Source organism: Mesoplodon mirus, assembly GCF_964341445.2.
Source record: "Mesoplodon mirus genome assembly, chromosome: 11".
Taxonomy (NCBI): domain Eukaryota; kingdom Metazoa; phylum Chordata; class Mammalia; order Artiodactyla; family Ziphiidae; genus Mesoplodon; species Mesoplodon mirus.
The window spans coordinates 60,625,070-60,686,721 of NC_138987.1; the positions used below are offsets into that span (position 1 = coordinate 60,625,070).

At 50.0% G+C, this 61,652-nt stretch overlaps 4 protein-coding genes across 14 annotated transcripts; 2 read left to right on the forward strand and 2 right to left on the reverse strand.

The window, feature by feature from the left end:
- Window positions 1–438: 438 nt before the first annotated feature.
- RNF41 (ring finger protein 41) lies at window positions 439–29,132 on the reverse strand. 3 transcript variants are annotated; one of them, XM_082635224.1, is made up of 7 exons: window positions 28,992–29,132; window positions 26,101–26,284; window positions 11,201–11,313; window positions 7,278–7,549; window positions 6,448–6,583; window positions 5,929–6,032; window positions 442–5,137 (listed from the first exon to the last, which is right to left on the reverse strand). In XM_082635224.1, the coding sequence occupies exons 3-7, from the start codon at window positions 11,288–11,290 to the stop codon at window positions 4,786–4,788; spliced, it is 954 nt and encodes a 317-aa protein (XP_082491350.1). In that variant the 5' UTR covers window positions 11,291–11,313; window positions 26,101–26,284; window positions 28,992–29,132; the 3' UTR covers window positions 442–4,785. The 3 variants fall into 3 exon arrangements, with proteins under 3 accessions (XP_082491351.1, XP_082491350.1, XP_082491349.1); XM_082635223.1 differs by having other exon boundaries at window positions 28,962–29,121; XM_082635225.1 differs by lacking the exons at window positions 11,201–11,313; window positions 26,101–26,284; window positions 28,992–29,132 and adding an exon at window positions 9,802–9,894 and having other exon boundaries at window positions 439–5,137.
- A 178-nt stretch (window positions 29,133–29,310) lies between these two features.
- On the forward strand, window positions 29,311–35,158 carry NABP2 (nucleic acid binding protein 2). Of its 6 annotated transcripts, none has more exons than XM_082635227.1 (7): window positions 29,311–29,516; window positions 31,289–31,390; window positions 31,797–31,935; window positions 32,037–32,108; window positions 32,285–32,366; window positions 32,461–32,524; window positions 34,633–35,158. In XM_082635227.1, the coding sequence occupies exons 2-7, from the start codon at window positions 31,312–31,314 to the stop codon at window positions 34,830–34,832; spliced, it is 636 nt and encodes a 211-aa protein (XP_082491353.1). In that variant the 5' UTR covers window positions 29,311–29,516; window positions 31,289–31,311; the 3' UTR covers window positions 34,833–35,158. The 6 variants fall into 6 exon arrangements, with proteins under 6 accessions (XP_082491353.1, XP_082491355.1, XP_082491354.1 ...); XM_082635229.1 differs by lacking the exon at window positions 29,311–29,516 and adding an exon at window positions 29,610–29,864; XM_082635228.1 differs by lacking the exon at window positions 29,311–29,516 and adding an exon at window positions 30,793–30,877.
- An 878-nt stretch (window positions 35,159–36,036) lies between these two features.
- On the forward strand, window positions 36,037–40,636 carry SLC39A5 (solute carrier family 39 member 5). Of its 2 annotated transcripts, none has more exons than XM_082635762.1 (11): window positions 36,037–36,184; window positions 36,487–36,853; window positions 37,051–37,234; window positions 38,053–38,215; window positions 38,374–38,543; window positions 38,772–38,912; window positions 39,295–39,391; window positions 39,479–39,649; window positions 39,838–39,918; window positions 40,056–40,246; window positions 40,476–40,636. In XM_082635762.1, the coding sequence occupies exons 2-11, from the start codon at window positions 36,558–36,560 to the stop codon at window positions 40,617–40,619; spliced, it is 1,638 nt and encodes a 545-aa protein (XP_082491888.1). In that variant the 5' UTR covers window positions 36,037–36,184; window positions 36,487–36,557; the 3' UTR covers window positions 40,620–40,636. The 2 variants fall into 2 exon arrangements, with proteins under 2 accessions (XP_082491888.1, XP_082491889.1); XM_082635763.1 differs by having other exon boundaries at window positions 39,479–39,616.
- A 57-nt stretch (window positions 40,637–40,693) lies between these two features.
- On the reverse strand, window positions 40,694–57,839 carry ANKRD52 (ankyrin repeat domain 52). 3 transcript variants are annotated; one of them, XM_082635759.1, is made up of 29 exons: window positions 57,723–57,839; window positions 57,331–57,414; window positions 56,790–56,868; window positions 56,520–56,590; window positions 55,295–55,495; window positions 54,684–54,771; window positions 54,420–54,562; window positions 53,902–54,114; window positions 53,558–53,636; window positions 53,132–53,246; window positions 52,923–53,005; window positions 52,696–52,813; window positions 52,406–52,474; window positions 52,079–52,219; window positions 51,919–51,999; window positions 50,424–50,535; window positions 50,144–50,215; window positions 49,692–49,893; window positions 49,347–49,434; window positions 49,153–49,270; window positions 48,383–48,602; window positions 48,095–48,182; window positions 47,904–47,987; window positions 47,649–47,794; window positions 47,350–47,432; window positions 47,059–47,141; window positions 46,771–46,862; window positions 46,165–46,319; window positions 40,694–40,854 (listed from the first exon to the last, which is right to left on the reverse strand). In XM_082635759.1, the coding sequence occupies exons 1-29, from the start codon at window positions 57,747–57,749 to the stop codon at window positions 40,744–40,746; spliced, it is 3,246 nt and encodes a 1,081-aa protein (XP_082491885.1). In that variant the 5' UTR covers window positions 57,750–57,839; the 3' UTR covers window positions 40,694–40,743. The 3 variants fall into 3 exon arrangements, with proteins under 3 accessions (XP_082491885.1, XP_082491887.1, XP_082491886.1); XM_082635761.1 differs by lacking the exon at window positions 50,144–50,215; XM_082635760.1 differs by lacking the exon at window positions 40,694–40,854 and having other exon boundaries at window positions 42,441–46,319.
- Window positions 57,840–61,652: the final 3,813 nt, after the last annotated feature.

The following is a 61,652-nucleotide window of genomic DNA, read 5'->3' on the forward strand; positions in this document are numbered from 1 at the left end:
AACATCTCCAAATATGGCCCACAGGGACCAGAAACATCACGTGAAAAATGCCAGTCTCTGAGTATTGGGCCCACTAAGCCCCACTCCCAGGTGATTCTGATGAAGTATAGAATTAATGACCTCTGCTCTAGAAATGGATCTTCCCTGACCACCAGATCTAGGGCAGAAACCCTGCTTTGTGTCTGTCCCGACCCTTACCCCAGTTTGTAATTACATTAATTACAGTTTGTAATTACATCTCCCCTTTTCCCAATTTATTTTTCTCCTAGGACTCATGCTACCAAACATAACATGTTTTTCTTATTATCTTGTTTCTTGTCCGTCTCCTCAACCAGTTTTACAGCCAGGTGGGCAGGGGCTTTGGTTGTTTTGTCACAGCTGTATGTATCTCCAGCACACAGTGCCTGGAGCTCCATAAGTATGGGTTGAATAAACTGATGAGTAACTAAAAAAAAAAAAAAAAAAAAAAAAAACCCTCTGGTGGATCCTATGTTTTTGTTTTTGTTTTATTCTTTTTTTGGCCTACATTAAAAAAAAAATTGAGCCGACATTTGAAAGTTGTGACATTTAGCATAAACATTAGGATGTCCAAAAGTTCTTGAAAAAATAATAGGGGCAATGTTGGGCCCCTGTTCTTGTACAGCAGTGACCAATCAGAGCTGCACTGCCAGCTGCCCATTCTCTCAGGGCACATATTTGTCACATAGCCAGTTTCAAAAATCTCTCTCAACAAATACAAGCGTACAGTGAAGAGATCAGGCTAATGGTGGGACAACTGGGCCTATGTCCTGTTGTTACACAACATAAAGAACATCTCTCCTGTGATGTCTTTTATCCCTAGAACTGGTTAATTTGACTCTCTCTGACTCTAGGGGATTCCCTGGTGGTCCAGTGGTTCGGACTCTGCGCTTTCACTGCTGAGGGCCCAGATTCAATCCCTGGTCGGGGAACTAAGATCCCACAAGCCACGCAGTGTGGCCAAAAAAAAAAAAAGAATCTCTCTGACTCTAGATCTAATCCTGTTTAGGAAAAATAGAGGTTAGAGGAATAAGTTAAAGGACGCTGAAGAAGCAATCAGTCAAATCCAAGACCAATCTCTAAACAACTGGCCCAATTCTCCTCAACAAATAAGTGTTACCAAAAAAAGGTTGTTCCAGGAATCCAGACTAAGAGAGTTAAAACACATAACCTTTTGTAATGGCATGGTTCCTGGATTGGCTCCAGGGTTGGACAAAAATCAGCTCTAAAAGTACTTTTCTTAGACCAACTGGGGAAGGGTGAACATAGATTTGTATTAGATTAAGGATACGTTGTTAACTTTAAGCATTTGTTATTTGGCAACGTAGAAAAATGTTCTGAATTTTCAAATGTATATACTAAAGTAAAAAAACAACAAACCCTCTCTACTTCCCTGCCCATTGTGCTGACCTTAAAAGTCTAGAACAGGTTGGCACGTTTTCTGTAAAGGACCAGACAGCACATTTTAGGCTTTGTGGCCCATAGTTCTATGGCAACTACTCAGCTCTGCTGCTGTAATCTAAAAGCAGCCATAGACAATATACGTAACACAAATGGGCATGGCTACGTTCCAGTAAAACGTTTTCCACAAAATCAGGCAGCAGCATGCAAGCTGTAGTTTGCCAACCTCTGATCTAAAACAAATACACCTCTTGGAGAAGTCTTTCCTGGAACCTATCAGAATCAGTGGCTTTATCTTCACCCTGCTCACATATTGCTTGTGGTAAGATCCACTTCCCACATTTATGATGTCTTCTTATACACTCATCTCAACTAGGGAGTAAGTTCTTTGAAGGTAGGTGCCATTTTGCTACATGAACCACCGCCCCCCAGCCCCACCCTAGTGAGTTCTTGCCGAATAGATATTCAATGAATACTGTTTCCAAAAAACCAAATCTACCTTAAAAGGAAGATTTGGCATCATTCATGACATTCAAAAGAATGAGGAGCAGGTTCTAAAAGTAATTTTGAGGAAGCTTAAACAAAAGCATTACTGGTATCATTAGAGTACATACATTGCCAGTTGTGCTCTATACTGTGATACATTCATCAGTATCTTCTCATCAGACCTTGTATGTATCAGTGTAGTAGATTCAGTGGGCACAGGAATGTCCTTATGCTTTTTCTTGGCACCACTGAAGTATCTAGAGCGCTATTAGATTTGTGTTAGGTGCACGATAAATGCTCAACAAATTTATAATATGGTACACTGTGGTAAAAGAAGATTTTTTTTCTCATGATAGGGAGAAGGTGGCAGCAAATGCCTACAAAAGGGTTTATCAAGATTTGACAACCACAGCAGGTGCAGTCATTCCAGGTTCCTTTCCTCCTGTGTACTTCCTTGGTTAGGAGACATTGGGGGTGGAGGCTTCCCTGCCTGCAATGGAATCCCAGATTCCAAAGCAAAGGTGTTTGTGGGACAAGGGGGAAAAGTACTTGCATATCGTCTATAGAAAATGTCCCCAAATCCCAGAACACATAGGGGAGACATGGATTTGGAGCAAAGGTAAACCCTGAAAAGAGCACAATTCAGATGACTGGTGAGAGTGCTTCAGCTGTGCAGAACAGGAGTCAGGAGGGAAGGATACAGGAGGGTACACAAGGCAAAGAAGATATGAGGTGCACACTCCTCCCAGATAGAACTCCTCCTAAAACAGAGGTTAGTTCTAAGACAAGATTAGGTTACAAAGCAAGGAAGAAGTCAGGGGAATTAAGGTGAGAGAAAGGCCAAAGCAGGGGAGAACCTTCACGAGGGGAGAGATGTGAATTAAGAATTGAGAGAGTTGAGTAAAGGATTTATTATTAGTGCAGTCAACACCATGGAACAGCACATGTGTAACACAAGTAGCAACCTGCAAAGACACTAGTGCAAAGGGTAGGGAAGCCTTAACTGAGCTTCCTGGCTCCATCTTAGGGTGACAACCGGAGGGTATGGGCCTGGGTAAGGCAGGCAGGGGCAGAGGGGAGTGGAAGAAATGTAGTAACCAGACTAAGTATAGCAGCGTTTTCAAATTCCTGAGCACAATGTCCTGGAGCTGGAACATATGACTGTTCCTCACCCACCCCTTCAAGCTGTATTCCCTCCTCCCCACAGTTCCAGTGGAGTCATGACCCAGCTACCCAGACCTACCGCAAGCTGGCCTGGAAAAAAGCTCCAAAAAGAGAAGCTTTATGGCCATCTCTCTCCAGCCCCACTTCCACCTGCATATCAAGATAATCATACCCGCTATCCCTCCCCTTCTCTTACTCTGCTAGTCACCCCAGGGATTAATGCATGCCCTGGGCATCCCGAAATGCAGCTGAAGTCCTAAGGGGGTAAGGGTGAGACAGCACAGCCTGTACTCAGACATAATTTCTATCCCATCTTGCCTGACGAAGCTTAGAACCCAGCTATATATATATCTCCAAGGAAACCGGGTGTTGGGGGGAGTGGCGGGCAGGATTTCTTCAAAATTAATACTCGACGTCCAGACTTTTACAGTGAGACCCTAGATGGGCTGGGAGCAAAGTTCTCCAGAGGGCACAGTCATTGACGCTGGACTGTCACATCCATCACTGGAATAGAGGAAGCTCCTCATCTCAGATGGGTTATGGAGGATTGGGGCAGACTTCAGTTCAGCCAAGGACTCCCTTAGCCTTTCCTATATTAAAGCCAAAGGTTGTGCTGAAAAGGAAAAATATAAAACAGACCCCATCCCTGTCCCACCCTATCCAAAAATCCCCACAATAGGAACAGCAAAAGAAAAGTTTTAAGTTTCGTAAATTTTTTTTTTCCTTTCTTAAAAAAAAAAAAGTAAATAAATTAAATTGCCAACAATGTGGCAGGGCTGGAAAAGTGGGATAGCCATAATCAGGCCATTCTTAAAAAAGAAAAACTGTGAGGGAGGGAGTGAAATATAAACAAACAATGGCCAAAGAAAATTATCAAAATAACTAGTTACAATCACAGGGCTGAGAGAGAGGGGTCTATGGAACTATTATGGCCTGTGCCAGAGGCAGTGCCTACCCAATTTCAGCAAAAGCCAGAGAGCTGCTTCCTGCTGAGCATATTCACCCCAATGGACTAACCCCTCACCCCAACCCTGTCATTCCCTAATTGTGAGAAAGTGTAGGAAAGAAGAGCTCATCTGGAAGTTTTCGGCATCCCCACCTGCACACCTGCAGACCCGGCGGGAGCCCACACCTTTAAGGTGGGCTGAACAGGGTATTGCTTGGCACAGAGGTCCAGTCTTCCCCTAGGGGCCACCAGCGATGGCCTACTGGCCTCATTATTTCTAGGGTTTTGTTCCATCCTTACCATTTCTTTAGGATGTCTGCTCCCCAGAGCCGCCCTCTAAATGTTGTTTATAGAGTCAATAGGCCTGCCTGCTCTGGATTCCCTGGTTTTGGAGGAGGGGAACAGTTAGAGATGCCTCACTCCATCCTGATCCTCTAGAGAAAATGAGTATCTTTGTGCTTTCTGAAAATATCTGGAACCAGGGACCCTAGGCAGGAAAACAGATATAGACGTGGGGACTTTCCCAACCAGATGGAAAATATACAGACATTTTAGGGGAAGAAATTAGGCAAATGGAGGGAATCTGGGTTTCCCACCTGGAAGCCTGAGTAGAGTGCCCTGGGGCCCTCTTCAGTGGCAGAAGAGCAGGGAGATGTGTGGCTCTAGCGTTAGCCACGGTATTAAGGAAAGTGGGGAGGACTCAGGGCCCCGCTGCTGGAGTGACAGGATTTTCTGATTTTCATCTCTTCCAGATCACCCATCGAGATCTCCTATATCTCTTCCACGCCATGCGCAAATATCATGACAAGCCCTGGCTCCTGCACCATGTCATCACCCATGTGCTGGTTCTCACAGGCCATCACGACAACAGCCTGCTTGCCAGGGATGCGCTTGGCCACGTAGTTCTCATAGTAACGCCGGTTCATCTGTCTTGTCTCTAGTGTGGCCAGACCCTGGGGCCAGCTACGCTCATGGGCATTTTCGATCAGCTCGTTGACAATAGACGCAGGACAGCCACTCTCTACCAGGGAGCGCTTGATTACAGCCTGGAGTACAGCATCTGGGGTGGAGATCATCCCTCCCCAGCGGGTCACCCGTGCTGGCTGCAGGGAGTTCACCCACCTGTGTGGAGGGAAGGAGTTGGAGGTGGTCAGTCCAGCTCGTCCCCTTTCTCTGCATTGGCTTTTCTCCTAATAGGAACGACTGCCTGCTCTGCACTCCTTCCTCCTTCTTTCCTTCCGTCATTAGTTCAGAAACTCCAGATCTTTCCCTAGTTGGTCCCATCCGAGTGTCACCACATGTTATCACCAGATTAAACTCCACGAGAGTAGGGTTCCTGTTATTTTTCTTAAAAATCCCAATACTTAGCACGTGGTGCCTGGCATGTAGTAAGTGCTCAACACATGTGCACTGCGTGAAGCAATTACTCCTCTGTACTGTGCCCCTCGCAGCACTATTTGCAGTACACGGACTGACTCGGTTTGGTCTACGAACTGTGCAGAACTCCAGAACTGAAAGGGGTCTTAGACTTCACTTGTTCACTTCACTTGTGTTTGCTGTATTTTAGATCACTTTCCTGGACTTGTACTCTCTTCTCCTCTGAATTGTAAGCTCCCTGAAGTCAGGGACAATATCTCCTCTTTGTGGTCTTCCTAGCGCTCCCGCAGCCTTTCATACAGGGCTTTGTACATGTGGGTACCCATCTAACGCTTGGGTAAGCTTTCCCTTCCAACCACCCAAAAGAATATGAGATCCTCTGCTAGGGTTGAAGGTTATCGCCTTCTGCTCTGGCCCTGTTCTTCATCCCAACATCTGAGAAGCAGTGGCCCCAGCCCAGGCCTCTTCTTACCCTCCCCCCAGGGCTCAGTGCCAGGACGTGGGATGAATGATTCCACGTCCTGAGTGACACTCACTCTAGGATCTCGTTGTATTCAATCGTCTCCTCCAGGCTCTGAAGGTTGGGGTTGACACTGCGAATTGCACGCATGTACGCCTTGAGCAGCTGGATGTCTCGTTTCTGTCGGGGGAAGGAGAACAAGGGATAATGGCTAAGACAGACAGTAGATAAGAGACAAAAGTTTGTCTGAGAATGAGGGAAATGGAGAGATCTGAGGAACCACCAGAGTGGAAGCTTCGTGAAGACAGGGATACGACTGTATCATTCCCAGCTGTATCCCCAGTGCTTACTTAGCATAGTGCCTTCAAGGGAAGGCATTTGATAAATGTTAAGTAAATGAATGCCACTGATGGGATGAAGGGAAGCAAGAAGGGCTCCAGCCTGATTCACTGCTGTGCACAGGCAGAGTATCCACTGACCAGGCTCTCAAGCGCACGCACAGATCTGCTGCTCACATCCACGCCTGCCACCCACAGGCGTGAGGTTATATCTGCATATGAAAGACGTGTTCTGCCCTGTGTTCTCTGCGCCCTACCTGCTCTGCCAGCTGGTGTTTGTGTTCTGCTGAGGTCTTTTCCAGCTCTGCAATTCGTGTCTGCTGCTGCTGTACCACTGAGCGCAGGTGCTTAATGCAGTTGTGGTTTGGCAGCTCATCTTTGGGCATCTCCAGGCTGCCACCCAGGGTGGGAAAAGAACAGGATAGGAGCATTAATGGGACATGTGAGCAAAGGCAGATAACTGCTGAGAGGGCTTTTTCCTACCTGAAATGACTAGCATTCATTCATTTCCAACATTCAGGCGCCCTCTTGCTTATTGCCTTCATTTCCTTCTCCCCAGCTCCCCCTCGTCCCTTTGCTGTCTATTTCCTCTGGGCCTCTTTCCCTCTCTAAGACAGTGTTTCATCTCCCACGTGGCTCTCCTTTCCTCCTACAGATTCTGCCTGTGCACTCATTCCTTCTGAGAAGCCCTAGATTCACAGCCCTAGCTATCAGTATTTAATCAAATATTTCACACCCCAAAGAAAGAAAAAATAGGACAACAGGGAATATGAGAAGCCTGGAAATTAGAGCAGTCAATCTGACAAAGAGAAAAGTAGTACTGGATGAAAGGGAGGAATAAGGTAAATCAGTCTTTAGTGGTATCACAGAGATTGCTGAATTGCTGTCTCCCTTCTTTTATTAAAGCAAGAGCAAAAAGATCGTAGCTCGGAAAGCAGCACGGAAGTGAGATCTTGGAGCAGGGAGCCAGGGAGGCCAGGAACACTCCTTGCCTGCAGGAGACCTCTTCAGCTAGTGAGCAGGGGAGACAGGGGTATGAACGGGAAGGCCCTTATCTGTGTGGGCAGAAGAAGAGCAGGAATCTTACCCACAGCCCTGTTCACAGGTCACAGGCCGTTTTGGGTTGTGCTCACAGTCACTGAGGTGAGACATGAGGTTGTCAAGCCGGACAATAGCACTGCAGCCAAACACAGCGTTGTCGCAGGCGATCTGCAGCTTTGACAACATGTTCCGCATGATCCGAGGTACTGGGCGCAGGTGGGCGACCGTCACAACACTCCGGTCCACCGGACACGTCTGCTGCTGAGAGAACCACTGGGTGATGCAGGCGTTGCAGAAAGCATGCTCGCAGTGAGGCGCCTAGAAGGGAGAGCAGGGCAAAAGGGGCACAAGAGAATTAGCAGGAGCTAAGAGCCTGGGTACGATTAACTCCACAAAGCCAATCAAGCCTCTGCGCAGCTTCTAGGACCAGAGGTCCCTGGGGTCACAGCAAAGTATACATCTACTATGGGCAAGGCATTGTGGGGGACAGGCTTCAGATATGTTTCCTGTGCCCAATATTCCAAATGGATTGTGACATAAGACAAACAAGTAAAAAGTTATATAACAGTAAGAGATATAAATAATATTCCAGGACAATGAGAGAGAGGACATAAGGTAGTCAATTTTTTTTTTTTTTTTTTTTTTTTTGCAGTACACGGGCCTCTCACTGTTGTGGCCTCTCCTGTTGCGGAGCAAGGCTCCGGACACGCAGGCTCAGCGGCCATGGCTCACGGGCCCAGCCGCTCCGCAGCATGTGGGATCTTCCCGGACTGGGGCACGAACCCGTGTCCCCTGCGTCGGCAGGCGGATTCTCAACCATTGCGCCACCAGGGAAGCCCGGTAGTCGATTATTAATTGCCAACTGGATTACATACTCAATAATTGCCAAAGAAATCCAGAGGAGGGTGAGATCTTTCCAGTCTAGGTCAATCAGGGCAGGTATTTATGGACAGGACAGAATTTGATATGGGTCTTGAGGGATAAGTAGAGAGGAGGCGGGGGCAGAGATTTACTGGCAAAAGTTCAAAAAAAATTTTTTTTTTGGCCACACCAAGTGGCTTGCGGGATATTAGTTCCCCGACCAGGGATTGAACGCGAGCCACAGCAGTGGAAGTGCTGATTCCTTAACCACTAGACCACCAGGGAACTCCCCCAAGCTCTTATTTTATGAGGCCCAACCTGAGGCGTTGCCCTGAGCCCCAATGACCAGGGCTACCCTCCAAAACAGGACTAGATTTTTGTAGAATCACATTCTTTTCAGTTTCATAAAGATCATATTTCAGCCTACTTCCTTGATAATGCAAAGAGAAAGGACTCTCTGGCCTCTGTGGAGATACAATCTGGCCTCCAGCATGGGACAAACACAGTAGGCACTCACTAGATGCTGATGAATCGATGAATGACTCGAGCACTTATTATGTCCCAAACATTCTGCTACGTGCTTAAGATAAAAAAAGACAGTTTCTGCCTTCAAGATGCTCACAGACACCACAGACTGTAACACAGGAAGGCTTCATAAGGAAAGAAGTCATTCTCAGTATCATTAATCCAACTGTCAGTACATTTTTATTTTTCACTTAAAGACATAATATTTGATTCTTTTCAAAATCTTATAGGCCCTCTCTCCAAAAAAAAATCCTGTTTGTCTACTTTTCCCCATCTGTACTGCCACTAACCCAGTTCAAACGATCATCTCTCATCTATATTATTATGTCTTCTAACTGGTTTTCCTACTTCTACCTTGCCTCTTTATAATCCATCCTACATTCAGCAGCTGTGATCATTTAAAAAGTCAAACTAGATCATATTCCTCGCCTGCTTAAAATTTTACAATGGTTTCCGATTACACTTAAAATAAATCCAAACTCCTGCTCAGGATTTATAAAATTCTGTTTGATCTGGCCCTGTGCCTCTGGCCTCTCCTCACCTCACATCATGCTCCCAGGCCATTCTGGCTTTCTCTCTGTTCCCTGTCCACACCCTGCTCATTCCTGTCTCTTGCTTTTGCTGCTCCCCTTTGCCAGAATGGCCCCTTATCATTCAGATCTCAGCTCAACTGAACCTCTTTTGTGACCTTCCTGTCTAAACCTGCCACCCCTGCAGAAGTATACAGAATGCGGTACCTTTTGCGTAAGAAAGGTAGGCAAATATACATATACATTCATACTTGCTTGTATCTGCCCACATACACACTGGAAGGATACCAAATAAACTAGTAAAAATGGTTATCTATGGGGGGATTAGGTGGACTGGGACAAAGATGGATGCAAGAATTTTCACCATACATCTTTTTATACTGTTTTGATTTCTGAACCATATGAATTTATTATCTATTCAAAAAATAAATAAATATGATGTAGGGAAATCAGCATCCCTAGCAGAGGCTTTCTACCCTTGGAAATGTGTCTGGAACCTGGCCTGCTCCTCAGAAGGTAAAGCCTGAGTTGGGGGTGGGGGAGGTTCTGCCTTAGTCATCAACTGCCACTGACTTCTCCACATGTGACTCACCTCAAATGATAGTGCTAGAAAACAGACAAGGCCCAGCCAGGGTGGGGAGGGAACTGACATACCCCATGACCTCTTGACACCACCAGGAGAGCTTGCTCCACACCCAGCCAATCTGCTTCTAATGGTCCAGGGCTAGCTGCCACTGGAATGCAGTCTGATTTTCATTCAGCTCAGGCATCTGTTCTCCTTTGGGTAGTTGAAAACTGGAGAGTAAGAATAAACTCCAATAATCAAGGGGAGCCCCAGGGAGTTGTATTAGCAGTGAGTGGGGGAAGGGTCATGCGACCTCACTGACTGGTGTCCTGGTTTGGAAAATGGGATTATCTCCAGCTAGCCAGGAGCGGCAGAGGATTAATTGGTATTTACAGAGTATAGGCAATAAGGACCATGCAGAATGGTGTCCCATGAATACAACGGTTAAGAATTCATCTCACTCATTATACTTGCCTGGTAATCATGAGCTTCTCCTCATACTTGCCCCAGGAAGATACAATTATCTCTGGTCTGGCAAAGCTGGTAGAGAAATGACCTAGTGAAGGTGGCAGCTTTCATATCAAAATGCAGAGTACATGGCTGCATCAAAAACTTTTTTTTTCCCCCAGTAATTTCCCCACTTCCTATTTTTTAAACAGTAGGCAGGCCTGCAGGAAGACTGGCTGATTACCTGAAACACTGTATCATGAAAATGAAGAGAGAACTTATTAGAAGAGTCCAGAAGTTCAGTCATGGGTAGGAAGATGGAACCTAGTCAGAGCCCCTGAAGAGAAAAAGCAGCTACCAAACTACTGTCAAGAGGACAGAAACAAATAGCTGACCATTTTACAGCACAGAAATCTCATAGTGACCTCTGAAGAAAATCTGAACCACTGTACTTCTGTGGTGTCCACCTCTAGACAGACTCTGGAAGGCGCTATTCCTCTTGTAGCTGCCACTGCTCCTTTGCATCAAACCTCTATTCTGTGTGTGTCAGGAGTGCGGGGAGTTGGGGAATGGGGGCCTGAACACAGTGACTTCCCCACTGGCCCCATTTCCTATGAATATATATATATTTAATTTCCAAATGTTCCGATTATGTTTTTCTTTTCATATATATAAATTTATTTATTTATCTAATTTTGGCTGCGTTGGGTCTCCGTTGCTGTGCACAGGCTTTCTCTAGTTGCAGACAGCAGGGGCTACTCTTGGTTGTGGAGCACGGGCTCTAGGCACGTGGGCTTCAGTAGTTGCAGCATGTGGGCTCAGTAGTTGTGGCTCGCGGGCTCCAGAGCGCAGGCTCAGTAGTTGTGGCACACGGGTTGCTCTGCAGCATGTGGGATCTTCCCAGACCAGGGATCAAACCCATGTCCCCTGCATTGGCAGGCGGATTCTTAACCACTGCACCACCAGGGAAGTCCCTGAATATTTTGTACTAGCTCCACTGCCATCTATTGCCCCACCAAACCTGCCATCAGACCGACTCACCTGGACTGGCTCCTCCAAGACTCCACTGCAAATAGGACAGATAAGGTCTTCGTCAACATCCCCCTGGAAACGGGTTACATCATACCCCATGTCTCATCACTGAAACCCAGGTCCTGGAATGAACAACAGAGGAAAAAGAGGCCAGTTCAGAAGATTACAGATATGTGCCAACTTGATCTCATTGCCAAGATTCGTTCATTTGTCCAATAAATATTTACTGAGAGCTTACTATGTGACAGTCATTTGGCGGGGGGGGGGGGCGGGGGGCGGGGAAGCTGACTCAAGAAATTTAATTCTAACGGGAAAAGATTTTATATAAATATACACTTAAAATATGAAGTCATAAATGCTTTTAGGGTGAGCACAGGGCACTGTGAGGCCAAGAGATGTGGATACCTGACCCAGGCCGAAAGGAGAGGGAGGCTGAGAAGTTTTCCAGGACACCAGTGGGACGAGCAAGAAGTTAGCTAGGTTGTGTGTGGGGGCGGGGGGAGCCAGGGCAGGGTGGGGCATCAGGGTTTTAGGCACATGAAAGAGCACATTTAAGAGCCCAGAAGGGGACTTCCCTGGCGGTCCAGTGCTTAGGAATCCGCCTTTCAATGCAGGGGACGCAGGTTCAATCCCTGGTTGGGGAACTAAGATCCCAAGTGCCCTGGGGCAAACTAACCCCATGCCGCAACTACTGAGCCCACGTGCCACGACAAGAGAGCCCATGTGCTCTGAAGCCCACGCGCCACAACTAGAGAGAAGCCTGCACGCTGCAAGGAGGAGCCCGCGTGCCACAACTAAAGAGTCCATGTGCTGCAACTAAGACTCGACGTAGCCAAAGATAAATAAATTAATTAAAATAAATATTAAAGAGAAAAAGTAAGAGGGGATATGATGAGTTCAGGCAACTATAAGTGGTTCAGAAGAAGTTCGATCTGAAGGGTGCAAGAGAGGGAGTGTCAAAATACAAGGCTGGAAAGGAAAGTAAGGGCCAGGCCATGAGAAGTCTTATGTAAGGAGTTTGGACTTTACCCTGAAGCCTATGGGGAGCCACTGAAAGACTTAAAAGGAATGATGTGATAAAAGTTCTTTTTTAGAATCACTCTGTAAACAGGGGTGAGATTAGAGACAGGAAGAGCATCTAGGCAGGAGAGAAGTAGTGAGAGTCTGAATTTAGGTGGTGGTGATGGGAGGGCAGTTCAGGAGAACAAAGACTTAAAGAGCAGCGAGGCTGCCATGCCCCTTCTTTGGGCTCCTAAGGGTCAAACCCAACAAGACATCACTGAACAGTAACTGAAACTCCCCTGTGGACATCCAGCCAGTGGGCTAATTGGAGCAAGGATGGGCACCTAATATAAGGGCAGACAATCTGCAGACCAGCCATCAGCTGTGATGTCCTGAAAAAAATGAGCTGAGTCAATCATGTAGTTCTCAGGAATTTAAAATCAGGCTGTTCAATTTAAAAAGGTGGGGAGTGGGGGATTCCCCTGGCAGTCCAGTGGTTAGGACTCCGCGCTTTCACTGCAATGGCCCAGGTTTGATCCTTGGTCAGGGAACTAAGATCCCACAAGCTTCGTGGCACGCCAAACATTAAAAATAAATAAATAAAATTTATAAATAAATAAATAAAAGGGTGGGGAATGGGATGGATGCAGAGAGGCCTTGATAGGTCAAGTGCAAGCTAAAGTACAGTACTGGACTGAGTCAAGACTGACTGGATTTAGATGCCCGGTTCTACTACTCATTAGCTGTGTGACCTTGGGCAGGCCTACGTATACTTCCTAAGCCTGCATGGCTTTTTAAACAGATAAAATTGGTATAAGTAACAATAGAAGTGACTCTCACAGAGTTGCCCTCAAAGAAACAGTACATATAAAACATTTAGCACAATGCCTGCTGGCACATACTAGGCACTCAATACACAAGAGTAACCATTATTTAGGTATACATTTTTTTTTTTTTTTTGGCCAAGCCACACGGCATCTTTGTTCCCCGACCACGAATCCAACCCATGCCGCCTGCAGTGGAAGTGCGGAGTCCTAACCACTGGACCCCCAGGGAATTCCCTATTTATGTACATATCTAATTTCTACTACTTGATTAAAAATTCCTTAAGAGTAGGAACTCAAGTGCTACATCCAATTTAGCACCAAGTACAGTTCTTTACAAAACAGTAAAATGTTTGGTGTGATTAAATGTTGCTTTAACTGGGAGCTTCCCAGCAGAGTACAGTGGACATGTATTTTGTCTACCTAACATCCCATTTTCTGTAAACAGCATCACAATTTTCCTTCAGGAATCAGAACCTGTTTCCTAGTGGACATGTGACCCAACCTAGGACAGTGAGAGAGATACCTGGGACTTCTATTGGAGCTCTCATGGGGTTTGCATAGCTGGTAGGATGTACAATTCAGAGTGATCAGTGACCATCTCTGCCATTAATGAGGACAGCCTACTTACAGAATGACGCCATAATTGGGAATTCCCTGGTGGTCCAGTGGTTAGGGCTCTGCGCTTCCACTGCAGGGGGCACGGGTTCAATCCCTGGTCGGGGAACTAAAATCCCACATGTCACAGAGCATGGCCAAAAAAAAAAAAACAAAAAAACTGACGCCATAATGAAGAAAGCAGAGCTGAGAAATCAAATTCAGGTGAAATCATTTGAGGGCCTGGATTCAGCCATGCCTGAAGTCACAATCACTTTCTGAACATAAGTTACATGAGTCAGTAAACTCCCTATTATGTTTAGGCTGGTTTGAGCTGGGTTTTTATCTCTTTAAACTGACAAAAATCCTGATTAATATAGGCTAGTGGAGACAAGAAATCACAAGGCTCACTTTGGAACCACTTATCTTTCTTTACCCATTTTATATAGGAACAACGATACCCAATGACACTGCTACAATTACACTGACCTCCATCACCACCATTTCTCTGTATTCTTGTTCCTCCATCTCTAGGGCCTAAGTTCAGGGCCTTGGGCTTACTAACAATCCCTCTGAAATTGTCACTCTAAACCACCTTGGTCTCGCTATCTTCCTCTAAAATAGGGATATCCATCTCCTCAGACCTTTGACCTTCTGTTCCTATGCCAACATTCCCTTGAATAATCCATCCACAGTAATGGATTAGAGTGAGTACATGAAGGGTAATATTAAAGACATCATAAAGTGAAATGTGAAACCCAGAACTAAGGTCCCTTGTGATTCTCCTTGTTGCAACTCACTGAACTGAATAATGAGGACAGTGGTAAGAGAGCCAAGAGCAGTCCAGTGTCACTGTCCGGTAGACCTCCACTTTTGAAAGCTGTAGTGCAGACCATGGCGTTGTTCACTTTAGGAATTCTACTCCCTTTCTCTCTCACCCACATGGCTCGAGGAGAAGCTGCCTCACTAGTACTGTGAGACTTTAACCTAGGCAGCAGCTGACTGGGACAAGGGTGAGCACGCAACCCAAGCAGGGCCAACGGATCCTATCTCTGAGAATTTGAGCTTGATACCAAGAAAGATGAGTTGGTCTTTCTTTGCCTGTCATGTGGACTGAGGAAGACAAATCTACAGAGGGAAAGAAAAGACTGAAACAGACACAGTGAGAAAGGCCTGGATGAGAGCTGGAAAGTCCTGAGGCTTCAGAGTGACTGGTTTGTTCCCAAGACCCAGTTGCCTTCCTATCTTTGGCTTCTGCGAGACACCCTGTGTATCCTCTTTTTGCTTAAGCTTTGAGTTGGGCTTCTGTACCTTTTAAAAAATTATTTATTTATTTATTTGGCTGCACCGGGTCTTAGTTGTGGCAAGCAGGATCTTCGTTGCCACGTGCATTATCTTTAGTTGCAGCATGCAGGATCTTTTGGTTGCAGCATGTGGACTCTCAGTTGCGGCACGCGGGATCTAGTTCCTTGACCGGGGATCAAACCCAGGCCCCCTGCATTGGGCGCACGGAGCCTTAACCACTGGACCAGCGGGGAAGTCCCTGCACTTCTGTATCTTACAGCCAAAAGAATCCTGGCTCAAACAACAACAAAGAGACAGCATACAGCATTAGAAGTCTGGAGAGGGATGGTTTAAATTAGGAGTAATGAAGGCGCTAGGACATTAGGATTAGAATTAATCTGAAAGCTATGGGAGCATCTGAAGGATTTTTGTTGACATAAATTTACAGGGTTTAATTTTTTATCCTGACAATTTCAGACTTACAAAGATCCCATATATCCTTCATACAGAATCCTTAAACGTTAACATTTAACCACATTTATTTTATCATTGCTATATATATATATATATATATATTGATAGATGGATAAAAATTTTCTGAACTGCATAAGAGTAAACTGTCGACATGATGCTTTTAACCCTAAATAACTTTACTGTGTACTGTATTTCCTAAAAAGAACATTATTTTATATATTGATAGTAAGATTATGAAAATCAGGAAATTAACATTGATGTAATACTATATTTACAAACCTTTTTTCCAATTTTTCCAACTGTCCCAATAATCTCCTTTATCAAAAGAACATTCAAGATTATGCTGAATTACGTTATGCACTGAATTGTCAAGCTTCTTTAATCGTTTAACTGAACAAGTTACTAAATCTTTTTTGTCTTTCATCAATTTGACATTTTTAAGAATACACACCAGGTATATGAGAATGTCTCTCAATTTGGATTTGTCTGATGCTTCCTCATTATTAAATTCAGGTTTCATTTTGGGCAAAAATACCAAGGAAGTGGCATTGTGTTCTCAATGCATCATATCAGGAGCACATAATGTTGATTTGTACTGTTCCTGGTGATACTAACTTTGACCCTTTGGTTAAGTGCTGTCTGTCAGCTTTCTCTACTGTAAGAGTTATTATTTTTTCCTTTGTAATTAGTATAAATGTTGTAGGGGAGATTCTTTAAGTGTGTGTACACCTGAAAGATTTTTAAGAAATTGACATGATCAGCTTTCTGTTTTAGACTGGCAGATTCTGGTAGCTGTATAGATAGGGGGTAGGGAAGATTAGAGAAAGTGAGACCTTTGTAGGAGTTTATTGTAAAAATTCACATTAAGGAAAAGTATAAAGGCTCAAACCAAGACATTTCTGAGAAGGAATCAGGAATCAAGCAGTCCAGTGGTTGGGACTCTGTGCTTCTACTGAGGGGGGACCCGGGTTCAATCCCTGGTCGGGGAACTAGGATCCCACAAGCCAGGCAACGTGGCCAAAAAATAATAATAATAATAATAATAACATAAACAAATAAAAATTTAAAAAGAAGGAATCTGAATCTATATTGGTTCAGGAAGTAATAAAAAGATGACTCTTTTGTTTCTGCCTTGGATAAGTAGTGAATTCTTATTTACCGATATAAGAATTAAAAAAAAAAAAAAGATCTGGATGGGGTAAAAAAATAATGATCCTAGTTTTAGACATGTAGAGTTTGAGATTCCAAGTAGAAATCCTGAAGGTAGTAGCTGATAGGTTTTCAGAGGCCACACAGGGAAAGTATACAGAATGAAAACAGAAAATGAGGGTTGGTCTGAAGACTACAGAACCCTGGGGAGCACTGACTCTTTGCTTTATTTTTTAGTTTTTCTTTTTTCACAAGTATATATGACTATATTTTCATTTAAAAAATATACAGCCTCTGGGGATTTCCCTGGTGGCGCAGTGGTTAAGAATCCGCCTGCCAATGCAGGGAACACGGGTTTGAGCCCTGGTCCAGGAAGATCCCACATGCCGCGGAGCAACTAAGCCTGTGAGCCACAACTACTGAGCCTGCGCTCTAGGGCCCGCGAGTCACAACTGCTGAAGCCCGCACACCTAGAGCCCGTGCTCTGCAACAAGAGAAGCCACTGCAATGAGAAGCCCGCGCACCACAACGAAGAGTAGCCCCCGCTCACCACAACTAGAGAAAGCTCACGAGCAGCAACGAAGACCCAAGGCAGCCAAAAATAAATAAATAAATCTATATTTAAAAAAAAAAAGAATATAGCCTCTCTTCCCACCTTCCTCTCCCCATCCATTGCTTGGTGAACATTCTTTCAATTGCCTTTCTTTGCTATACAGATTCTTTTTTCGGCTGTGCTGCACTGCATGGGGGATCTTAGTTCCCCAGGGATCGAACCCGCGCCCCCTACAGTGGAAGCATGGAGTCCTAACCACTGGACCTCCAGGGAAGTTCCACATATTCACGTATGAGTAAGACAGATAAGGTTCTTTCTCTCATGTAGTTCATATTCTAGTGGTAAGGATTTCCAATCCACCAGTCTAAGCCTTGATTACAACATATTCTGCCATTACCCTCTCATGACTGAAGTTTGCCTGATTGCCAATTTCTCCCCTGAAACAAATCATGTTGCAATTAACACCCCTTTTAACAAGATTTTTTGGAGCACGAGAACAAATCTCTCTCCTAGGACAGGTTCCACTGAGAGGTGGAATTGCTGCACTGAATGGTGTGCCTGCTATTTGTTTTCCTAGACACTTCCATACGATACTCTGGAAAGGCCTTTTCAATTTACACTGCCAACAATAGTGCATGAGAATACTTTATCAGTGACATTGAAAAAGGGGGACAAAAAGGAGCCTGCAAAAAAGACTGGGAAAGATTGGCCAGAGAGGAGAGAAAATCCTGGAGAGAAGATGGTCACAAAAGTTAAGGGAGTTGGGGTGTAGGGAGGGGGAGGGAAAGGGGAATGCTTGTTTCATGAGTGGAGTTTCAGCTTGGCAAGATGAAAAAGTTCCAGAGATCTGTTTCACAACAATGTGAATATACTTAACATTACTGAACTATATACTCAAAAATGGTTAAGGTGGTAAATTTTATGTTATGTGTTTTTTACCACACACACAAACACACACACACACACACACACCAAAGCTAAGGAAGTGGAATGCTTAGAGGGAAAAGAAGTGTCAAAAACTGCAAACACAAGTCAGATTAAAAAAAGCAAAAACTGCCAGGATGTGGGACTGTGGACACCACAGCAGAAGGCGGTTCCATGGAGTTGGGTGGCGAGCAGTTTCAGTGAGGCATTGGGAGTGGAAGACAGACTGCAGGGGCTCACAGTGAACAGGTGAGACAGAGAGATGGGGACTGAAGACAACCCTGTTGAAAGCTTGATTTCCAAGGAAGGAAAAGAGAGAGAACCAGCTAGAGGAGCACTGGAGGCTGAGGAAGTGGGTTGTGAAGGGGTGTTTTTCCTTATGATGAGAAAGGCTTGAGGATGTTTATGTACTGAGAGGAAAGCACTAGTGAAGAAGGACAAGTAAAGATGGGAGAGAATCTGGTCACTGGGGAAAAGGTAGGAAGGAGATCTGGAACTATGTTAAACAGGAAGAGAGACACACTTAAAGCAGGAAAAAAGAAAGGATGGTACCAAAAGAGGTCCAGATAGTTTTTCAAAAATCACACCCGTAAACTTTAAAAAATCAGATAATCACTTATTCATTAAAGTGAACAGTGAAGGTATAGTTATGCTTAATTATGGTAATGTAAGCCCATCTGATGGAATATATAGCCTATCTATTTTTAAATGATGCTTATGAGGAATATACAGTAACATGATACAATAATAGATGAAAAAAGTAGGACACAAATTTGAATACAGATCTGTTTAAAAACGTATATATTGGGCTTCCCTGGTGGTGCAGTGGTTGAGAGTCCGCCTGCCGATGCAGGGGACGCGGGTTCATGCCCCGGTCCGGGAAGATCCCACATGCAGAGGAGCGGCTGTGCCTGTGAGCCATGGCCGCTGAGCCTGCGCGTCCGGAGCCTGTGCTCCGCAATGGGAGAGGCCACAGCAGTGAGAGGCCCGCGTACCGCAAAAAAAAAAACAAAAACAAACAAACAAACAAAAATATATATATATTTATAAATAATCCATGTACAAAGAGACCAGAAAGAATTATCAAAATAACAATTGTTTTATTTAGGTGTAGGACTAAGAATAATGTTTTTCTTCTATTTTTAACTATCAAACGTTTTATTGAGCATACTTTTTTTTGTCATAATTGAACTTTAAACAGTCTTCCAGGGCTTCCCTGGTGGTGCAGTGGTTGAGAGTCCGCCTGCCGATGCAGGGGACACGGGTTCGTGCCCCAGTCCGGGAAGATCCCACATGCCGCAGAGCAGCTGGGCCCGTGAGCCATGGCCGCTGAGCCTGCGCGTCCGGAGCCTGTGCTCCGCAACGGGAGAGGCCACAATAGTGAGAGGCCTGCGTACCGCAAAAAAAAAATAAAATAAAAATAAACAGTCTTCCACAAATATGGAAAAATATTTTTTTTAATTTAGAAATTACTTAAGAGTAAAAAGTATAGGAATGCTTTTACTTTTGAAGTTCAGGAATAAAAGATGACAGAATTTGATCACACCCAGAAGTTTTCCCTATTGACTTGATTCAGACAGTCTTATTTTTGCATTGAGAGTTAAAATGGACCATAAGAGACCATCTGGTTTGACATCCCAGGGCTGGAATCCTCTCCACAGTACCCAACAGTCACCCTGTGCTTTGACAGTCCAGGGAAAGGTCAAGATAGGGTGGAGCAGGAGCACAGATGAGAAATATCTAGCCTAAACTCAAATGTCCCATGGCATTCTAGAATGCCTACGTCCCTCTAAAACAGGGTACCCGGAGCTTCACCTGTGGACTGACCAATATGAACACAATGGGACTATTACCACCTTTCCTCTCTACTTCAATTAATGCAACCTGACACTGGTTAGTGCTATTCTGGATGATAGCTACCGCCACTCTCATAGTCGAGACAAACACACAGAGTTGGGATGAAAGGAAGGCCCAAGAGAAAGAGTCAAGAATAGGTGCTACCTGAGACAGCCTCTACATGATAGCAAAACTATCACCAAATATCCATAATTCACCTATTGAACTGCTAACTTTACAGTATCTACCTCAAATAAACAAATTGTAATCTGGTTTCTCTACAATAGCTATTAAATCAATCAGAGGAAAAAAAAATTATTGCTGCCTTAAAATGAACCAGGTATGAAGTCTTCCAAGATACACTGCTAAGAGAAAAAAACTACGGTATATAATAGCATATGTAAATGTGCCACCATGATGTGCCACATAAATGTGCCAAAAATAATATGTATGTGACTATGCTTTCATATGCATGGAACTCTCCACAAGGATACATAGGAAACTGCCAACAGTGGTTGCTTCTGAGGAAGGGTCATTAAGGAACAGGAACAGGGAGAAAATTTTAATTTCCTCAGTTATCCCTTTGTACCTTCGAAAAAGATTTTCTCTGTGTGTACTCAATATTCAAATAAAGAAATAAATTTATAATTATCCTAAATTGTGAAAGTATCAATATTAAATTAAATCAAAAAACATGATCAAAATACTCAATGTCACATATACTATGTATGTCATTTATGTCATATAACATATACAACATACACATATAACATGTAATATACTATAGCAAGGTCTGGAAAAAATGTACTCTTGCAAGAAAAAGTTAATCAAAGTGAATCATAACAAAAAACCAACGTCCTAAAAAAGTATATTTTTTACCTTTTACCTAGCAATCCTAATTCCAGTAACTTAGCCTAAGGAAATAATTACACAAGTGTACAAAACAATATACTAGGTTGTTTATCTAAACATTGTTTATAATAGCAAAAAAAAAAAAATCAGAAATGACACAAATATCCAGTATAATTCCTTACAGCCATAAAATGGGATACAATGTAGCATTAATATAACTTAGATATATTTGTTTTTATTAGTATTTATTTAGATTATTTAAATTTATTCATTATTTATATATAAGTAAAATAACATTTATACATATTATATATACTATAGTGCCATGTTTGTTAAAAAATTTTATGTGTGTACACACTTATATTGGAGAGCATCTAGGAGGATATATATTAGAGAAGCTGTCTCTAAGTGTACAATTTTAGTACTTTTATTTTATTTATTTATTTATATTTTTGCGGTACGCGGGCCTCTCACTGTTGTGGCCTCTCCCGTTGCGGAGCACAGGCTCCGGACGCGCAGGCTGAGGCCATGGCTCACGGGCCTAGCCACTCCGCGGCATGTGGGATCTTCCCGGAGAGGGGCACAAACCCGTGTCCCCTGCGACGGCAGGCGGACTCTCAACCACTGCGCCACCAGGGAAACCGCAGTATTTTATTTTTAATTTTTATTTTTAATTTTTATTTTTTTCTCCATACTTTTAAAAAATTGAAGTATAGTTGATGTTCAATATTATATAAATGACAGGTGTATAATAAAGTGATTCACAATTTTTAAAGGTTCTACTCCATTTAGAGTTATAATAATATATTGGCTATATTCCCCGTGTTATCAGTACTTTAATTTCACTCATAGTTTTGTTTTTGTTTTTTTTTTAATTTTATTTATTTATTTTTGGCTGCATTGGGTCTTCATTGCTGTGCACAGGTTTTCTCTAGGTGTGGTCAGCAGGGGCTATTCTTTGTTGCAGAGCGCGGGCACGGGCTCTAGGCACTTGGGCTTCAGTAGCTGTGGCGCACGGGCTTAGCTGCTCTGCGGCATGTGGGATCTTCCTGCACCGGGGCTTGAACCCGTGTCCCCTGCATTGGCAGGCAGGTGTTCTTTTTTTTTAATTTTTTTTTTTTTTACATCTTTATTGGAGTATAATTGCTTTACAATGGTGTGTTAGTTTCTGCTTTATAACAAGGTGAATCAGTTATACATATACATATGTTCCCATATCTCTTCCCTCTTGGGTCTCCCTCCCTCCCACCCTCCCTATCCCACCCCTCCAGGCAGTCACAAAGCACCAAGCGGATCTCCCTGTGCTATGCAGCTGCTTCTCACTAGCTATCTACCTTACGTTTGGTAGTGTACATATGTCCATGACTCTCTCTCGCTTTATCACAGCTTACCCTTCCCCCTCCCCATATCCTCAAGTCCATTCTCTAGTAGGTCTGTGTCTTTATTCCCGTCTTACCCCTAGATTCTTCATGACATTTTTTTTTCCTTAAATTCCATATATATGTGTTAGCATACGGTATTTGTCTTTCTCTTTCTGACTTACTTCACTCTGTATGACAGACTCTAGGTCTATCCACCTCATTACAAATAGCTCAATTTCGTTGGCAGGCAGGTTTTTAACCACTGTGCCACCAGGGAAATCCCTCACAGTTTTGCTTTCTTAGTTTTTCCTTCTCTTTTATTTTTTTTTAAACAGGGATCATGTTTTACTTATACAATTAAATGATAATTAAATCAATATTTATTATCTCTATATGCTAGCCACAATTCTAAGCATTTCTCGTATATTAACTCAACTAATTATTAAAATAACTCTATGAGTTACTCTGTGAGGTCGGCATTACCATGATCCACATTTTACAGATGAGAAACAGATGCACAAAGGTTAAAAAGCTTCTCCAAAATCATACAGCTAACAGGTGGTGGAGACAGATTCCAACCCTGGCAGACTGGCCCCAGAGCTCAAGCCTTTAACTGCAATGCTAAACTGCCTCTCAAACTGAAAAATGCAAGTTGCAAAAATTGTATGGTCCCATTTTGTAAGGTATGGTCCCATTTTTATAAAAACTTTTTTTTAAAGTGGTATATGTAGTGTACACATTTTAAAAATCTAGATGCTGAGATTATACTTTTTTTTTTTTTTTTTTTTTTTGCGGTACGCGGGCCTCTCACTGTTGTGGCCTCTCCCGTTGCGGAGCACAGGCTCCGGACGCGCAGGCTCAGCGGCCATGGCTCACGGGCCCAGCCGCTCCGCGGCATGTGGGATCTTCCCGGACTGGGGCACGAACCTGTGTCCCCTGCATCGGCAGGCGGACTCTCAACCACTGCGCCACCAGGGAAGCCCTGAGATTATACTTTTGATCTATGTTATATATTTCTGCAAGATTTAATTATTTTTAAAAATCAGTTACTTTAGAGCAAGGGGCAAAAGTTAAAACAATACCCTTTTCTCCCTTGTTGCTATGGGGCAATGCAGAAAGCAGGCTGAGAGCCTGTATTGTGCTTCACTGTGCTTTCATTTTATAACAGTGCTAACAATGTTATCTTAAGGGGGAATACAAATTCTGAAGAGTTATCATAACAGGGTCTCAGGGGATCCTACCTCGCCAAAAGAAACAGCAGAGAACTTCCCCAAAGAAACAGCCTCAGTTGGTGCAGAGATGGCCAGAGGGTGTGGGAAGCCACCAGCCAGGCTTAGGAGTTGCAAAGTTCCTACCATAAAGTCAAGGTTTACAAAACTCTGCAAAGATGCTGGGTATTGTTCTTTCTAAATAGAAACCTCCACTTTATCTGCTTGGAGATGCTCCTGTTTTATCTACCCTCCTATAACTATATCCTTTCAGAGGTGTGGCCTCGAGAATTAAGGGGAAATTTAGATTTCGATTCTGATTAGGGCATTTCCTATTTGTCATCTATGGGAAACAAATGTTGAAGTGGTTATACACAACCTTGGAATCTAGCTCCTTGCCTCATCTTGTCTTGCCCCTAAGTAGACAGTCAAGCTGACAGGCTAGGCTCCTTGACTATTCCTTCTACTCTCGGGGACTCTCAACACTGCTGTAGGGCTGTCACTGGGGTGCGTTATCATTTCAAGGGGGATGCAGTACAAGAACTCAACCACTCACTGCCCTAGGGACAGAAGCCTTAATAAAACTGAAACCACGGGGACCTCAAGAGTCATAGCCAGTGACCACATCCACTGGAAGCACAGTTTCCTAGATCTTCTCCTTGAGTTATGGAATAGGAAAAGGCCTTGGAAGGTTTTACTCAAGTTGGGGAGCTGAACTAAAGTAGCACTGAGGTGTCCCTTTAGACTTAAAGGAGTTCTGCCAACTTCCTTGATTTGAACATCCTGAACCCAAATTGAAAACTGCATTCCCAACAGGCCAGAACCAAACCAGGTAATTATGTTGCTATACTTCCTCACTGTTACACTGGGATGTCTCTCTATATTCCTGGTCAGCATTAATTTTAAAAATGCGAGAACTTTATTAGACCCCCTCCTATACCCTTTTAACTTACTGTTGCATTTGTTTTCACTGTTCTACCCCTAGAGAGAGCTAGGAATTCAAATCAGATTGTTTCTGGGCTTCCCTGGTGGTAGAGTGGTTAAGAATACGCCTGCCAATGCAGGCGACACAGGTTCCAGCCCTGGTCCGGGAAGATCCCACATGCCGCGGAGCAACTAAGCCCATGTGCCACAACTACTGAGCCTGCGCTCTAGAGCCCACAAGCCACAACTATTGAGCCCGCATGGCACAACTACTGAAGCCCGTGCGCCTAGAGCCCGTGCTCCACAACAAGAGAAGCCACCGCAATGAGAAGCCCGTGCACTGCAACGAAGAGTAGCCCCCACTCGCTGCAGCTAGAGAAAGCCCACGTGCTGCAACAAAGACCCAATGCAGCCAAAAATAAATAAATAAAATAAATTAAAAAAAAAAAAACACAAACACAAAACAAACAGATTGTTTCTAATGGAACCTGAACATTTATCCTCCCTTATTCAGGGTTTCTTGAACCCATGTACAGGTGTACAAACCATGCACATTCACACACACACACACACACACGCACACACACGAAGAGAAACATTACAGCAACCACTCCAACCCGTTTTAGAGTAACTGGGCATGCTGTCACCAATTCGTGGCAAAAGCATACAGGTAAAAGCCAAGTATATGTGCTATAGTCTTCTAATTCTCTCTCCTCCGTGCCCTAAATACAGCAAAGGTGCAGAGGGCTGAGGATTCAGCCCAATTACTACAAATCACCAGACACATAGGAAAAGGGCCCCATAACCTGCCCCAGTGTAATGAAATAGGTGACTCCTAGGAACTTCACCCTAGTGAAGAAAGTAGCTGGTGGAGGGTGTCTCACGGGTGTCCCTAAAACATTTCATCTTATCTCCCTGTCTCCCAATAAAGAAACAGATCTGGAAAAAAAGAAAACTGAGTTGAGAATCTAGAAACCTGAGTCCTAGTTCTAGCTATATTACCGACCAATGTGTAACCTTGGGTAAGTTACTTAACCTCTCTGGGCCTCAGTTCCCTCTACTCCACATAAAATGAAACATCCGAAACTACATAAATTCTACATAAGTACAAGAATAGGCTAAATTAGGGGATAATTATATTACAAAAGGTGCCCTGGCTTTATGAGAGCAAAGTCTGGCCTTGCTCTCTTTTGGCAACTCTCTTCATTTTCTAAGTGAAAAAAGTGGTCTTTTTCATTTAAGCAGTAGAATCCTTAGAGTGAAGTTACTCCCCCTCTTAGAGAACTGAGCTCTTAGGAGCTCAGATTCCTCATTGCCTCTAAAGTTCCATTTAATTCCAGAATGCTGTGATCCAGACTAGATTTAGCACAGGAGATTTTTTAAGTTAGGCTTCTTCAGCACGTTTTAATTGGTTCAATTTAAAAAAGAATCCAGAGGGCACACAATTCTTCCAGAACTCCCAACTAACAACTCTCACACCTAAAGTGAGGCTTACCGGCCTCAAAGACCAGCAAGGACCTCCCCCTTGGTCACCAGCACCAAGCACTATTTGTGTGGTTACCCCAAACCTCATCTTCATCCTATATACACAGCCCCCTTGCCAGTACAGACATGTAAAAGAAACGGAAAACGCAATCCTTGTCCTCAAACTAAGGTGCAGGCTTGAGCCCAATGGCTGAGTACACAGGATATAAAACACATAAAAAGAGTAAAATTTACTAAGCAATTTACCAACAAACAAAAGTTAATAGTTCATGTAAGACATAAGTATGTAAAGAAGAACAGATTGATGTGGGTTAATCACAGAAAGTTTTATGCATAAAAGAGTTTTGAGAATCAGGTTTTCAAGAGCAGAAGGAACCCAAATTGGCAGAGAAGAGGGTTCTAGCCCAGAATGGGATTCTGAATCAAGGCTCTTTACCTTCCAAGTGTTGGGGGCAGGTTCCCTGTTCACAAGGCTCCAACCCCCTGATGCTTCCACTCAGTGCCACTCAGGAGACGTTCCCAGTAACCCATCTTGTTGGCTATTCTCCGACTGAGTCTTCCTTCCTAGGGACAAGCTCCATTGCCAAGGGGATGGATGTGATGTCACAATCAGGAGCACTCTATTAATAGGAACAAGGAAGAAAAAGGTGAGTCAGGAGAACTACCTGCACTTGGCAGTGAAACTAGACAGACTGGGATCTGGTGGTTGGTTGAGGAGGACGAGACAACTCCACTAAGAACTACAGGTTTCAAGGCTAGGCATCCAGGCTACCCTCTAAGGAGTGAGATCATCAGCTAAGGAATCACACACGCGGACCAGGTGATTCAAACGTAGCTGAGAGGGGGAGAGAAATGGACAAGAAGAAAGGTAGCGAAGCAGAGCTGTTTGAGATAGAAAGAGGTTCTTTTATTCAGTGCATACAACGAAAAGTAATGTCAATGAGTCTAAATCTGTGGCTATACAATGCAGAGAGCCATGACAGCTTACACGCACAGTATGCTGCTTTAATGTTTCCAGAGTGCTTTCACATAAATTATTTCATATAAAAAGAATTCTGTCCTACTCTCCACTTGGAAAATACTGTTCCAGAAGAAGATGCTCAAGAATGTTGGTACAGGTGCAATTCTACTTCCAAGTCCAGAAATATTCCTGAGGGGATCAGGCTTTAAAAAAAAAAATGAAGAGGCAGTGAATCAGGAAATTATTCTAGGGTAGGAAACTGGAAAGAGTAGAGGTAGCAGTATGATTAAGCTGACCAGACTCTCATTACTAAAAGGATGAAACTAAGTAGAGGGAGACAAGGCTTCAGAAGCAGAATAGAAACTATTCAAATTCCTTTCCTCACCTTCACATCTATCAATGTTAACGGCTACGTTAGAAAGGATGACGATTTTTAGTCATAAAACAGAGACCATTTCATCCTGAGTCTGGTATACTATACGTGCTCATTAGTTTACTATGTTCATCAGCCATAACACATTAGTGTGGTATTTTAAAACTAATCAGAAGATAAAAGTGCAAGGCCAGATCCACTTTCTCTTCCCTGTAGTTGGAGGTGGGGGGAAGTTGATCTGTCTCTCCCGTCCATAATACAGAGGAGGGTATAATGCTTCTTCCATTTTGACAACAGCAACAGCCTGGCACAAGCACCTGCACCTGCACCTCCAGAAATGCTTCCAGGGGCTTCCCTGGTGGCGCAGTGGTTGAGAGTCCGCCTGCCGATGCAGGGCACACGGGTTCGTGCCCCGGTCCGGGAAGATCCCACATGCAGCGGAGCGGCTGGGCCCGTGAGCCATGGCCGCTGAGCCTGCGCGTCCAGAGCCTGTGCTCCGCGACGGGAGAAGCCACAGCAGTGAGAGGCCCGCGTACCGCAAAAAAAAAAAAAAAAAAAAAAAAAAAAGAAATGCTTCCAGGAGCCAGTGCTGTTGGCTATGTTCAGTCTTCCAGTGACAAGTTTCAGACTCAGAAAGCAAACAGTTATCTAGCCTGGGAAAACCAATCCTCCTTCACTGCTCCCTTGACCAGAACAAAACAGGATTTTTCAACTGAGAGGAGGACCAGGAGTCAGGAGACTTGGGTTCTGGTCTCAGCTCTACCAACTGTATGACTTTTAACAAGCCATGTATCCCTTCTGTAATTTTCTATTTCTTCACCTGTCAAGTAGGGAAAATGATAACTGCCTTATCTACCTTACATATTGTCCAGGAAAATCAAATGACATAATAAATGTGAAAGCATACTGAATACCGCTATTCATAGGTAAGGTATTTGTAGTAAAAGACTGCAAAATAAATTTAGAGTACTGAGGACCCATGAGGAAATGCTTGAAAGAAGCCTGTTCTTTCTTTCCCATTACTGGGAACCAGGCACAGCCACAAAGTCGGCTGGACACACAGGGCAGTAACATTATTGCATCACTCAGATTCCCTACCATTCCTATCTGGGGACAACTATCAGACTGCAACATTATCAGCTTCTTGCTCTATTGTCAGACTAAAACCACCTGTATAGGAAGGGATTAGACTATCACTACCACAGCCCAGCCCCCAAGAACAGTGATTCAGTGGTCTCTAACAGCCACACTTGCTACTACGTAGAATGAAGTCAGTTTCTGAATGGAGATGTCTGTCAGGCCCTCAGGCAAAACACCCTCACCCCTCTCAGCTTTCTGCTCCTTCTCCGGCCCCCTCCTTCCCAATCCTCAATTTCCTCTGCGTTCTGGTTTGGAGAAGGCTTTCCGGTGTGTGAAGTGTGTGAAGAGGGACTGGCAATCCAGGGCAGGGATGTAAGGAATGTGAGATTCCTTCATGGAGGGGTGGGAGGGAGAGGGGTAAGGAATGGAGGAGGAAGACAAGGCTGTCAAAGACAAGGCATGGGAGAGGAGCCAAGCTATAGCGCTTCGAGGGCGGGGGTTCAGGTTCCGCCGCCCCTGCCCACACTGACCCCCAGTATGTTCCCTGCCTCCCCTTCCGGCCCGTCAATCATTGCCCATTTAAACACCACGTTGTTCCCCCAATTCGCCCCACCCCCGTCCTCCAGCCAGCCCAGGCCCCCTCCCGCACTTCTTAAGGCTCCCCCACTCCAATGGACCTCCCCAACAACCCACCCATCAGCGCCCCTTTATCACCTCTAGACTCCTCCCTATTACTGCTCCCTTCCTCCATTTTTCATCTTTACTCCCATCTCTCCTCCTGACCTCCAATAGCTCGAACCCCCACCCCAACCCCCCTGGGACCTTGCCCCCTCCCCTCCCACACCCTCTTTTAGGTGGGAGCTCGCGCAGGCGCCGTACGCACCGCCCTGGAAGCGGTCTGGACTCTCCGTACCCAGGCCTGGCTGGAGCTGAGGCCGCAGCGGCCAAGGGATAGCCCGGGTGCCGGGTCCCAGGCTTTCCTGGGAGGGGAAGGGGAAGGGGAAGAAGACGAGAGATGGTTCCGACCACTCTTCGCGGTGTGGGACGGATCCCTTGCCCCGCCCACCGCTGCTGCGCAACCTGGCGGAAGCTCGTCACCAAACTCCGCCTCTTTGTTTAACTCAGCCCCGAACTAGAAGCCACAAGCGGCCAACGAGGAGAGTGGAAGGCTAGCCAGGCCTCCGCTCTAGACCGGAAGTCTTTATGGTCCCAGCGAGAACTAGATAGCCATTTGGGAGGGAGAGCTCTATGTTCTTCCCAGCGTGAGCGTCAGCGGCAGAGCTGGAGGCCGACTCTCCCGGAGCGCGAGACTTCGCTTTGGAGGGGTGCACGTGTTCGTGCCCTAAAGCTGATGCGGTTTGCTGCGAGATCGTCTCTAGGAGGCTGGCCTGCAGTGACCTGCCGTCTCCCCGGTCCCTCTCCCGTTTCCAGAGCCGTGGTCAGCATCCCGGAGCCTCCCGATCTTATGACTCATGGTCATGGGAGTGGATATGTAGTCAACAAGGCGACCACGGGGTGGGGAATGGGGGAGTGTCTGACCGGACAACTTTGATCTAGGGTTGCCCGCCTCTCTCCCAGTCGCACTCCTGACGTCTTTAAGTCGGCCTTCCAAACACTTGTACAGTTCCCTGAAACACCTAAGGGGAGAGGAGGGAGATAAAATGTCCCTCTTCCCGGGTTGTGGTTTGATTTCCTTAGGGTACAGCACCATGGCTGGGGGTGTGGGCGGGAGAGAACTTGAGCTCCGAGGAAAGTCAAGGTGGAGCCTAAAGCCCTCTAGGAGAAGGTAAGGGATTGATGAAGCAAACCAAGGCATTACAATTACATGGCCTCTTAGGCTAATCTGATAGTAAGCAGTATTTGGTATGGATATCCGCTAAGCAAATGGTAATGCACATGTACGTATATTGTTTATATATAATTGGTCTATAGGCAACATTACAGAGCTAGCTGCCTTTTGTTGACTATGTAACAAGTCTCAAAGGGAACTAAAGGTTCGGGCCTCTTCAGTCTCTGAGGGGACCCTGAGATCTAGTGAGATAAGTGCATTAGGAACAGGTAGGTGCCTTTCAAACTGTGAGAGTCTAATGCAAATGTTGCTTTCGGTGCCCCAGATTCCATGACTTCCAAAGGGGGAGGGGGTGAGTCGGCCTGTTGTCTGTCTCTACTGTGAGTGCTGCGTTTTCCAGAGATCTTGACCAAGCTGGATAGTGCATTAAAGTCGAGGACCCCAAATCAGGAATAAAGATGAGAGTTAAAGCAGTTGGAGAAGAGGAGGAAACTGCCTGCTGTGTGCTAGACACAGCTTGTTATATAACTTCGTTTTCTCGTCTGCAAAATGGGATCACATACTGAAGAACTGTCAAGAAAAGAAGTGATGAGCCGGGTTTCATACTTTTGTCCGCCGGATTCCAAAAACCTTTGGTCCTTTTTCCACTGGGTCACGTCTAGGAGAAACAAATCTTAGTGCATTCTCCTAGTCAAGTGGAGGAAAATTGGTACCTGAGACGCCCCCTGGTGGTCTACGTGTTTTCTTGCGCAGCCAACCCTTTCCCGGGCTCCTTTAATACCTTAAATCCCACCCGCTTCGCGGCGCGTTAATCTCGGATCGCGATTGGCCGGGTGGGGACTGGAGGCGGGACGCCGGTGGTGGGGGGGGGCCGGGGCGGTGCTGATTGGCTGGAGGAGGCCCGCCGGGGGAAACTTCCGGGAATGTTCGCTCTCCAGCGTTCCATTGGTCCACATCCGGCGGCGGCGGGGCGTTTGGCTCCCCCTGCGGGCGGCTCAGTGGCGTGCACTGTACGGCGGGCTGGCTGGGTGGGTAGTGGGCTGCGGGTCGGGGAGAGGATGCCCCGAGTCCCCGGTTGTCCAGATGAGGGTTCGGGAGGGTTTGGCGAGTGAGATTCCATTCCTTGGCTCCGCACCAGGTTCCCTGCCCCCGTCTCCATCGGCTTCCCTACTTCGGGGCTTGATACTGAAAGAGCATCCCGGGAGGGGGGCTTCCAGCCCAGAAGCAGTCTATCCAGAGACCCCCCGAATTCTGATCTTGAAGTTGGAAGCCCCTGGGGAAGTTCGTTTCTACCGTTTTAGAAGAGTTAGAGGGTTTGAGGCTGCCTGACCCCAGCCTAGTGTGATAGGTAGGCCTTGCGAAGTGGACATGGGGGCAAAGGCTCCAAGCGTTGAGCCTTCGTCCCCTTTTCCCCCTTCTAGTGGGGTGCTGAGGCTCGGGCAGCATGACGACGGAGACCTTCGTGAAGGATATCAAGCCCGGGCTCAAGAACCTGAACCTCATCTTCATTGTGCTGGAGACAGGTGGCTCTGCTGGCGCGGTGGGCCCCCTGCGCGCATTCTCGGGGTTGGGGGCCAGGAGGGGGGAAACATCACCTCCGTTCTTAACTTGCACCCGGCATGGCAGGGCGCACCACAGGACTGCTCACGCCCAGTCTCTCTCCTCGCCCCCACCCGGAGAGTTGCAGTGTAGGGTAGATGGATGGAACTCTTGCCAGATCCAAGCCTCCAGTGCCTCTTGGGCCTCTTCCCACTCAGGGCCCTCTCCATGGTGCTGGGCCCTCCCTCACCTGCCCCAGGGATTTGACTTTGCCCTGTTTGTACACCTTTTTCCTCACTCCACCAATATCTAGACCTCATCCCTCTGATCACCACCACCCCCATTTATTTGACCATCCACCCCCCAACCCCATTGTTCTGTTCCCTCCAGGCCGAGTGACCAAGACAAAGGACGGGCACGAGGTTCGGACCTGCAAAGTGGCAGACAAAACTGGCAGCATCAATATCTCCGTCTGGGACGACGTGGGCAACCTGATCCAGCCTGGGGATATTATCCGGCTCACCAAAGGGTAAGCCATCAGGTGACTTCTGGCTATTCAAGGGCAGTAACGGGGCGGGGGGGGATTAACAGTCCCTGTAACTCTGAATCCTGCTTTTTGTGACCCCACAGGTACGCTTCAGTGTTCAAAGGTTGTCTGACATTGTACACTGGCCGTGGGGGTGATCTTCAGAAGATTGGAGAGTAAGTGCTGTCTTGGAGCTGGGGATGTAGAAGCACCAGGCCAAGGAGAGAAGTTTGAGGTTTGCAAGGAGACAGCATAAGGGTGTGCATTCCCTGTCCTGTACCTGGACCTTTCTGAGGTTTCCAGAGTAGCCCAGAGGTTGGGCCTGAGGCTTTGCCACTTTCTCCCCTTGCAGATTCTGTATGGTTTATTCTGAGGTTCCTAACTTCAGTGAGCCAAATCCAGAATACAGCGCCCAGCAGGCACCCAACAAGACGGTGAGTCCCATGGCTGTGCTGTGCGGAAGGAGGGCAGGTCAGGCCAAGAAGCACGGTAGGGAGTGAGGTCTGAATGTGTCATTTGTGCCTTCAGGTGCAGAACGACAGCAGCCCTACGGCTCCCCAGCCTACCGCCGGACCCCCTGCCACTTCTCCAGGTAAACCTCTTCCTTCCATCCACTGGTCCTCCTAGTTCTAATCTCCCCAGCCTGGAAAGATGCATTGCCCTCATCCCTTTTCCAAATCTCTCTTCTCAGTTCTTTTGCAGGTCCCTGGGGTGAAAAGATTTGGCGCCATGTTTCTATCACTGATAGAGCTCCCTTTTGCCACTGCCACTCAAAGGCAAAAATGAGAGCAGTTTCTCCACAAAGACTGCCCTCTTTCATTCTAGCTTGTTCCTCTCTGCTTCTTCTCTGGCAGAACCTTGCTTTTTTTCCCCTTGCCTATTTTGATTATCAGTTCTGATACACTGTTACTTACAGGACTCAGCATGGAATCCACACTGCACAACTTTAAGCACTAAATAGTTCCCCTTTAGGGTTGCCACTTTCTTGAAAACTAAAGGCCCTGCTTCTAGGCCTTGGCCCTCAGGATTATGGTTCTTCCAACTCAGAAGCCCCTGCTTTTGGTCTCTTGAGGAATTTGGCTTACTGCAGGTCATCAGCTTTTGATTAGAATCACTCACCAACATCATTTCCTTCGTCTCCTGGCTTCTCCTTAGGAACCTGGTTTTTATTGCTCTTTTCTTCTTCTGGGTCATCTCGCAGCTGACCCTACCACTCCTGGGTGTTTGTCTCTCTCTTGCCTCTGATCCATGCCTTACTTTTCTCCCTGTGACACTAGGCTTCAGGCTTCCTCTGCCCTTCCTCAGTCTGTGTCTGCATCCCCAGTTACCATGGTTTCCAAAATTGTCTGTGTCAGAACCACTTAGGGTCACGGTGTTTTTTAGAAACACCGTGAAATGACAACATTTAATTCCACCACAAAAAAGTAGCGTCCATGTTTTCAACTGAAAATATGACTATTACGTATTCTCAGGTCTCCATAACTCCATAATTTATAAAAATATTTTAAATAAGGTACACTTAAGCCTGTTTGTCCCTAATATTCATTTGCCAGATGTTTATTCGCTTTGTCATCTGCTAACAGGTACAGAAGGTTTAAAAAAAAACATGTGGCATAAAAATGATGACTTTCTACATACTCCTCATTTTTTCTGTGAATTAAGGAAAGGGCTTTATTCTTCCATTTTGGCTGCAGATATCTTAGTCTGATGGAGCAGAAGGATTCAGCAGGGATATGGTTAGGGTTCATGACGCCCTATGTATGTGAGAGGCAGGCCTCTGCCTTCATTTAACAAGCATTTATAGATGAGGAATGCCAAAGAAAAAACATAGCACTTGCCTTGAGGAGCTTGCAGTCCATGAAGGAAATAGTCCCACAGACAGCAGTTGTAACACACTGTGGTAAGTGTGGTGATAATGATTTGCACAGCTAAGGTAGTTCAAGGAAACCATCAAACACTGAAAATATACACAAAAATGTTGTCTATTATTTTGGGGGCGTGAGAGTATGTATAATAGTTTTTTTGCTTACTCTGTGAGAGTATGTATAGTAGTTTTTTTGCTTATTCTTATTTCTATTTTCCCAAGTGAACATGTATCATTGTGATACAAACCACCACACTTTTTTCTTTCTTTCTTTCTTTTAAGATCCTTCTTACATTTTGAGATAGAAACTTCAGGCCCTTCCTTTTCCAATGCTTCTCCAGTCTTACAGTCACTTTTGGTCAAGGGATCTTATGTCGGTGGTCCTTGAGCCTAGAACTAAACAGCTAATTCTAGATCTGACTCCTAATGATACAGAGGTGGATAAAAGAGAAAAAAAAATATCGGGAATTCCCCACAGTCCAGTGGTCAGGACTCCACACTTTCACGGCCGAGGGCCCAGGTTCAATCTCTGGTTTGGGGAACTAAGATCTTAAAAGCTGTGTGGCGCAGCCGAAAAAAAAAACAATTACAAAAAAAAGAAAGAAAAAATATCATACGACAGTTCATGTAGCAACTGCCAAAATGATGATTGCATCTTCTCTGGGGCCCCATTCCTACAACTCACATTCTTTGCACTTGGTCCCACAGCATCAATGTGCAGTTGTGCTTGGTGGAGACTGTGCTGCCTGCTGAGGTTGGAGGGAGGCCTTGGGGATGCATGCCTGCCTACCTTAGTTCTCTAATTCCGGTTTTTCTTCCCCTTCTCCCACAACTAGCCTCTGAGAGCCAGAACGGGAATGGACTGAGCACCCCACCAGGTCCTGGTGGTGGCCCACACCCCCCTCACACTCCCCCCCACCCCCCCACCCCCCGAATTACCCGAAGCCAGCCCAACCACACGCCTGCCGGCCCTCCTGGCCCCTCCAGCAGCCCTGTCAGTAATGGCAAAGAAACCCGGAGGAGCAGCAAGAGATAGCAAGACATTCTTCCTCCCTGCCACCAGCCACAACCCAGGTTTCTGCTAGAGAACACAGCTTTCTACTGGGCTGCTGGCTTTGGGGGGCAGGGGGTGTGTAGGAGTATTTTAGCCACTAAACTTCACTGGAGGGGTGGTGAGCAGTGGCCTTATCCACCCTCAGCCCATAGTCCCCTCCTTGTCAGCTGAAGCGGCCTGTCCCCTGGGAGTCCGGGCCCGCTGCCTCCCCTCTTTCCTCTTTAGAAACGACGGTTACAGTCTGTTTCTTGGGTGTGTGATGTGGAAGTTTAATTGAATCCCTCCTTCCTAATAAATGTTACCACTCTGTACTGGACTCCTTTGCTCTTTGTGGGAAAATGGAGAGGTCGGCAGCTGGGCATTTGGGAGAGTGGGGTGTCCCTAGGAGGTGGAGGGGAGATAGGTTACAGGCAAGGCCTGGGCAAAGGAGGCCTGCCCCTTTAAGGTAGTGCCCCTCCCCTGCCCCCTCCCTGCCGGTGACCCTTGTCCGCCAGCCTGCCTACCCCCCACAGCTGGAGCCAAGAAGACTGTGTCCCCCTTCCTCTGGGCGTCCTTCCTGTTTCCTGCTGTCAGGTAACGCTGACCTCGACCCCCTGGACCAGTCACCCCAGTCAGACTGTGCTCCCCAACCTTAAGCCAGGTCAGACATCTGAGGAGGCCCAGATACTCTTTTTCTCTTCCCACCAGAGCGTCCCCTCTTGTGGTCATAGATTCCCAGAGTTCTGGCTCTTACTCTTCTGGGATGAGGAAGTGCTAAAAACAATTTCTTCCCCATGCATCTGGGGTTGCCACTTATCTGCCTCTTTACCCTCCTCTCCAGCTTAGGGACACCTGGGTCCAACTTTCCCAGGGAATGTGGGGATGGGGGTTGGAGATGAATGAAGCCCGATGCCATATGTAAGGTAGGTGAGGTGGGAGTATAGGCAGGGAGAGGCTAAGACGGTACCACCTGGGTTGGGGTGTAAATTATTTAGAAGAAAAGCCCAGGCCCTGGTTCTCCTTGGCCATGTGGCTTTTCCAGGGGCAGAGGGTGGCCCCTCCCTACTCAGGGGCCCAGCCAAGACTGACCTTTGACCCCCACCCCAGAGACCAGTGAACCATTAACTCCTCTCTGATGTAAGCCTTCCCACACTGGCACCTCCCTGGCCCCACCCTCAGGCAGGTGGGCTAGGAGGGGGGCTTGTCCATCCCAGCCCTCTATCTGACATGGCCTCCGATCTACCCGGGCAGCTGGAGGCTGAGCCTGGCTCCCCTCCACGACCCAGGAACCTCTAAGTGTCCACGGCGAGGCCTCATGGGGACCTGAGGTGACGGCTCTCACACTGCCAGTGGGGGTGAGGCCCTGGGGATTGAGGGGGGATAGAGAGGTGGGGTGAGGTTGAGGGGTGGGGTCTGGGGGATAGGGGAGGGACAGTGACAGGTCAGCTCTGGATCAGGTGAGGGGAGTGTTCTGGTTCAGGGAAGGTGCTCTAGGAACTGGGAAGCAAGAGGCTGCTCAGAAGGAGGCAGTGGGGAGGAAGGAAAGAGGCTGCCGCTGCAGCATTCGAGGAGGGGGTGGTGTGAGGGGTGCAGGCTCCCCAGGCCCTGGGCTGGACAGCAGGGCAGGAACCCCAGCCCCTCCTCCTTGTTCTTCCAGGGCACGGTCCTCAGGATGTTCCTGGGGGAGTAGAAGCCGGAACCAGAGCCTCTAACCCTGTCCCCCCAATAATGGGGCCCCCAGTGAGTCATCTGCTGGCTGGCCTGTGTGTGTGGGTGGCCTTGGGCTGGGTAGGGGGCTCAGCCCCCTACCTGGGCCCGGCTGAGCAGGAGCAGAACCATTACCTGGCCCAGCTGTTTGGCCTGTATGGGGAGAATGGGACGCTGACTGCAGGGGGCCTAGCGAGGCTTCTCCACAGCCTGGGGCTAGGCCGAGTTCAGGCCCTCCACCTGGGACACCACGGGCCTCCAGCTGGGCCTCCAGCTGGTCGGGCTACACCCCCAGCTGGAGACAATTCCACGCACAGGTATTAACCCCTCTCCCCGCCCCAAAACGTCACACCCCAGCTCTTCTCAGTACTTGGATCAGTCCCCTCTGTCTCTGGCTTCCTAAAATCAGATTCCTGGAATTACCGATTTTTCAGAACCTGACTCGTTATATCCTTTCAAGGCCCCTTTCTGAGAGAACACGAGTAAGTCTGACTTTGCTATCCATCCACTCTAGGCCCCAGGACCCCGAGCTGAGTGTGGACGTCTGGGCAGGGCTGCCTCTGCACCCGTCTGGGCGGGGTGACCTGGAGGAGACCGAGGCCCCAGCACCACCCCATGGGCCAGCCCCATCGGGCCTGGGCCTCTTTCACAGGCTTCTGCTGCTGGACCATTCACTGGCTGACCATCTGAATGAGGATGTGAGTCTGATGATCTGTAGCGAGGGGAAAGGAGCCATGGGATTTAGATGGCCTGAAATGTTTAAAAAGTCAGTCATTTAAAATGGTTACTTAGAAAAAAATCCAGGTGTGATCTTAGGGTATGTTATTCCAGTAGTGAAATATGTCCCCTCTGGACTCAGAGTAGATAAACCCATACCCCAAGCTCCAAGACTTGGTTTAGGGGCCACACTTGGCAAAGCAGAGAATTCAGAGAAGCAGCCCAGGGTAGCCTCTGGGGCTGGTTATCTGGAGAATGCGGCCTGCAGGCGGTAGATGGCTGTCTTCATCCAGAAAGTTGGTGAACTGGTTCCATGTACACCAGAGGGCAGCCAAAGCCAACCTGAAACAGGCCTGGTGAGGTGAGCACCCCATCCCAGGAAGCATTCAAGCCAAGGCTGGTTGAACAAGTGACAGGGCTGCTGAGAGGACGGTTGGATGGCATTTTAGGTTCTTTTCCCTTCTAAGATTCTGCAGTGGAGGGCTCTAGTTGTCCAACCAATTCCATCACCAAATCAATGAGATGTCAGGGGCTTGGGAGGGAGGGAGATGATGGCGATGTTCACTAGCGCCCAGTCTGTACTGAACTGAATATTTGCATTGGTTTGAATATTCACTAATAATTAACACACACTTGGTTATACCTAACTGTCCCGAGTCCCTGATGCACCTGCCAGTGTGGGCAAAGGGGACCCTGGGAGAGACCCAGGAGCCCATGCAATGGAAGGGCGGACATTAAAGGTCCGAGTCACAGTTCTCAGCAATTCCCCAATGTGTGACCTCCAACTCCACTTCCCTAGTGTCTGAATGGCTCCCAGCTGCTGGTCAATTTTGGCTTGAGCCCTGCTGCTCCTCTGACCCCTCATCAGTTTGCTCTGCTGTGTCCAGCCCTGCTTTATCAGATTGACAGCCGTGTCTGCATCCGGGCCCCAGCTCCAACCCCCCAACGGGATCTGCTATCTGGTCAGTGGGGGAGAGCAAGTGGTGGGGCACCTGAATCCTGTAGGGAGTGGGGCCCAAGCCAAGGAAGGGGGTTCGTTGGGGTCCCTCCTCCCCTTGCAGCATTTCCTTTAAGGCCTCCCTTTCAGCCATGCCTAACTTCAGCCCCTGATTCTCCCCAGCCCTGGTTCATAGTGCCCTGGCAGTCCTGCTGCTCAGCCTGCCTGCTCCCCTCTCCTTGCTGCTGCTGCGGCTCCTGGGACCTCATCTGTTGCAGCCCCTGCTGGGCTTTCTGGGGGCCCTGGCCGTGGGCACTCTTTGTGGGGACGCCCTGCTACACCTGCTGCCACATGTACGTGAAGCCCCTTTCCTGTCCCCCTGCCCCAGGGGTGGAGAGCCTCCATGGAGCCAGTGTGTTCCCAGTCATAGGACATCCTCTCTCCCACCCCAGCTTCAGCCCACAGCTGCCTTCTAGTAGAGCGCATGAGTGAAGGCTCACCACCTCTCTCCGCCATCTCAGGAGGGGGATGCTGTCGGGTGCAGGGGCTTCCAGAGTCTGCCCTGACCGCCTCTCTGTCAGGCGCAAGGAGGGCAGCATGCTGGACCTGGTGGGCAGCCAGAGGAGGACCTGGGACCAGGACTGTCGGTGCTTGGCGGTCTCTTTCTTCTCTTCGTCCTGGAGAACATGCTAGGGCTTTTGCGGCGCCGAGGGCTCAAGCCAGTGAGTGACACCCTTTTGTCCTCTTCCTGCCGAGAACAGAGCCCTAGCCAACAACTGGCCACTCAAGCCAGGAGGTGAGGGGCCAAGTGCGCTCCTGGCTCTGACGTTTGCCTGACTGGGCAGGACCTGACAGCTAACAGGGAGTGGGTTGGGGCTCCTCAGCATAGACCCAGGACTTCCGGCCCAACGGCCTCCTCTCCTGAGTTCAAGTCAACAAGAAACAAGAGAGGTGCCAGCCTGGGAAGAGAGCAGAGGCCAGAGAACATCCCCAAGTGGCAGAGGGGGGACCAGGCGTTCACTTTCCCTGCCGGCAGCCTGGCCGCTCCTCAGCCCCCAGCTCTGCTGCCCCCTCCCTCAGGAGGGACACCCTCTGCCATTTCAGAGATGCTGCCGGCGAAAAAGCAAGGATCTCAGAACTCCAAACCTGGACCCGGAGGATGGCAGTGGGATGGCGCTTCGTCCCCTGCAGGCAGTTCCAGGTGACCGGAGGAGGACATGAAGAGCGGGCGCTGGCTCTCAGCTCTCACTCGCAGCCACCGACACTGCTCTTTTCCTCCTTCCCACAGAGCCAGGGGCTCAGGGCCAGAGGGAGCAGGACAGCCAGCCCCCAGCAGTCCTGGCCCCACCTGGGTGCCAAGGCCACAGTCATGGATGTCAGGGTGGCGGTGGCACCAATATCACGTGGATGGTCCTCCTGGGGGATGGTCTGCACAACCTCACTGATGGGCTGGCCATAGGTGTGAGGTGGGGAGGGAGGGAGGGAGAGGGTAGGCCTCCTAGTTACTGGATGGGGCAGGGAGAGAGCTACCAGGAAGCGGAGGGGGGCGGGACGGGGAATGGGAGGATCACAGAGGGAATGCAGGCCCCAGCCTCCTCTGGGGAGAGCTTTCTTCCAGACTGACCACCTCCCATCCTGCCCACCCAGGCGCTGCCTTCTCTGATGGCTTCTCCAGTGGCCTCAGCACCACCGTAGCAGTCTTCTGCCACGAGCTGCCCCATGAACTGGGTAGGAATGGCAGGAGTGGAGTGGGGTCGACTCCAGAAAGGAGAGACCTCCAAGGGGTGGAACTCGGAGGCTGGCGGTGACATGGGTGAGGGGCAGCCCTGGCGTACTCCCTCCTACCCTGTCCTCTCTCCCCACAGGTGACTTCGCGATGCTGCTCCAGGCAGGGCTGCCCTTCCGGCGGCTGCTGCTGCTGAGCCTGGTGTCTGGAGCCCTGGGACTAGGGGGTGCAGCCCTGGGGGTGGGGCTCAGTTTGGGCCCTGTCCCCCTCACTCCCTGGGTGTTTGGGGTCACTGCCGGGGTCTTCCTCTACGTGGCCCTTGTGGACATGGTGAGGTGTGGGGTAGTGCGGAGAAACCAAGGGAAGTGGGGTGGGTGTAGAGGAGAGGGAAGTATCAGTCCCTCTGCTTCCCCCTGTGGCCCCCCAGAAGGGTGGCTGGACTATGTCTGAGAAACAGGGGTGTGGAAGAGCTTGGGTGGGGGAGAGCTGCTGACATCTCCCTCTCCTGTTTTAGGAGCAGAGACAGGGCCAGGATCCTGATGTTGCTCTTTTCTTTCAGCTACCAGCCCTGCTTCGTCCACCTGGGCCCCTCCCTACGCTCAATGTGCTACTGCAAGGGCTGGGGCTGCTGCTGGGGGGTGGCCTCATGCTCACCATAGCCCTGCTGGAGGAGCAGCTGTGGCCTCTGGTCTCTGATGGCTGATGGGGGCCAGTGGAAAGGCGTCCAGGTTGCCCTTCCTTCCCCCCAACCACAGGAATGGAGGCGGGACACAGGGCCAGTAGGAGCAACAGGATTTTAATAAACAGAACCCGTCCCAAAGCCATGACTACGACAGTTGTACCTGCACCAAAACAGCATAGAAAACCAGGATGTGGCAGGAGGAGGGCTCAAAGCAGGTATGGGGAGGGGGCGCCTGGAGGGTGCAGGATGCATCCATCTGCAGGGAGAGCATTGTGCTTTGGCCCAGAGAGGAAGGGGAGGGGTGAGGCAAATGCACCAAGGTCCCCACTTTTCCCTGCTGCCCCCAGCACCCTGGGGATACAGGCATCTGGGCAGGTCTGCCCTTTATTGCTGCCCACCAGCATGAAACACACCCCGACCCCAACGCTAGCACCACAGGCGAGTCCAGGGCAGGGAGAAGGGCAGGAAGGGGAACATTGCTTAGAGAAAGATTCAACTAGAATCCAGTGAATTGTGCTCAGTTCTCTTTACTTCCTACAACCGAGTACATGGGTCACAGGGTGGAGGGAGCAACAGGACATGGGACATGCCCCTCAGTGCCCCCAACGCACCCTTGCACACAGGATGGTGGTGTCTGCAGCATCACAGGTCATGCAGGGCACGGGGAAGGGGAGGTTCACACACACGTAGACGCCCACAGCGGGTACCAGACAGAGAACACCCCTGAATATACACAGCTGTACACAGGGAACCCCCAGGTCCCCAACCCAACCCTCTCCCCTGTCTTGCCGTCCCCCAGGCAGGAGGAACTGTATTGCTTTGAGAGAGCCACCCTGGGGGTTGCTCTGCCAGGCACCCTCCCCTCCCACCCACCTCCGTTTTGGCACATCTGCAAGACACACGGCAGCGAGAGTAGGCACCCTCCCTCCCAGGCTTCTGTGGCTTGGAGTGGAGGAAGGGGGTAGGAGACTTTCATCCGCCATCTTTCCCCCAGCCCTTCCCAAACCCCTACCAAACCCACTCCAGCCAGAACCCACCCCCACCCCCCAAACACACACACACAAAGCTGAGCTATCCAGGAATACAGGGGAACAAGGAGATTGTCCGGGATGGGAGCAGAGGCAGTGGGGAGAAAGGACTGGAAGCAGAGACCCCACCCTGGCGTGGGGTAAGACTGGCACACAGCTACTTTAGTGCAATTGGAGAGGGTGCCCAGAGTGAGGGATGGAGGCAGGAGGGCCAGGCTAGGCTCCCCAGGGAAACGGCCTAGCAGGGGTGAGCGAGGGCCAAGGGTGGACCCTCTCGTCACCACCACCCTCTGCCCTCCCAAACGCAGTGACAGTGTCCCCCTCACACCTAAGTGGGCAACAGCAGCCTCGGAGTCAGTACCTTCAAGTAATTCATGGAGCAGACCCTCCCCACCCCAGCTTCCTCCCATCTCTGGGATTTGGTCGCTTCTCTAGGGGTTGGGTCGGGAGGAGGGGGTCCCCAAGTCAGACCCTTCCCTCTCTACCTCCCTCTTCCCAGACCACTGGGCTTGGTCCTCAAAGATTCCTCACCTCAGCCCTTGCCCAATCTGGGTCAAGGCCGAGGAGGGCTGGAGCCACCATGGTTAGAGGGGAAGGGGCTGCTTTGCTCCTCATCCCTCCCTCTTAAAAGGTGGGGTTCAGACTAGGTGGGCTGGGGCCCCATACTGGAGTGCCCCAGGAGGAGGGGTTCTGGGCTAGGGTCTGTAAGGCTATTTTCCTTTGCGGCAGGAAGGGGAGGTGGGGAATGAATGCTGGGTGTGGGGAGAGGTGAGAAATGGCAGAGAGGGAAGGAGGAAGGGGCCTCCCCCTGGGGCAGTCAGCAGCGTCACTCGGACAAAGTCACACTCATGTGCACAAAGTCCCGAGCACGCCTGCTCCCAGCCCCTCCTGCCTGGCCCCCACGCCCCCTCCCAGGATGCCCTCCAAGACCCCAGAGGAGGTTTTGGGGGCACACAGCTGCAGAACCGTTCGCTCGGGCCCCACGACCCCCGGCCCAGCCCCGCCTCCTCTCCCCTTCTAGGTCCAGGGAGTCGGAAGGTGCTTGGGTGGGCAGACAGCGGTGGAAACAGTATTGAGTTTTCCTTTGGTTACATATTGAAGGCAAAGGTGAGCTGGACTTACAGTCAAAACGGATAGGGATGAGGAAGGAAGAGGGGCCACGGCTGGGGACGGAGAGGGAGGTAGGCCCTCCTCAGCCCCTCCACCCCAAGGAACACATGTCTAGGTGGGTGGCAGTCCCTCAGTCTCACCTCTCCCACCCCCACAGCACCAAACAAAAGGAGAAGCCCCCTCCCCCAGGGGCTGCTCCCTACCCCAACCTGGGCTGTACATTCAGTGGTTCTCAGCAGTCCTATGGCTCAGGGGGCCGCGGGGTGGGGAGGTGGCCCGTCAGTCTCCGCTGGACAGTGGCAGTGACCCGGGCCTGCTGGTCCGTGCTGGGACCCACAGTTTGTGCCATTTGTCTTTCTGAAGGATAGTACACAACCCTACCAAAGCCACCGGCCAAGCAGAAACATCTCCCCCCAAATCAGAAACTAAACACGGGCTCTTTTTCCTCTCGCCCTCTGATTCACACATCGGTTTCCCTGTCTCCTATGTAGCCCTCGCTCCGTCTCCTTTGCTGGGACCTGGGGCTGCTCCCAGGGTCCTCACTTAAAATAGGCCTTTTCTCAAAAGTGCTTATTACTTGAAGCAAGTGCTTTAGAGCTGCAGTGGGGAGAGGGGGAGGGGGAGAGGGAGGGCGAAGGGAAGGAGATGATTCCTCCCCACCCTACCCCCTTAAGATTCGGGGGCATTCTGCCTGCTTTACTTCTCCACACCCGTTTAAGTCAAAGAGGTCTTTTTAAAAACAACAACAACAACTTAACATTAAAATAAATATGCAGTGGCCATGAGAATGGTCAAAATGCTTCAAAAAAACACTAGGGGCTGGGGAGCCCAGGGTGGGGTGTGGGGTTTCCTTTGGCATAAGGAGAGGAGGCTGCTCGTCCTGCCGGCCTCCTCACAGCCACATGAGGAGGGACAGAGAACTCCCTGCAACCTGCCCCAGCACTGCTGACGGTGTGCTGAAGGCGCCGCAGGGGATGGGCAGCCACCAGAAATCTCATCTAGCAAAACGATGGGGCTCCTGACAAAATACTCAGATTCTTCCTGTCGTCACCGAACATTGATAAAGGAGAACACGACTGAAACCCCAAGAGTCTTCTCTGGAGGACACGTCTCCCTGCTCCCCCTGCCCCCCGCCACCTAATTCCCAGCACCAAAATGAGAGGGAGGGGGTGGAACAGGAAGATTTTATGAGAGACAACTGAAGTTAGGGGCAAGCTCTGCAGAACCAGCAGGACTGGAGGTGGGGGGCTGCAGCCCTTAAGAGAGGTCACATTGATTGTCGTACAGGGGAGGGCAGGGTGCGAAGGGAGGTGGGCGAGAGGGGCGCTGCAAGGCCCTTTGGCTTTGAAAACAAAAATAAAAACTAAAAGCTGCACAATCCTTCTCATCAATAATGGTCATCTGGAAGCTTTGAAATGGTTTAGGAACTGAGCGTTGGGAGAAGCAAGACACAGAGAGGGAAGGGATAAAAATGGGACCATGACAAAAAGAATAAGGACTTAGACAAACACCCCAGGCTTTAGGAAGCCAGCATGAGGTATGGTTAAGGGTATCTGTTAGGGAGGGAGAAGTCCCTGGGATGCCCCTCTCCCCTCAGCCCACCCTTGGCAAGGGTGGCAAGACGTGCAGCGGACACAACTGAAAAGGGGGTAAGAGCATGAATAAAGCAAGCACGGGTGGGGGAAGGAGACCGAGGGACCCCCAAGGGGGAGGCCCTGTACTGTGTAAACGAAGCCTGTCCAGTTCTCAGGGGACAATACTGATGGCAGCCAAACTGGGCAAGGATGCACTGGGGGGTGGGGGGCTGGGGGGGTGGAGGGAGCATGACCTCTATTCAAGTTCTGTGTCTTGGCCCCTGGCTGAGGTATTGAGTGTGAGGAAGGGAACACTGGGCTGAGGGAGTGGGTCCAACTGTCCAGGAGGCTTAGCTAGGAGATGGATGGACAGGGCGTCTGAAGGGACCAGGGCCAAATTCAATGCTACATTTAGAGAGAAAACTGCCCCCTCCTCACTCCAGCCCAGTTTGGCTTTTGGGGTACGACTTCTCGGAATCTTCTCAGTGCAGCCCTTAGCTCAATCCCTTCTCTCCCTGCTGCTGGGAAGGCAGGAACCAAGCCTCAGTATCTACTTGTCACTCCCTAGATCAGAACTTCATCCTCACACCGGAGGGGAAGCCTAGGTCCCCGAGCAGCCACGGTCCCTAGTCTGCCCTGCCCCTCCCTCTTTGGCTTCAGATCAGGAGTGACTGGGGGCAGTGGGTACTCTTGGACATAACAGAAGGTGGCAGCAGACGCGGGGCACAGAGGACTGTGGGATTGGGGGGCACAGGAGGAAGAACACAGTCCCTCCCTCCACACACATGCAAACACATGCCTGAAACACAGAGGACATACTAGGGCTGTGGTTTTGAAATGGGCAGGAAATTAATTTGTTTCTTCCCCTAAAGGATAAAATGCTTACTTAAAAATTCATGACAAGCCTCCAAGTTAAGGGAGAGGAGAGCCAGAGAGGGAATGGCCACAGGCTCTGCCCTCCGGAAAGAAGTTAAAAGAAAGAAGCAAGGTTAAAGTGCGTGGTCAGGGGGCCAGGCCAGGAGGGGGAGGGAAGCAGGGCGGGGCAGGCTGTGGGGGCAGAACCAGCCCTTGATTTGCATATGAGGAGCCAGGGAGCGTGCAGGACTGGGGCCCAGGTACAGTAGTTGCTGCTTCAAGTGTTTTGCATTTGAACTTTAGGGGTGATGGGATACAGAAGTGGGGGAAAAGCTCCAGGCCCCAGTGCTAAATACCCTCCCCCCTCGTCCGCTAGCTGCCCCTGAAGGGGGAGGGGGACACCCCCAGAGTGCTCACACAGTACCAGAAATTAAGGCTTCTCACTGCTGCGGGGATGGAGGGGGGATGGAGGGGCCGGCCAAGCAGGGAGGCAGTGATGGGTATGGAAGAAGAGTTGGGGATCTGCCTGGCAGGAGCATGGGGAAGGGGACAGAGAGGAGAGTCAACGGGAAGAGTGGGGGCAGCTGGCAGCAGAAAGGGAGAACGGAGAGAGGGGATAAAAGAGAGGGGGAGCCAGGCATCGAGCGATCATTTTGGGACACTTGGCAGAAGGGGTTGCCCTGGGGGTACCAAGGGCCTGGGGTGCTCCCTGTTGGTCCCAGACCCCTGCCAGGCCAGGATAGTGTGGCAAAGGGGTGAGCAGCTGCTCCCCAGTGCTTTTTCCCCCCTCCGCCCCCCAACCCAGTCGTGTTCTCCTTTAAAGTGCCCTAAATGTATAGACTTTTTCTAAATAAATAGAATAAGATATCAAGCCACCGGCAGGGGGAGGGACATGGGAGGGGGCTACTCGGAGTAGCAACCATCTAACCCAATGGCGCCATGCCGCTCCTGGCTGTAGGGGCAGGAGGCTCCGTGGGGCAGGGCACCGCAGCCACCCACCGTCTTGGCTGCTGCGATGCCGCAGTTCTTGAGCAGGCTGAAGCTGAAAGGACTGACAGCGTCCTTGGGTGGGAAAGGCTTCATGGTGGAAAGGATCAAGGCCAGGCAGTCTGCCACATCTTTGTTGGGGGCGCAGGCCAATGCCGGGGTGTGACCTGCAGAGCAAAGGGGAGAACTGAGCCCCAGGGTCCTGTACCCCTGGCTCCCCATCCACCTGCCCCTGGGCCCTGAGCTCTCTTATCTGTGGAGGGGAGCCAAGGCAGGCAAGCACCCAGCATGGTCAGAACTCAAGGGCTATAAAGGCCCAGGGAGGCTAACAGGCAGACTGTCCCAGTGTGGGGTAAAGAGCAGAGCCAGCCTGGGGGACAGGAGGCTGGGAGGCTGAGGTGTGCAGGAGGTCTTCCTGAGGACCCTGCTGGCTCCACCTAGTTCCGTCAGACTCCCCTCAGAGACTCTAGCTTATCGGTGTTGGGTCCCTGCTCTGAAGAGTTCCCTTGGGAAGAAAATCCAGTTTATTAACCAGCAAGCTTAAGAAGTCACCTCCGGAAGAACGAACGTCCCTGATCCCAAAGCCCGGAGGGGCAGGGGGCTCTGGACCCCACCCACCTTCTTCATCCACAGCCAGCACTGTGGCCCCACGACTCAGCAGGGCCTGCACCACAGAAGCTAGACCATTCCGGGCGGCAATGTGTAGGGGCCTTGGAAGAAAGGAAGAAGAAGGAGCATGAAGTCAGGGCTATGGCAAGCTGCACTTCCACCCTCAGCCAGAGTCGCAGTGCTGCTGAGCAAACACTGTGAGTTCCAGAGGGCCCCTGGAACATGGGCCGCAACTTCCTCACCCACCTCTCCCACCCCCTGCCCCCCAGCCAAGAGCCCCCTCCCCAGGGCACTCACATCTGCAGCGCACTGTTGGTAGCATTGATAAGGCCAAGGTCTTGGGTTTCTGCCAGGATCATGAGGGCACATTTCTCGTGGCCCTGAGGGAGAGGGACAGAGAGTGAAGACTTGTGAAGTGGAAGCATGACAATAGGAGCTGAGTGGGTAGCAGGAGGACAGAAAGCTATCCCACCAGTCAGACAGTCTGGACAATCCTGACTTCCACTGGGCCCTCTCTCCAATCACCAGGCCCAGCCCCTTCATCAGGCCCTGCCCCTTACACAGCCCCAGCTGCACTGCCGGCGGTACCTTGCTACAGGCCAAGTGGAGGGCAGTGTTCTTGTTCTCATCCAGCACAGTAAGGTCTGCCTTCCCTCGATACAGCAGAAATTCTACAAGAGAAAGGAGACAGAGGGGGCTGGCGCTCCCTTCCAGAGCCGTGCCGGCCTGGCTCTGCACCCTCCTATCTGCATACCCTTTGCACCCCATCTGCAGAGGGTCAAACATCCAAAGACATGCCTCCTGCCTCCTAAACCCCACAGGCAGGGCTGACCCATCTTGCGAAAACCCAGGGGAGCACCTCCCTTCCACACGCGGCCCCTACACACCCACAGCAGCGGTCTGCCCATTCTCAGCCGCCGTCATGAGCGCAGTGCGGCCAGTGTGGTCAGTGGCGTTCACCTCGGCTTGATGCTGCAGCAGCATCCGGAGCCCAGAGACGTTGTCCGCGAAGGCAGCGGCGTGAAGAGGGGTCCTGTGGGGAGGGGGTCAGGGCAGAGTGAAACAGGGAAGGCCCTTTCTCCTGAGCAGCAAGAGGAAGCCAGAGGCAACAGAGGCTTCTCCCCAAGCCTCCCGCCACTCACCGTCCTTTGGCATCTCGGCTGTTCACAATCTTGGCACCCAGAGCTCCCAGCAGCATCTCTGTGGTGCTGTCCTGGTTATTAATTCTGGGGGAAGAGGAAGGGTCAGCAAGAGGGGCAGGGGAAATAGACTGCCTGTCCTAAGCCCAGGTCACAGACCCCTGAGTGGGGCTGTGGTGTAGGAAGGGACTTACACTGCACAGTGCAAAGGAGTGAAGGGGTTTCCTTCCAGATATGAAAACGGGCTGTGTTCAAGTAACAACTCCAGACAATCTTCATGTCCTGGGTATGAGGAAGGAAGAGTGGTGATGGACAGAAATGACAACAAGGTCCCCTCCATCTGTCCTGTCCCATCTCTCAACACTCCATTCTACTTCCAGATGCAGAGCAACCCAGGTCCCTCCCTCAACCCACTAGTCCTTGTCTGCCCTCCCCTACACCCCACACACATAGCTGTGCCTACAAAGGCCCCAGAGCCACACCAGTGTAGGAGGCCCAGTGCATGGGCGAGTATCCGCTGTAATCCACCCCGGTATCCAGGGGGTCTGTGGAAAGGGCAGCCTGCAGCAGGGTCCGCAGTACTGCAGTGTGGCCACAGGCTGAGGCCAGATGAATGGGTGTGCGGCCCTTGAAGTCTCGGCACAGCACAAACGCATCGTGGTCCAGCAGGGCAGCCAGGCAGTCCTCACAGCCAGTCACTGCCTGTGGGTGACATGGGGGTGTAGCTGAAACTCCCTTTCCAATGGCCAGTCACTGGGGCTGGCCCAGGAGTAGGAACCAATTCCAGGGCTCCAATCCTCGTCTTTACAACAATGATTCTAAGTGTTAGGGATGAGCATCTCCTTTCCTGACTCTATGCCAACTGACAATCAGGATGGTGAAAGTTAATCCTGGCCTTCTATAGTGGGACATTGAGTCAAAGAATCCCGTGGGATGAGGAGGAGGCAGCTTTAAGACAGGTGATGGTGGAGAAGGACCAGGTCGTGGCATCATTATCCAACAGGACAGGGCCAGCTGGGTACCCTGGGGCAGAGTGTGGGTGGTGAGCAGGTGGCTGTATGTGATTACAGAGCAAGGTAATCAGGGAGATCAGCTGCGGACGTCAGATACTCATCCTGGAGCAAATACAGTAAGGCCCACCAAGACCCTGGGCACAAGATCCTGGTCCACGTGCTAGACAATCTGATGTCCTACTGTTGTGCTCCCATGTCCAGGCCCTTCTGTGAGCGACCCTACCCAGGAGCTCACTCACCCCACGGTGGAGGGCAGTGCGGCCCCGGAGGTCAGCAGCATCAGCTGTGGATCCTTTCTCTAGCAGCAGATGTACACAGTCCACATGGCCATTCATGATGGCCAGCATCAGTGGGGTTCTACAGAGGGGGCAAGAAAAGGGTGAGGGCCTGGCAGGGATGGGAACCCTGCACCCCACCCCTGGCCAACACTCACTGTCCATAGGCATCCATGACATCCGTGATGTCAGCTCTTTCCCCACTGTCGATCAGCAAGTGCAGGGAATCAGTGTGGCCAGAGGCAGCTAGAAGAAAAGGGGGTCTGTGTCAGGGCATGGTCGGGGCAAGAAGGCCAGGTGAAGGGTGGAGGTTATGGGAAGACCTGGGGCAGGGAGAAATCTTGGGGGATAGGAGGCTATGAATCAGGACTTGCAGTTTCCATCCTCCTCGTCCTACTCCATCCCAACCCCAGTCCCCTCAGGGTTCAGGAGGGATCTGGGGACCAGTCTTGGAGGAGGCCTGGCGTGGCAAGGGGAGGGAGCAGCCCAAAGGGTGCACCCACCAGCAGCGTGCAGGGGTGTCCACTTGCGCTTGCGCTCCTTGATGAGGGCAGAGGCGCCATGGGCTGTTAGCACCTCCACACACTCAGTGGAGCCTCGCTCAGTGGCCAGGAAGAGCGCGGTCCGGCCCTTGTGGTCCCTTACATCCAGATTCACCAGCGTCTCAGCCAGTGTCTTCAGGGCTTCACAGTGACCGTTGTAGGCCTGGAGGGGTGCAGGCAACCAATGGATACAGCTCGGGACACTGTCCCCACTCTGTTCTTGGGGCCCACAGGAAGACTCCAGGCAACAGGCCTCCCCGTGAGCTCCTTGGGCCCCTCTCCAGACCACTGCCTGCTTGCGACATCCCCACAAGAAGGCAGAAGCAAGGACGGATTCACACGTGCTTATACCTGTGTGCCAGCCTGGGGCAGGTAGGGACAAGGAAGGCAAGAGGAAAAGACCTGGGACTCACAGCTAAGTGCAAAGGGCTGACTGGAATGGTGCTCTCTACATCCTCCAGGCAGTTAAAGGACATTTCTAAGAGCTGCAATGGACAGAATAGTAGGTGCTGAGGTTCTGGTATTCCCAAGATATTACCCCTTGACCCCACCCACAGCAACCCCCAAAGCCCCTGGATCTAGAGACCACATTTGATTCAACCACCCCTTGGTTTGAGAATCCACAGATACAAAAGTAGACTGTGTGCTGTGCCCTGCCCTGCTCCTCTCCCCCAGGCCAGGTCCCACACGTACCAGTTCAAGGTTCTGTCTATTGCCATAGGCGGCTGCATAGTGCACGGCTGTGTAGCCCTGCCTGTCCCGCAGGGAGGGGTCTGCACCGTTATCCAGTAAGAATTCCAAACAGCTGGGGGACAGGAGTAGACTGTGAGGAGGGGACAGGCCCAGCCAGGGAGGGCACAGTTTGGGAAGAGCAGAGGAGAGGGCAAGGGAGCCCCTCCAGACCTAGCTGGCCAACACCCATCCCCCACTCTTGGTAGGCTAACTCCTGCCCATTCAAGCCCAGACCCAGACCTACCACCTCCAGGCCTGCCCTGAACCACTCTTGCTTGAACACCCTCCTCTATCCTTTGAATGCTCTCCTAGAGAACCTGGAGCACAGTTATCAGTTACCAACCTGTGATCGACACACTCTCACCCCACCTCCAGGCATACTGACCCCTGCCTTCTCCTCCCAGCCCACCTGAAAAGGCCTACTCATCTCATACTCGCTCCCAGAATCCTTTTCTCTGGGAGGCCTTCCCCAAACTTCCCAGTTAGGTGCCTCCTCCCCTCTATTCCCCGGCACCACTCTTACAGCTCAGTAGTAGTTGTACTAGTAGAAATATTAATACAGCATTTAACACTTACAACGTGTCAAACACTATTCTAAGCATTTCATGCGTATTAAATCACTTAATCTTCATACTGATCCTTTGGGATAGCTATTATTATCCTACTATGGTTGAGGAAACTGAGGCACAGAGAGGTTAAGTTACCGGCCAAAGGTCACAGAGCTGAGCCTCTTGGATTTTAAATATCTTTTTTAAAAAAAAATAAACCCTTGGGCTTCCCTGGTGGCGCAGTGGTTGAGGGTCCGCCTGCTGATGCAGGGGACACGGGTTCATGCCCCGGTCCGGGAGGATCCCACATGCCGCGGAGCGGCTGGGCCCGTGAGCCATGGCCACTGAGCCTGCGCGTCCGGAGCCTGTGCTCCGCAACGGGAGAGGCCACAGCAGTGAGAGGCCCGCGTACCACAAAAATAAATAAATAAATAAATAAATAAATAAATAAATAAATAAATAAACCCTTTATTTATAACAGTCTTATTAGACTTACAGAAAAATTGTGAGGATAATACAGAGTTTCCATATATTCCTCACCCAGTTTCCCCTATTATTAACATCTTACACTAGATGTTATGTATGTATGTATGTATACATACAGAAATTTGGGGTAATTCATCTTTTATCCTTACCACCCAGCACATTACTTGGTACGTATTAAGTAAATACTCAATTAATGCTTGTGGAATAAACAAATGAATTTGTGTTTAGCTTTTCTGATCCCCTCAAGAAGACCATCCATTCCTTGAAGGAACTATGTCTCCTGCTTCTGTCTGTACCCACAGTGCTTGGTCCAGGACTAAACTCAGGGTGCAAAACAGCAGCAGGGTGATGGTGGGAGAATAACAGGACCAGAGTCGACACTGCTGGGAAAGCGCACCCCAGGGGTCTCCTCAACTACTCACAAGAAGGCCTCCTTCCTGCGGGACTCCTTCAGTGGCTCGTCCTCTTCAGCATCGTGGCTGGAAGATGAGTGGGGCTCCGCCCTGGGGGAGGAGAGTGAAGAAGTCTGGGGGGCGCTCAGGGAGGAGAGTGGGGCTGAGAAGAGCAAAGTGGGCGCCTCACCTCCTGTAGGTGTCGGAGGCGGCAGCGTAATGGAGGGGAGAGCAGCCTTTACAGTCGGCCTCGTTGACGCCTGCCCCAGCGGTCACCAGTGTGACGGCGCACTGGTAGCTGCCATTGGCGGCTGCATAGTGCAGTGGGGTCCTGGGGAGAAGTGAAGGAGGGTGGGTAAAAGAATCAGGGGCAGATCCAAATGCAACCAGATGTGCAGTCAAAAGCTGCTTGGTAATATTCTCCTCACTTAGTCTCCAACTCCCCACCCCGCCCTCCATCACTTGTCTCTCTGATCGGATATTCCTTATGTATATATACTCCTGCACATTAACACACCTTCCAAATTTGTCTCTCCTCCTCAAGTCAGCTCCACTGCTCAACAGCAAATTAAGACATTCAACATTCCTAAAAGGAAGGAGGATGCAGGTTAAAGGGAGAAAGAGGGCTCAAGGAGAAGCCACAGGATTCTCCCCAGGGAGGGGCTGAAGGAGGATGGAACTGGGCAGCCCTTTCTGCTGCCACTGCTCTCACCGTGAGGTGGGGAGCTCTGGGCAGGAAAGAAGAAGGGGCCCAGACCCCGGCCCAGCCTCCTTCTCAAGGCCTGAGACAGAGGGAAGAAAACTCACCCTCCAGAAGCAGCAGCATGAAGACAGGTACGGCCAAGGTTGTCAGGTGTATTGATGTCAAACCCAGCTGAAAGCACGTGCTCGTTGCTGAGTGAGGATACAATGCTGTACAGCTGACCTGAAGGGGCAGAACAGCCACAGATCCCATCTGAGGGCTCTGAGCAGAGCCGGGAAAGGCCTCTGCTCTCCTGCCCACCTGCCCAACCCCCGAACCAGTCAGCTCATACCTGAGGAAAGAAGCTTACGACAACAGTCAGAGAATCCAAAGAGAACAGCTAAGTGCAAGGGGAACATGTCGTGGATGCCACGCCTGGGGAGAAGGGGAGGGACTCAGTCCTCGGGTCAAGGAGGGACCAGATGCAGACCTCTTTTCTGTGGCCTACCACCAGCCTAGATCTGAGGCAGCCTGGAAGTGGGGTCAGGGGTCCGGACTCACCGGGCGGTATCCGCGCCGTTGGTCATGAGGGTGCTGATGAGCAGCTCGTGTCCATAGCGAGCGGCCACGTGCAGTGGCGTGTTCCCAAATTTGTCGGCACAATCAATCTCGCTGCCTGAAAGGGGGGACGCACACCCACACACTCAGACCTTTGGCTTCAGACCACTCGCACTAGTTAGCTACCGTCTGAGTCTTTGTTACGTGCCAGGGGCCAGGCTAAGCCTTCTACACGTGTTATCTCGTTTGTCAGCCTGAGGGGGCTGGGCAGGCAGAGCAGGGCCATTTCCACAGGTGCCTTGCTCAGAGCTTCAGGTGCCCATCCTGATTGGAAGATGGGGTGGGGGGTGGAATGAGGAAGAAAAGGTGTTTCTAGGGATGAGTTCTCTGAGGGGGGAGAAGAGATCACAACGTCTTCCAGGTCCATACCATTCTGGATGAGGATCTGGGAGCGGGTGAAACGGCCATGGATGGCAGCCATGTGCAGAGGACTTTTCCCTTCTTTGCTCTGTGGAAACATGGCATTTTTTTTTCCCCTAGTGCAAAGCATGGAGAGTGCCCTGTTCCCCCTTCCAAAGGACACGTCTCTGAGGACGGGGTGATCATATGGACATCTTCTCAGCCCACATTTTCCTGGGCCCCTGGGAAGGACTGATCAACCCAGGATGCAAGCAGACCATTCCCCATAGAGTTATCCAGAGCAAAAGATACGGTCAGCACCCCCAGAGCCAGGCCCCTCTCCCCACTGGTCTCATACTCATCCCTTCAGGCACCTGGTAGTTGACATCAGCCCCGTTATTGACCAACAGCTCCAAGCAGAGCGCGCCATTGGTGGAGACCGCAGCCACATGCAGTGGTGTAAAGCCCTTGTCATTTGGCTGGTTGACATTGGCTCCTGCGTTCACCAGCTCGATAGCCACAGCATCCTGGCCCAGGTAGCAGGCGATGTGCAAAGCTGTGTTTCCAAAAGCGTTGGGCTCATCAATCTGGATTTCCAGGGGTGAGGGTAAGGGGATAAGGGAGACATCAGTTTAAACAAAGTGGAAGCCAGCACAGATAGCCTAGAGAATCCCAGAAATCCAACGACTGCCTCAGACCCCTCAGGTTCCGGACCCAAAGACTGGGGGCACTACTGCTTAAGATAAGCATTGTTCAGATCCTCTCACCACATCTTCCCGACCTCCCCAAACCACACCAAAATCCCAGCGCCTTCCTATCTCCCTAACAGACTGCGACCTCCAGCTCCCTGCCCTTACCCCCAGGCCGCCCCCCCCGTGCTCAGCACCCTGACCTCAGCCCCCATCCGTAGCAGGTACTTCACCACTTCAATCTGGCCACTGGCAGCAGCTGTATGGAGCAGCCCATAGCCCTTGCGGTCCTTGCAGCCAAGGTCTGCTCCCCGTGCCACCAGCAGTTTCAGGACCTCCAAATGCCCTGGGAAAAGAGAGTATGCTCTCAAGGAGGTGGAGGGTGAACTCTAGGGCCCCGAGCACCCCTCTCTCCATCCCTGCCCTAGGAATCCCAAGTCCTGCTCTCCCTGTGATTCTCTTCTCACCTAGAAAAGCCGCCCAGTGCAGAGGCTGCCGTTCCTTTTTGTCACAGACATTCAGGCTGGCTCCCTTACTGAGAAGCAGGTTCACCGTCTGTTTCAGGACATGAAAGACACCTGTTTAGAGCCAGGTTCATGCCTTCAACATACCTAAGAGCAGAGCCCTTAGCACCTGAAAAGGCTGAGGCAGCCTAATGTCTCTGTTCTTGGGCAGAACAATCTGGAGAACTAGAGGGAACAGAGAAAGCAGGCACTAAGGAGATCCCAGATAGATCTGGAAGTTTTGAGGTAAACTTAAGGGAGTCTCTTCAGGTAATTCAGTGGTTTTTAAACTCTTTTGAAGTCTTCTAAATGTGCTGAAAGACACGGACTCTCACTTCAGAAAAAAACATGTATGCAAACATTTTCCATGCAACTTCAGAGGCTTTATCACCCTCCTGAGGTCCAAGTTAAGAATTTCCATCTAACCCAACCATTCATTTGGTGCTTGAGCCCAAGTGTTTACATAATCATCTGGGCTGCTGCTCCCCAGGCCTAATGGTTTGGAGGCAGGAGAAGGTGAGCAGGAAGGGAAGGAAGAAGGCACGAGGCTGGGCGTGGACTGGAGCGGTCCTCACCTCCAGATGCCCACTATGCACTGCGTGGTGCAGGGCACTGCGCCCGCTCCTGTCAGCCACGTTGAGGCTGCTCAATAATGGTGCCAGAGCCTCAGCACACTTGGTGGCCCGGTTGGCGGCAGCCACATGCAACGGTGTCTGCCACAGCTTGTCCCGGGCATTCACATCTGCTGAATGTGCCAGCAGCAATCCCAGCACCTTCTGTTGAGGAGCAGGGGATAAGAGAGAAGACAGAGGGGGAGCAGGAGGTAAACCAACAGGAAATGGAGGGGCGAATAGGTCAGCACAGCACCTGTGACCCCATCTCCCCACTCCCCCAGCACAGAGTCTCTCCTCATTTTTTCCAACATACCTAGCCTTTCAATACCTACTTTCCATCTTCTGGAACTTCTTAGAGCTTAAAATTTTCCCTCCCTTGCTGAGGAAAACGTGGATCTCCTCCCCAAGCCACCTGGTATCGTTCATAACCCAAACCCTGAAAATCTTCACCCATATATACAGCCACTACTAAGCAAATCCACACATGTAGAGGATCCCAATCCCCCACCATTTTTAGGAAAGATAAATGCTCCCCAGATACCCCCCTTCAGCCCTTCCATATGCATCAGAATCATTTCCATTACCTAGGTAAGCAAACAGATACTGGCTCCTCTCCAAAACCCAGGCTAAAACGCCCCTCCTATTCACCACCCACCCCATTCCCATTGGCCTCAGTCCCTCCCCCTGGTGGCTGGAGCCAGGGAAGTGACTGCCAAGCCAAGAAGAAGGTCATCTCTTCCCGCTCTTCAGGGTTGAGGGACCCAACTGACGGGGCATGTTTGATTCTCGTGGTGTCAACTTTCATGCTGCTTGAGGGGCAGGGATGCAACGAATCACTACCCCCATCCCTCCATCTCAAGGAAAGAAATCTCAGTGCCCAGAGGGGGATCAGACTCCACGGTGGCCCCCCAGGGAGGGATGAGTCACTAAGGCCTGGCAGCAGGGCCCCTGCAGTCTGCCAGCCCAGTGTTAAGCTCTCCCCTGACGTCACATCAGCTACCAACACTCAGCCCCCCCTTACCAGCCAGTTCTAGGGGTAGGAGGGAGGGGCCAAGGCCTGGTCTCCTCCGGGCCTGGGGATAGACCAACTTGTAGCGCAGAGGACTAAGGCTCTCCAACCCTTATCTTCCAACCTTTAACCAAGTCATCCTCTTTGGAAGGGAGAAAAGAGGTGGGAGGCCAGTACCTCATTTCGGGAAGCAGCAGCACGATGAAGAGGGGTCAGCCACAGTGTGTCCTTAGCATTGACGTTAGCACCTGTGGGGATATAATATGCTCTTTTGGTGGGAGGTGGAGAGCAGGTGGGGAAGAAAGCCAGTAATCAGGCCAGAGAATCTGGATGGAGACGGAAGCTTGCCTGGACCAAGCACCAGAGGACAATCCTTGGATACGACAAAAAGGCTCCTCCCTCAGGTCCCCTCCCTAGCTGCCACACCTTCCAGCTCCCCACTTTCACCTGACATCAGTAGCAACTGGAGGATGGGGACATCGCCTACGTAGGCAGCAGCATGAAGTGGGGTTCGCCTCTCTTGGTCCTAGGAAGGCAGAGAAGAGGAGCAGCTGTAGGGGTGAACGATCCAGGACCCAAGCCCAAGTCTTCGTGCTCCAGGCCTTTCCCCACAACCTCTTCCCACAGGTTCTGCGGCCTCCTAAACCCCAGTCCTAGGTCAAAGCAAGCACCGAGGGAGGGTGGAGTCAGGGGGTGGGCGCCACGGGCCCGCGAAGCAGTCTCCTTCTGCCAGGAGGGGTGGAGGCGCTGCAGACACGGATGGTTCAGAAGAGAACACCGTTTCTGGGCATCCTCAGCCCTACTGGTCTCTGCTCTAAGCCTGACCTGCTCTCCATCCCCAAATGTAGAGCAGTCGCCCATCCCAGGGTGGAAAGAGCTGCGGCCTCACCCGAGCCGAGGAAACACGGAGCCGCCCCATTGGTGGGGAGGGGTCCTGAACACCAGGGCCCAGATTACCGGCTCGCCATCCTCCCTGGTCTCAACTCACCAGCACATTGATGTTCTCCTTCTGCGAGAGGAGGGAACGCACTTCCTCCACATCTCGGCTAAATATGGCCTGGACCAGGGGCGGCTGCAGGGAGAACCGGTTTTCAGGGAGCGGGCCGGAGCGGAACCGGGGAGTGGGGTGGGGGACACCGGGTTTGGGCGGGGGGAGACGCTGGAGGGGCTCCGCTCTGGGGTCCTGGCCGCAGGGGGCTTCCGCGGTGTCTCCGCCGGTCACCAGGCCCCCAAGGACACCGGCTTGGTTGAGGGGAGCGCGGCGTGGGGCGGGGCGGGAGCCCCGGGCTCGGGCCCAGCCTAGGCCGCACATCCCCGGGCTCGCGTGGCGGCGGCGTCGGGCCCTGGAAGGAGGAAGCGAGCAAGGGCGGGAGGGCTGACCTGGTCCGTGATGCTGAGGATCCCCATGGCCCGGCCCGGGCTCCGTCCGCATCGAGCTCCCGGCGGCGGCGGCGGCGGCTCCACCGGGGACACGGGGCGGCCCAGGCGGCGGCTGCGGCGGCGGCTGCGGGGAGAGCGCAGCCCCGCCTACCAGGGGGCGGGAGCGGGAGCCCGCAGCGCTCCCTGGCGGCCGTTCTGGGCCCGGCCGCAGGGCGCTTGCGGCGCAGGCTGCCCCAGGCCGCGGCGCCCTCCGCCCCGCCTTGGCGGTCCCAGCGGCTCGGGTGCCCCCAGCCTCAGCCGCTGGTTCCCCGGCTCCCCAGGCCAGCGGCGCCGTGCTCTCCGCTCCAGTCTGGCGACCCGGGGGATTCTCCACAAAACCCTAGCGGCAACTCAGGCCTTGGCCCTGCTGCGGTGCCTTCCAACCTGAGGACCAAATGGCTAGCCAGATCTCACCCAGCCCAAAATGCCTCCTCCGAGCTAACGCCTCCCGTCCACGATTACACACCTCAGAATCCCCCACAGACTTGGGGAAGCAGGGCGTGGAGATCTGGGGGTTATATATGGCAATAGCCCCAGGGGAGGGAAGGCGCGTATCTCCACTGGCGGTGACAAGAGCTGGGGAGAAAGGAAAGAGCAAAAGTGCCCAAGCTGCGGAGAAAAAAAACAAAACAAAAAAACAAGGACTCTTACCTGCAGAAAAAACCCACAGAGAGGACAGGCTAGCTGGTAGTTGAAGGAGGACTCCAAGGCCAACAGAAGCGGGCTTTTCGATTCCCTAATTACTCCATTGCCAGGTTAAGGTGGTAGGGTGGCTACACTTCAAAAGGCTCAATCGGGTTTCTCCTCCGAAAATGGTCGGGGTGTTTCCCCTCCTCCATTGGAGAGGCCAGAGAGCGGCCAGTCAGGCAAGATCTGGATGGAGTTCATCCCATCCCAAAAAGGGAAAAAGAGAGAAGAAAAGTGGATATTGAAAAATTGGTACAGTTTATACAAGGTGATTCAGGGTCCTGTTCAGAGCTCAGCAACTCAATATATGCGTTCTAAGAGAGGAACACATTTAGGAAAGAGCACAGCAGGATGGCCCCCTGTCAAGGCAGAGGTATAAAAGCCCCCTCCTTTGCTGTCAACAATCTATGCCCCTCGTTACCTTCAGGATCTTGATCCCTGGAAAGATACACAAGACAAGTGTCAGTGGTTTTTCTTGTAGAGAGAAACTGAGGAACAGGGAATAAGGAATGAGAGGAAAAATTACCTATCACTATATACCTGTAAATTTTTTGAATTTTTACCATTTTGAAAATAAAATTCACAGTTTTACTGAAAACTTACCTCTTCCAGGAAGTCTTCCATGGTTAACAGGTTCTTTCCCTTTTGTTAGGTCTCCTTATCACTTCCATACTTAGTTTACACTATCACAATCAGGTTGCTCTTTTTGGGGTTTGTTTTTTAACTTTTTTAAATTGAGATATAGTTGATGTACAATATTATATGTTACAGATGTACAACACTGATTCACATTTTTAAAGGTTATACTTCATTTATAGTTATTATAAAATACTGGCTATATTCTCTGTGTTGTAGACACAATCAGGTTTAAATTGCACATCTTTGCTGTTCATTTCACCTTACATCTTTGACATACAGGAGTCCAATGTTGCAGAAGGGATTTTAAACTTCTTGTTAGTCAGAGTCCTCCAACACAGGACTGTTTACTGGTTTTTTGATTTTTGTGTTTTTTTATAAATTTATTTATTTATTTTTGGCTGCGTTGGGTCTTCATTGCTGAGTGCGGGCTTTTCTCTAGTTGTGGAGAGCGGGGGCTACTCTTCGTTGCGGTGCGCGGGCTTCTCATCTTGGTGGCTTCTCTTGTTGCAGAGCACGGGCTCTAGGCGCGCAGGCTTCAGTAGTTGTGGCTCACAGGCTCTAGAGTGCAGGCTCAGTAGTTGTGGCCCATGGGCTTAGTTGCTCCGTGGCATGTGGGATCTTCTAGTACCAGGGCTCGAACCCATCCGTGTCCGCTGCACTGGCAGGCAGATTCTTAACCACTGCAACATCAGGGAAGCCCCCTACTGGTTTTGTTTTCTATGGAAAAAAAAAAAAAAAAGGATGCTCAAGCAGAGCAGCACATGGGAACAGACACAATATTTGATGATGATGATGAGGAGGCTGAAGAAGTAGAAACTGAAGGTAGTTGGGGATCTGATGGATATGGGTGTTGGGATATGCTGACTTGGCTATTGGGTATGATGGACCTTCCAGGAAGGGCTAAGCTAGTATATGGCCCAGAGGATGGGGAGAAGAGGACTACATGGCCTCCAATGCCCGAAATAGCTTTTGGTAACCTGAGGAATTGGAGTCAGGGGTTGAGCTGGGGTCACGTGCCTGGTTCTGGCTCCTGAGTGGAGGTGAACAAGGAAGTTTGCCAGCCGGGTTCTCTGGGCAGCTGGAAGGAGGAAGAAGGGCTAGAAGAGTTATTTTTAATATTATTCAGAGCACAGAAAGAGGATTTCCCAGGAGGGAAAAAAGGGATATGATATAGGTAACACAGTTACTTCCAGGGCTCAGGGAGATGCACAGTGTGGGGGAGGAGGAGGCCGGAAGTGGTGGCAAAGCCCTCTTATGCAAATAGTCCTTCTGGATTTCACTACTGAATTCATATTTGGATAACTCTAGGCAGATGCCTGCCTGTCTTTAAGCCTCAGTTTTCATTCTTCTAACAAATGTCTACTGAGGATTCACCATTGTATTCAGCCCTATACTAACTGGTTTGGAGGTAGAAACTTAGAAGTAATGGTGTCGGGAATTCCCTGGTGGTCCAGTGGTTGGGACTCTGTGCTTTCACTGCCAAGGGCGGGAACTAAGAGCCCACAAGCCACGAGGTGCAGCCAAAGAAAAGAAAAAGAAAAAAAAATATATATATATATATAATGGTAGGTTAAAAAAAAAGTAATAGTGTCTATTTTTATAACCTAGGAGAACATCCACATGCACATGAAACAACTAGAGAATATAGGATTCATGCTACTTTATGTGGCATTATGTGTTCAGAATAATGTCGAGAGATGGGTTCAGTCAAGAGGGTCTTCCTGGAGGAGGTGTGTTTTGAGCCAGTACTTGAAGGAAGTTATCGATGTAGAATGACAGGGAAATGGCAGGAAATTGGTTGTTTCAAGTACAGGGAATGAACTAGGAAAAGCTTAAACGGCAATAATTACCTCATCTAATTAGTAGGGGGGACAACAAGCAAACTGGCTTGGCAGGCCTATTGTACCTTGGAGATTCTGCAGCAGTTAACTCGGTTAAGGCATAGTGTTAATGAGGTCACAGTTTAGTTATGTATCCCAGTTAATTTCTGTCTTTTTTCTGGTCAGATCCTTACTCCTCACTCTAAGCAGCTGTCTCACATGTGTAAGCACTTGGTCAGAGAGGCTGGACAAGAGAGTGGGGTTGGAAAGAGTAAATGTCCCTCAAGATCATACGCCCTTCTGAGAGTGGCTCCCAATTATCATCTTCGAACTGGAAGGAGATACTGTATCTTGTTGGGGGGAGGGTTCTGAGGGAAAAAGAAGAAATGTTAAAAGAGAAAAAGAAGTGAGATCATTCCCCAATCTGGGACTTCATGTATAAATAATTTAACATAAGGATTGAAATGCCTTCCTTGAAAAATGTCAAATGTAAACCAGAGTTCAAGGGAGGGTTTTGCTCCTTGAAATCCAGATAAAATGGGCTCAAACTTTATTTATTTATTAATTTGTTTGTTTGTTTTGGCTGCGCCGGGTCTTAGCTGCAGCATGCAGACTTCTTAGTTGCAGCATGTGGACTCTTAGTAGCAGCATGCATGCGGGACCTAGTTCCCCGACCAGGGATTGAACCCGGGCCCCCTGCATTAGGAGCGCAGCTGAGTCTTACCCACTGGACCACCAGGGAAGT

Excerpts from the sequence above, each read along its gene's own strand:
- RNF41 (XM_082635224.1), bottom strand. The coding sequence starts at position 11,290 with ATGGGGTATGATGTAACCCGTTTCCAGGGGGATGTTGACGAAGACCTT. Across the intron at positions 7,550-11,200 it reads TCTTGGAGGAGCCAGTCCAG|GCGCCTCACTGCGAGCATGC; the intron begins GTGAGTCGGTCT and ends TCTCCCTTCTAG. Across the intron at positions 6,584-7,277 it reads ACCTGTGAACAGGGCTGTGG|CCTGGAGATGCCCAAAGATG; the intron begins GTAAGATTCCTG and ends CCTGGGTGGCAG.
- NABP2 (XM_082635227.1), top strand. The coding sequence starts at position 31,312 with ATGACGACGGAGACCTTCGTGAAGGATATCAAGCCCGGGCTCAAGAAC. Across the intron at positions 31,936-32,036 it reads ATTATCCGGCTCACCAAAGG|GTACGCTTCAGTGTTCAAAG; the intron begins GTAAGCCATCAG and ends GTGACCCCACAG. Across the intron at positions 32,525-34,632 it reads ACCCCCTGCCACTTCTCCAG|CCTCTGAGAGCCAGAACGGG; the intron begins GTAAACCTCTTC and ends TCCCACAACTAG.
- SLC39A5 (XM_082635762.1), top strand. The coding sequence starts at position 36,558 with ATGGGGCCCCCAGTGAGTCATCTGCTGGCTGGCCTGTGTGTGTGGGTG. Across the intron at positions 38,544-38,771 it reads TGCTACACCTGCTGCCACAT|GCGCAAGGAGGGCAGCATGC; the intron begins GTACGTGAAGCC and ends CCTCTCTGTCAG. Across the intron at positions 38,913-39,294 it reads GGCGCCGAGGGCTCAAGCCA|AGATGCTGCCGGCGAAAAAG; the intron begins GTGAGTGACACC and ends CTGCCATTTCAG.
- ANKRD52 (XM_082635759.1), bottom strand. The coding sequence starts at position 57,749 with ATGGGGATCCTCAGCATCACGGACCAG. Across the intron at positions 48,603-49,152 it reads GCACTGCCCTCCACCGTGGG|GCAGTGACTGGCTGTGAGGA; the intron begins GTGAGTGAGCTC and ends TGTCACCCACAG. Across the intron at positions 46,320-46,770 it reads GCTGGCTGTGGATGAAGAAG|GTCACACCCCGGCATTGGCC; the intron begins GTGGGTGGGGTC and ends TTTGCTCTGCAG.